Raw genomic sequence first — 72,089 nt, forward strand, 5'->3', positions numbered from 1 at the left:
GTTAGTAGAAGTGCAAAACTAGATTTTGTGTATGTGAAATAACATTGTCATTGCAAACTAGAAAGTCTTAGAATTTCAAATGGGGAAGATAAAGGGGAAAGTTATGGCCCAAAAATGGAACTACGTGTGTGCTGATAGGATATTGGTTATTTTCCTGATTATCTTATTTTCCCTTGCGCCACCTCTGGATTAGGTTAGATGAGGCTTGGGGTTATGTAATGTTGATTGGGTCGAATGTTTTAATCAAGGACTTTGGCCTAGTGCTCAAGGGAGCCAGGGGTATTCGCTTAACTTCATCCATGATTCCGTTGTACTTGTGCATAGAAAATTGATTTTTTGTCCTTTCTTTATTGAGAACTGATAAACTTATTCTGAACAAAATAGACATATCCTAAAATAAGGTTTGATAAAGTGAAAGGAAGCCGTCGGCGAAAATAGTTTTTGATCTACTGATACCGACTAGTCGACAAAATAACCTCTGCGTATGCTAATTGACTTGGTCATAAATGATTGAATTAATACAACACAGTTTGGGAAGTAGTTGTAAACGTATCAACAATACATCTTTGTCGAATATCAGATAGATGTCAAATAAGATGTTATAAATGTCTTGTAAGCTATACTGTCAGTGTTTACCATTAAAACTGACCAGTAAATCATATAGCCGGAAAACAAATTAACTATTTTTTTTTATGTGGGTAAAAGTATGCAGCACTATTATCAATGTTCATAATATGCTTGTACAGTTACAGTCTTACAGTTTATTCCACAGACTGTTTCCATAGTTTTTTACGAGTCATAGTAATTTGTAAGCATAATAAATGGGCCCTTCGAACGCAACGTGTTCGGTTATAATGAACAGCAAGCATTATCGATGTTTAAGAATCCTTACTAGCTACTAAAGGAGACAAATACACTATATACATATTACTATTGTACCATATTACTTTTAGTAAGAGTTACAACTCGCATTACTAAATTTCAGTTGGTTTGTTATGACAGTTAACAGTTTGTTTACAGTTGTAAGCGCATTTCTCGACCATTTTCTGTTTACGATTCTAGTTGGTGAACCTAATGTAAATACAATGAAAAACAAGACTAATAAAATATATAAAAAATAAAGAGATCTTTCGTATGCCTAAAATAGTAAAATAAATCTTGTTATATACCATTCAATTCTTATATTAATAGAAAACAATTATATTTTCCTTGTCTCGAACGCGAAAATCTGTTGCGTCGACAAAGATGGCTTCTGCTAGTGTAGTTTTTCGCAATTTACCTGTCATTAAACAGTCATTGATAGCAATAATTGGAAATACTGGATTATTTGTCAAATTTGTGTGCATACTACTGATAATAGGGTATGGCCTATCCTTTTCTGAGAGAGCAGTGGAAGTTTTAAGTGTGACCCCAGGCTATCTGCTTCCACCAACATTTTGGTTATGGACAGCCTTTACTCACTGTTTTGTAGAGGTCCGGCTGTGGCAAGTGTGTGTAGATCTTGTCACTCTTGGACTATGTGGCAAGTTAATAGAACCGTTATGGGGAAGTTTCGAAATGGTTCTGTTCTTCCTGCTGGTCAACGTGTGTGTAGCTTTCATCTCTGCCTTGTTTTACCTCATCATCTACATGTGCACCTTCAACCCAGAGGTGTTGTTCAGTGTACAGATAAATGGCATGGCAGGATACATTGCCGGGCTGTCAGTTGCAGTCAAGCAGATAATGCCTGACCATGTTCTTCTCCACACACGCACGCCGCTCGGCAAGATATCAAATCGTCATGTGCCATTGTGTTTATTCTTAACAGCACTGCTGCTTTATCTTTGTAACCTGCTGGAAGGCCTTTACACTACCATGATTGGCTGCGGAATTGCAGTGTCATGGGTGTATCTACGATTTTATCAAGTACACTCCAATGGAACTCGAGGAGATATGGCTGAAACCTTTGCATTTTCTTGGTAAATATTTATTATCCTGTAGAATTTAGAATTATTGGACTTATATATTTAAAAATCTGATGTTTTGGTTGAGGGCTTTTGTAATTAAATGCTGGGAGCATAATTGGTGTAAATACAATTAACGGCAGAAATTCTTAACTCCAGAATTAAATTGGCTTTTTATTGATGCTATGAATTATAACCAGTTGGGAATAGTAACAGTAATTACTGTTTACAAAAGTGAGGATAAGGGTGAAACATATAAGGGAAGATGTCAAATTTTTATATTTAACCCTGTGTTACTTAATGTCCTTCAACCAAACCAAACTTTATCAAAACTTTGACTGTATGACTTTAAGCAGTGGTGGTGCTTTGATGATAATAACTAATAACTTTGGATACTGGGTGATTTTACTTTGCTGTGGTGGCATTTTATTAAGAATAAAAGCCGTGGTTGTTTGTAATTTGGATAATTTTATTTTAATCTGTGATGTTGTGTAAAGTGATAGTGGTGAGAATTATGAACGTCAGAGAAAGAGAAAATGTACAGCAAATTAAGAGGAATACAGATGAAGCACTTTGACAGAATTCAACCATTTAAAACCTTATGTAACTTCCATAAGATATATCTTAATTTTAATGTTTTGATTGAAATATACTGGAGTCACCCATGATTGAGTGCAGCGACAACTGCTGACAAATGTCAATAAACAGACAGCAGACTGAGTGCCATGTACATCACTGCCCAACCTCCCATAAACAACCATTCCACATGGTCCTCAGGAGTAGATCATGTTTATATTGGTATATGTTCTTTATAAATCTTGGTTGCCAGGGTAGGTTAGGTAAAGTTATCAGAGATGCTGTTGAATTTTTTTTTAATTAATTTACATTTACATTCATTAACCCCATATTTTCCCTGATATATCCCTTTTATTATTGCTGTAGTTAATTTTGCATAATAGAATATAATGCTGCAAATTATGATGCACAGCTTTTGATGTATTCCCATAACACTAAGGTACAATATCATTGCAGAACAGAATCACTTAATATCCAAAGTTAGTTTCAGTGTGCTACAAAACTTGTGATCTCCTAAATGATTATTAGGAGATGTAACATGAAAATAGGTGCAATACATGCAGTAATCTATAGAACTTAAGAAAACCTTAATAGAATTACTGTTTGAACATCCAAATGACAACTGGGGTTTTTGGTAAGGGGAAATCAAAAAAAGTAGTGCTTTGCGATAGAAATGGGTGTCAGAATCGTTGAAAAGACATCAGATAAAATTTCACCCAAACCAAATGTCACCTTACAAGCCAAACTTAAAATTTGCTGCTTTGCGAAATGTTAATGATACCAACACCCACCAACTTTCCCTAATAGCTGAAATTTTTATAGAAATATACCATCATTAATGTGGTGGGCTGCTGGGGATGGCTTGGAATGTTTACATTTTTTTTTGTAGTTGGCACAACGCTGAAAAAATCGATTTATCTCATATATATGTATATATATCAGCTTTAGTATTGAAAATTGATATAAATCTTGGTTGTAAGAAGTCTGGTATCGTTTTGAAAGGTTACTTTGATCTTCACAAGTGTTTCACCTGTCTAAGTTTATCAGGTTTGAGTGTAAGGAGGCCAATGATGTGCATATCCTCCAAATATACATGTATGTTACCAGTATTTATGTGGTGCCTGAAAGTGGAATTTTATCAGAAAATGGATTGCTTTGGAGAAACAGGGAACATAGTGATAAAACTGAAAATGGAAGATAAATTTAGTGCCACATCATTATAGGAGATTTCAAGATTAAATTTTGCACAGGTTGGATACCGTTTCTTTGTTTATTTGGAAAGAAGGGATGGACCAATGCAGAGAATCTCACCTAACCAGTATATCATGGGATAACATATTGTTAGATTATTGCATACGGCTTGATGTAATGTAAATTTAAAGAAAGGAGTGTTCATATCTATAAACATTTAAAGGTGGCTTTTCTCTGGTTATTTAGTGTATTAAAATTGTTATATACTAAGTAGTTGCTTTTCCGTATCTACATGTATTCACAGAAGGTATTATTTACAATTACTCCAAGACCAATTTTTAAGAAAAGAAACCCTGTGTTACTAGTCCTAAGAGATAGGTCTTCAGAACAAGAAGTTTAGGTCACCATCATGATCAGTTTATTAAGGCAAGTGAAGATGTGATTTGGCTCTTGTTCTGAAAATATCAGTGTGTTTTGTGTGTTCATTTTTACACATGACAGAATTTTTTGTCTCCATGGCTTTTGCTGACATGAGATCTCGTGCTTTTGTTTCTTATGAGATAGATTAATCACTATCTTTATTTTCTATCGTTGCCTAATTCAGCCTCATCTTCCTCAGTCAATCTCATTATCCATACTATTCACCTTTGCCATTGTTTGTTTTTGCCCTGTAGTGGCAGTCTTCAGTGCCAATTTTGTTCTCAATGAAAATTTCACAGTAGATTTGTGTCTCGTTAAAGTTTTCTCATATGATATCTTCATTTATGATGATATCACTGCTGGGATTTATCTGTCTCCATGTCTTTTACACAGTACTTATGCTTCATTAGAAAGCTAAAGTCATGGCTTTGGATCAGTAGAATTTTCAAGATACTGCTCAAAGCTTCCCTAAACTGTTTGCTGCATCTTTTGGCTTCCATACTATTGGTAGATGGAAGAGACCCACTGCTTTTGGTGATTTTTCATGGCGTGAGCGTTGGTTTGAATTGTGATGGTTTGAACTGATTATTCAAAACTTTATAGATTTCAAGGATATTAGAAAGGATTTACCCAGTATAAGGCCATATTTCTAAAATCAGACAAAATGTTCGCATGTGTGGAAGTTTCATGTCACATCTCGTATAAGATAGAAAGAATTTGGTTTCAGTTGTTTGTCATGCAGCATGCCTGCCTTGCCATGATGTTGTCATTTTGTCGTCCGTGACTGTTGATAGATGCAAGCAACATATGTCCTGAGGCTACAGACAGTCTGTTGCTTGAGGCAGCAATTTGATGACAGTGATATTTGTATCACATTTTTCTGTGGACATCTTTGTTTAAATGTGTGTTATGGCCATCAGACAGCTATAATAAAAGCCAGTGAACCATGACATGAAAATTATTGTCAGAAAATCAATTGTTCTGAATGGTTACAGTTATGAGAAGAGCTATAATGAAATCTCAGAATACACTCGTTTGTGATCACTTACTTAACCAGTTGTATAATTTGATCACTGATGTGAGCTTCTAAAGTGTAAAAGGAATTGTGTAGATGTCAAATTTATGTACCTTCAGGTCTTACTTTATTATTTTCTTAATGCTTCTGATGTCATTGAAATTTTTATGTGCTTAAAAGGTTTTCAGGTACAACTTGCATGCGAAAATTGCACAAAAATGATGTTTAGGCTTACGGATCAACTCCCCTGATTTCATGGTGTGTGTGTGTGTGTGTGTGTGTGTGTGTGTGTGTGTGTGTGTGTGTGTGTGTGAAGATTTGCCATGACTGAGCTCGGCATGTGCTATTGTCAGTGACAGCCCATTCTTGAGCGTGCCATTATTGGCAGTTGAAGAATGGCCTGTGCGGAACTGTAGCATAGTAGGCTCATATATGGGTGTTTATTATGTAAAATATGATAAATTGCTTCATCCTACAAAATTGGGTGATCAGTACCCAATGTGGGGTGTTCAGCTTCTCCAGGAATACACCCTAGTCATTGCACCGGTGCACACAAATTTAATCAACTCTTGTTAAGTAGGTGAGAGTTTGTCAAACAGCAATCACAGTTTGATTAGATTAGGGATAGATTAATATTTTGAAATAAATGACAACAAACTTTTGATCCTAGATTATATGCGATCAAATTTTGAAAACATTAGACATGAAATTTGCAGTATCAATTGGACAAAACTTCTTGATGTTCATACAGTAGAGGAAATGTGGAATAATTCTAAAAACTCACTACTCAAGATTAGAAATAAATGTATTCCACAAATTATGAAGAGAATTTGTAGTATTTCAAAACCGCCATGGATGAATAGGAGAGCAGAAGGACTAATTTGCCAAAAGAAGAAAACATAAGAAATTCAGATTAATGGAAACTGATGAAAATTGCCAGGAATTAATCAAAATCCAGGAAGACAGTGTAAACATGAGGAAGAAAAAAGGATTTCTCTGAAAGTTAAGAATATTCTTAAGGAATTGTTCAAATATCTAAGACAAAGGAAGACTGTAAAAGAAAGAATTGGACCACTATGAAATGAACACGACACACTAACTACTGATGACAAGGAAATGGCCACCATATTAAATTATTCCTTTATCTCCATATTCACAGTTGAAGAAACATCTTAAATACTGCAACCAATGAAAATGTTTAAAGGATCTGATGAAGAAGAGTTGTAGGTTAGAGAAATAAAGAGCTCTGAAGTACTTAGATACATGGACCAATTAAATCATAAAAAATCCAGTGGCCTAGATAACTTAGCTGCAAGATTTTTAAAAGAAGTTAGGAGACAACTGATATACCCCATAACAAAAATATTTATCAAATCTCGATCTGATGGTCAAGTGCCAACTGACTGGAGACTAGCAAATGTTACTCCTAAATATTAGAAAGGAGACAAAAAGTGTTCCTTGGGCTACTGCCCAGTAAGCCTTACGTCAGTGTGAGGTTAAACAGTGGAAAGTATTATACGAGATAAATTGTTATGTTCCTAGATCACAAAATTATATTGGACAACCAATACGGTTTCTGCAATAGAAGATCCTGCCTGACAAATTTGCTTGAAATCTTTAATGTTATCAGAATTGGGATGAAAAAGTACCGTCTTATGAAGTATATATAGATTTCCAAAAGGCTCTTGATAAACAACCGTACAAGAGACTTTTACATAAACTCCAAGCGCATAGAATTAGTGAAGAACTCTGTACTTGGGTCAGAGACTGGCTTTCTGGAAGAAAGCAGTGTGTAGTATTAAATGGTGAAGCCTCAGATTGGCTAAGCAGGCTGAACATAACGAGTGGTGTTACAGGGGTTGGACCTAGGCCCAATTCTTTTCATATTGTACATTAATGACCAAGAACTCGGTCTCGTATCTAAGATCTCCAAATTTGCTGATGGTACTAAACTAGGAGGTAGGGCTGTAAACAGGCAGGACTGCAAAATGATTTAAAGAGATCTTAACTTACTAGCAGAGTGGCCAGACAGATGGCAAATGAAGTTTATTGTAGACAAGAGTTAAGTTATGCACCTTGGAGACAGTAATATATGTTACAACTACAAACTATATTGAAACTCTCTAATTAAGTATATGAAGAAAAGTACCTTGGAGTTTTCATTAGCAACAATCTGAGGTACACTAAACAGTGTCAGGCAGCAAGTAAAAAAGGCAACCGAATGTTAGGTTTCATAGCCAGGAACATAGATTACAAGACACCAGAAACAATTTTCACACTTTATATTCTCTAGTAAGACCATGCCTTGAATGTGCAGGTCAGTTTTGGTCTCCATACTCTAAAAAAAGACGAGAAAAGATTAGAGCAAGTACAAAGACACACGTCAAAATTGATCCCATTCCTTAGAAATCTGGCATATGAAAAGAGGGTAAAATGACTGGATCTCTTCTCTCTTAAAAACATAAACTTTGTGGTGACTTAATCCAAGTCTTCAAAATTCTGAACAAGTTCAATAAAGTATATCACAAACATCTTATCGAAATACAAGAAAATACAGCTACCAGGACAAATGGAATAAAACTCAAAGCTAAAAGAAGTAGGATGGATGTGGGAAAAAACTTCTTTTCTTATAGGTGTGTTGAGCACTGGAATAATTACCATCAGACGTAGTGAATGCTAAGACTATAGATACCTTCAAAAGTTGTTTAGACAAATATCTTATAAATTCATGTATACTCTGAGAAAAACGCCAGAAATATACTATATAAATGACTGCAATAATGGGAACAGCAGAAGGCTAATATGCAGCAGCAGGAAGTTGGTGAATGCTTAAAAACTGCTGAGCAGAATTACATTTTCTTGTCAAGTTAAACTTGTTTTTTGTTTTTTCTCCAGACAACCCAGTCATGGGCCAATCAGACCCTCTGTTGTCTGTCTCTCTCATGTAATTCATGGGGTAGCATTATGTTCACAACTCTGAGGCATAGGGAATTATCCTAATTTCACATTATATACAGTTAGAAAACCAAAAATCTTTGTTTCTAGAATTTGTGATTAACTTGTTTAACATAAAGCCACCAACCAGAAGTATGAGTTTCCATTAGCAAAATAATAAGTAATTGTTTACAAAATATTGTATACTTATTTACATTTGGGTATATTACAAAAGAAGTAATGTTTAGAGCATGCCTTAGGTACATTATGGTTACAGTATGGTCTCTCTTCAGTCTGTCGCCTTATTTAAAAGATCCATACATCCAAAATATGCAATTTTCTTGCTTTCCAAGGATTGTGGATTTTTTCTACCTGGAGTACTCATGGAGTAGTCTTTGAAGGTCTTCTACTCCCACAGGTCGGCTTGTGTCTAAGATGTTGTATATGCCAGTGTATTTTTCATAGTAGGTAACATGGCATGGGTTTGCCTCAGTCAAAGATGTGTCAGTTGAAAAGTTAGAATATGAAAATGATGGGGTGAGGTGGTAGGATTAAGTGAAGCTCCCAAGGTGTTTTCAGATTCATTTCTCTAAGCACAAAGTTTATAGGTACGGGAGAAAGAATTCTACCTCTGTATTCCTGCGTGTGGTAGAAGGCGACTAAAAGGGGTGGGAGTGGGGGCTGGAAACTTTCCTCTTCTTGTATTTCAATTTCTAAAAGAGGAAGCAGGAAGAGTCATGTGGGAGTGCTCATTGTCCTAAAAGACTCAGATTGGGGTGTGTAAAAGTAACAAAGATGAGAAGAGAGTAGAGGTAGGTAGTATGTTTGAGGAAAGAAACCTGAATGTTCTGGCTCTGAGTTAATCGAAGCTTAGTTGAAAGAAGAATGGTTTGGAAATGTCAGGAGAATAAAGTCAGGGGTTAATGAGAGGACAAGAGCTAAGGAAGGAGTAGCAATACTCCTGAGACAGAAGTCATGGGATTGTGTGATAGAGTGTAAGAAATTAAATTCTAAATTGATGTGGATAAAACTGAAAGTGGTTGGTAAGAGGTGGGTGATTATTGGTGCTTATGCAACTGGTCATGAGAGGCAAGTGTTTTGGGAACAGTTGAGTGAGCATGTCAGCAGTTTTGGTGCACGAGACCAGGTATTAGTGAATGAATATTTAAGGGTGAAGATAAGGAATGTGGCAGTTGAGGGTATAATTGATGTGCATAGGATATTCAGTGTTATGAATGAAAAGAATGAAGAGCTTGTGGATTTGTGTGCAGATAAAAGACTAGTGATTAGGAATTCCTGGTTTAAAGAGAGAGATATACACAAGTATACATATGTGAGTAGGAGAGATGGTGAAAGGGCATTATTACATAACATATTAATTGATAGGTGTGTAAAAGAGAGACTTTTGGATGTAAATGTGCTTAGAGGGGCAGCTGGTGGGATGTCTGATCACAGTCTTTTGGAGGCAAGATTGAAGATTTGTAGAGGTTTTCTAAAAAGAGGAGACAATATCAGGGAGAAGAGAGTAGTGAGAGTAAGTGAGCTTGGAAAGGAGACTTGTGTGAAGAAATACTTGGAGAGATTGAGTGTAGAATGGTAAAAGATGAGAGGAAATAAAGTATGGGGAGTGGGTGAGGAATGGGAGGTTTATAGGGAAGCAGTGATGGCTTGTAAGAGATGCATGTCGCATACAAAAGATGGGAGGTGTGCAGATTAAAATTGGTGATGAGTGGTGGGATGAAGAAGTGAAGTTGCTAGTGAAAGAGAAAAGAGAGACATTTGGGCAGTACTAACAAGGAAGGAATGCAAGTGAATGGGGGATGTATGAGAGAAAGCGGCAGGAGGTCTAGAGGAAGGTGCAGGGGGTGAAAAGAGGGCAAATGAGTATTGGGGTGAGAGAGTATCATTAAACTTTAGGGAGAATGAAAAGATATTTTGGATGGAGGTTGATAATGTTTGAAAGACAAGAGAGAACACATGGGAATATCAGTAAAGGGAGTGAAAGGGAAGTGATAGTAGGTAGTGATGGCATTAGGAGATGGAGTGAGTATTTTGAAAGATTGTTAAATGTATTTGATGGCAGATTAGCAGATGTGGGATGTTTAGGTTGAGGTGGTACATGAAGTGAGAGTCAGGGAGAGTGTTTCAGTGAATATAAACTGAAGCAAATGGCTTGCATTGTTACAAGACTAGACTAGGCTGAGAACAGACCCAGAGCCAAATATCGTTGCACTTATGAATTTTAAGATCCTTTGTTTCTTTTTCAATAGAACACTACACTTTTCATCTAGTATTGCAATCTGAACACTACTGTACAGGTATTTACACATTGGACTTTATACACCTATAGTGTATAGATACTTATACTTAATAGACATAATATGTTCTTTATTGAATGCACAAAATGAGAGATGTATACATAGCAGAAGACAGGCAGCAGTCAGGTGAGTGGGAAGGTGACGAGCCAAACATGTTACCATAGGGGCATGCTATCATGTGGAAGATGAGAAATTCAGATCACAGTCAGAATTTCTCGTGACTTTTATAGAAATTTTGTTCAATAATTCTTCACCTTGCTCAGTGTATTGCTGTACAAGATCTGGCCACTGTGTGTGATTCTGAATTTTTTCACAATTATTGATATTTTTCCCTTTGTCATGAGTTTTTTTTTTTTATTTTAGTGCTAGCAAAAATAGTGAATTACTGAATTTTCATAAATTCTGAATAAGACTTAGGTTTACTGATTGCCTTTATTTCTAGAGTTTAATATCTTTTTAGTGTATACAAATGAATATTGCTCAGTTGTAACATTTTAGAATGTTTTCTTTGTGTAACTGACCTTTGTATTTCAGCTTCTTCCCAACAGTCTTACAGCCACCAATCCAGGTTGTTGGTAACTCCGTCTATTCCTGTTTAGTACGGATAAAAGTCTGCCGAAGACCTGTTCGGAGGTATGATGTTGGTGCCCCATCATCCATCACCATTTCACTTCCAGGCATGGATCCACATGATGCAGAGAGGCGAAGGTACGATATGAAAGCTTTATGACATCTTGTGTTTATCAGTAAATTTTTAGATGGAATTTTTCACTCTCCTTTCACCATGTTGTTCCCTACAAGCCATTAGATTATTGAGGATAAGGTAGGAGAATACCTGACTTGTGTCATAGTAGTCACATTTATTGCTCACACACACTCACACACATGCAGGCCTTCATGGTGTAGTAGAGTTACTGACCAAGAGTCACCTTGGGCCAGCCCAGTCAGTATATACCCAATCCAAGTTGTCATCCAACTCAAGGGGCTGGTCAGTAAATGGCCTCCTGGTTTAGGCTGGTGTGTGTGTGTGTGTGTGTGTGTGTGTGTGTGTGTGTACACACATAGGAGTAAAGACATGGTACATATATACTAGGTTAAAAGATGGGGTACCATTAGTGTAAAACTCTTTCCCCGAAAGATGCGTATAGTTATCGCACACACACACACACACACACACACACACACACACACACACACACACACACACACACACACACACACACACTTTTGAGGCATAATCCAGTTATACACAGCATAGACCACAACTGGATTTTAGCTTCATAAGCATGGTCACTGCACCTAAAAAAGCTCAAAGATCTGATTGAGAGGGTACAGAGAAGAGCAACTAAGGTGTTACCTGAATTAAGTGAAATGAGCAACATTGAGAAGCTGAGGGCTACAAAGCTGTCTAGCATGGATAAGAGGGGAGTGACCCCATAATGGCTTTCAAGTTTCTAAATCAGTTGGATATATTGACTGGGAACAATTCTTCAAGAGATACATCACCAGAGTAACCAGAGGCCATAACAGAAAGGTAGGTAAAAAGCTTGTTAGAAAGGATGTTAAGAAGCACTAGTTTAGTGTTTGGGTGGTGGATTGTAAAAAGTAGATGAAGATATTGGAAGAAAGTTAAGTAAAGAGTTAAGGGATGATAAGAAACTATACTGGAAGGAGGTGAAAAAGGAAAGAGGTGGATGTAGGGGTGGAAATGTTGATGTAAGAATTAAGGAAATGGGAATTGCTGAATCAAAAGGAGGAAGTGAAAGGAAGATGGAAAAAGTATTTTTAAGAACTGATGAATGTGGGAAAGGGGAGGCATCAGTTATTACATGCATGGGTATGGAGGGGGGAAGGAAGAGGATACAAGTGTAAGGGTCTGTGGCAAAGAGGGAGGTAAGAAGGGCGATGGTGAGGCTGAAAGTAGGAAAGGCACCTGGAGTGGATGGGATCACGACGGAAAAGCCAAAGTATGAGGAGAGAGTGTGATGGAGTGGATGCATCTTATATGTAATTTAGCATGGAAACAGAAGGTTGTGCCTGAGGATTGGATTAAAGCTAATATTGTCCAATATTGTCCCTTTATTCAAAGGAAGAGGTGCAAAGGATATATGTAGCATTTATAGGGGAATAAGTCTGTCAAGTATACCAGGAAAAGTGTATGCAAGAATATTGATTAAGAGTAATGGAAGTGACCGAATGCAGAATAAGTGAAGAGCAAGGGGGTTTTAGGAAAGTTAGGGGATGCAGAGATCAGATTTTTGTAGTAAAGATGACCGTGGAAAAGTATTTTGTGAAAGGTAAGAAGTTTTATGCAGCTTTTATGGATTCGGAGAAAGCATATGACAGAGTCAAGTTGAATGCTTTGTGGGATGTGTTAAGGATACATGGTGTAGGGGGAGAACTGTGGGATGGTGTAAAAGCCTTCTATAGAGGAGCAAGTGCATGTGTAATAGTAGATGGAGAACTGAGTGGAAGTTTTGGGATACATGGTGTGAGGCAGGGCTGTGTGATTTCACTGTGGCTTTTTAATACATACAGTACATGGATGGAGTGATAAGAGAGATGAAGGTAAAACTAGGGAAGAAAATGGATGCAGAGATGGAGTGTGGTGATGAGATATGGTGGCAAGCCTATTTGCGGATAATACTGTGTTGTTTGCGGAAAGTGAAAAGAAGTTGAAGAAGGTTGTAAGTGTATCTTATAATGTGTGTAAGCGGAGGAGATTGAAGGTAAGTGCAAGTAAAAGTAAAGTGATGATGTTCAAAAGGAAACAGTGAAATTATAGATATTGTAAGACCATATGAAGTGAAAGAAGAAAGTGTACTAAATTGTGCTGTGGATATGGGGGGAAAAAGACTGGAAGAAGTGAGGGAATTTATGTATCTGGGAGCTGTCTTGGGTAAGTGTGGTGATGTGGAAGGAGAGATAAGGGAGAGAGCAGTATAGGGTAGAAGGGTCATTGGGTCCATTATTAGAATAATGAAGGGTAGAGATGTAAGTATGGAAGTCAAGAGAGGATTGAAGGACAGCATAGTCCTCCCAACCCTAACCTAAGCAGCCAAAACATGGATGTGAAATGAGGCACAGAGGTCAAGAATACAGGCTGTGGAAATGAGCTATTTGAGAAGAGCAAGTGATATGATTAGATGGAAGGAAGAAAAAAAATGAAAAGGATGTATGAGAGATGTGGTATGGCAAGGAATGCAAAGTGAATGAATTGTAGAGTGGTAGAATGGGTGGATCATTATACTTTTAGGTAGTTTGGGCCTGTGGAAAGAATGCAAGACTGGGGGTTTACAAAGAAAGTGTATGATGGTACAATTAAAAGGGTGTGTGTGTGTGTGTGTGTGTGTGGGAGACCACCTGTGACATGGGCAAATAGGGTGGAGGAGTACTGGAACGAGAGAAACTGAGGAAGATTGTTTGGAATGGTGTATGCGAGGGAGGCATGTAAGGACAGGGATAAGTGGAGAGTCCTTTGTCTTGGCCACCCCTTGATGGGAGTTCCTGGAGGGAATGGGCATCAGAGATATGTATAGAGAGAGATAGATAGATGGTTGTAATAAACTAATTACAGATCACCCCTGACTGATGATGGTTCGACTTTACAGTGATGGGATATTGAACGCTTTATTGTAAAGTAGGCTTTGTGTAAGATGATTTTTACCCATGTAGGCTAATATAAGTTTTCTGAGAATTTTTCAGGTAGGCTAGGCTAAGCTGTGGTGTTTGGTAGGTTAGATGTACAATGTTAAATGTATTTTCGACATACAATATTTTCAACTTACAATGGGTTTCTTGGTACGTAAGTCGAGGTGCCTGTAATGAGGCAGTTAATGCTGGTGGTTAAGAATGGTTTAAAAGGCTACTTGATGGCATACAGAGTGATGACAATGAAGGAACTCTGAAAGCGGAAGTGAGTCATAGGGTTGGGGAGGGGGCAAAGGTACCAGGAGCGATGAAGAAAGTGTTGAAAGTGAGGACATTATCTCGGAGAGTAATGAGGGTATGTTATCTCTGAGAGTAATAATGGGTGTGTTTGAAGAAATAGCATTTCCACCAGTATTATATGGTTGCAAAGCACTAGCTATAGATAGGGTTGTGTAGAGGAAGGTGGGTGTATTGGAAATTTAAAGTCTGAAGACTATATGTGGTGTGAGGTGGTTTGATCGAGTAAGTAATGAAAGGGTGAGAGAGATGTGTGGAAATGAAAAGAGTGTGGTTGAGAGAGCTGAAGAGGGTGTGTTGAAATGGGATGGACATAAGATGAGAATGAGTGAAGAAAGGTTGACAAAGAGGATATAAGTATCAGAAGTGGAGGGAAGAAGAAGCAGGAGACTTCATTGGCAGTGGAAGATGAAGTGAAAAAGATTTTAAGTGATTGGTGCCTCAACATGCAGGAGGGGGAAAGGCATGCATGGAACAGAGTGAATTAGAACGATGTGTTATATTCGGTGGACTGAACTAGGGCATGTGAAACATCTGGGATCAACCATTGAAAGGTCTGTGGGGCCTGGATGTGGACAGGGAGCTGTGGTTTTGGTGTTACACCTGACAGCTAGGGAATGAGCTTGAGTGGATATGGCCTTTCTTCATTTGTTTCTTGGAGCTACCTTGCTAATGCAGGGGGTGGGATGAAGAAGTAAGATTATTAGTGAAAGAGAAGAGAGAGGCATTTGGACGATTTTTGCTGGGAAAAAATGCAAATGAGTTGGAGGTGTATAAAAGAAAGAGGCAGGAGGTCAAGAGAAAGGTGCAAGAGGTGAAAAAGAGGGCATATGAGAGTTGGGGTGAGAGAGTATCATTAAATTTTAGGGAGAATAAAAAGATGTTTTGGAAGGAGGTAAATAAAGTGCGTAAGACAAGGGAACAAATGGGAAATTCAGTGAAGGGGGCTAATGGGGAGGTGACAACAAGTAGTGGTGATGTGAGAAGGAGATGGAGTGAGTATTTTAAAGGTTTGTTGAATGTGTTTGATGATAGAGTGGCAGATATAGTGTGTTTTGGTTGAGGTGGTGTGCAAAGTGAGAGGGTTAGGGAAAATGATTTGGTAAACAGAGAAGAGGTAGTAAAAGCTTTGCAGAAGATGAAAGCCGGCAAGGCAGTGGGTTTGGATGGTATTGCAGTGGAATTTAATAAAAAAGGGGGTGACTGTATTGTTGACTGGTTGGTAAGGTTATTTAATGTATGTATGACTCAAGCTGAGGTGCCTAAGGATTGGCAGAATGCTTGCATAGTGCCATTGTACAAAGGCAAAGGGGATAAAAGTGATTGCTCAAATTACAGAGGTATAAGTTTGTTGAGTATTCCTGGTAAATTATATGGGAGGGTATTGATTGAGAGGTTGAAGGCATGTACAGAGCATCAGATTGGAGAAGGGCAGTGTGGTTTCAGAAGTGGTAGAGGATGTGTGGATCAGGTATTTGCTTTGAAGAATGTATGTGAGAAATACTTAGAAAAGCAAATGGATTTGTATGTAGCATTTATGGATCTGGAGAAGGCATATGATAGAGTTGATAGAGATGCTCTGTGGAAGGTATTAAGAATATATGATGTGGGAGGCAAGTTGTTGGAAGCAGTGAAAAGTTTTTATCGAGGATGTAAGGCATGTGTACGTGTAGGAAGAGAGGAAAGTGATTGGTTCTCAGTGAATGTAGGTTTGCGGCAGGGGTGTGTGATGTCTCCATGGTTGTTTAATTTGTTTGTGGATGGGGTTGTTAGGGAGGTGAATGCAAGAGTTTTGGAAAGAGGGGCAAGTATGCAGTCTGTTGTGGATGAGAGAGCTTGGGAAGTGAGTCAGTTGTTGTTCACTGATGATACAGTGCTGGTGGCTGATTCATGTGAGGAACTACAGAAGCTGGTGACTGAGTTTGGTAAAGTGTGTGAAAGAAGAAAGCAGAGAGTAAATGTGAATAAGAGCAAGGTTATTAGGTACAGTAGGGTTGAGGGACAAGTCAACTGGGAGGTAAGTTTGGAGAAAAACTGGAGGAAGTGAAGTGTTTTAGATATCTGGGAGTGGATTTGGAAGCGGATGGAACCTTGGAAGCGGAAGTGAATCATAGGGTGGGGGAGGGGGTGAAAGTTCTGGGAGCGATGAAGAATGTGTGGAAGTTGAGAACATTATCTGAGAAAGCAAAAATGGGTATGTTTGGAGGAATAGTGGTTCCAACAATGTTGTATGTTTGCGAGGCGTGGGCTATGGATAGAGTTGTGCGGAGGAGGGTGGATGTGCTGGAAATGAGATGTTTGAGGACAATATGTGGTGTGAGGTGGTTTGATCAAGTAAGTAACAATAGGGTAAGAGAGATGTGTGGTAATAAAAAGAGTATGGTTGAAAGAGCAGAAGAGGGTGTTTTGAAATGGTTTGGTCACATGGAGAGAATGAGTGAAGAAAGATTGACCAAGAGGATATGTGTGTCAGAGGTTGAGGGAACGAGGAGAAGTGGGAGACCAAATTGGAGATGGAAAGATAGAGTGAAAAATATTTTGAGTGATCGGGGCCTGAACATACAGGAGGGTGAAAGGCGTGCAAGGAATAGAGTGAATTGGAACGATGTGGTGTACCGGGGTCGACGTGCTGTAAGTGGATTGAACCAGGGCATGTGAAGCGTCTGTGGTAAACCATGGAAAGTTTTGTGGGGCCTGGATATGGAAAGGGAGCTGTGGTTTCAGTGCATAATTACATGACAGCTGGAGACTGAATGTGAACAAATGTGGCCTTTGTTGTCCTTTCCTAGTGCTACCTCGCGCACATGAGGGGGAGGGGTTGTTATTTCATGTGTGGCGGGGTGGCGATGAGAATGAATAGTCAGACAGTATGAATTATGTACATGTATATATATGTATATGTCTGTGTGTGTATATACATGTATACGTTGAGATGTATAGGTATGTATATTTGCATGTGTGGACGTGTATGTATATACATGTGTGTGTGGGTGGGTTGGGCCATTTCTCTCGTCTGTTTCCTTGCACTACCTTGCTAACGCGGCAGATAGTGACAAAGCAAAATAAATGAATAAATAAACTTACATTCACTGAGAACCAATCACTTTCCTCTCTTCCTACATGTACACATGCCTTACATCCTCGATAAAAACTTTTCACTGCTTCTAACAACTTGCCTCCCACACCATATATTCTTAATACCTGCCATAGAGCATCTCTATCAACTCTATCATATGCCTTCTCCAGATCCATAAATGCTACATACAAATCCATTTGTATAAAAGAAAGAGGCAGGAGGTTAAGAGAAAGGTGCGAGAGGTGAAAAAGAGGGCATATGAGAGTTGGGGTGAGAGAGCATCATTAAATTTTAGGGAGAATAAAAAGATGTTTTGGAAGGAGGTAAATAAAGTGCGTAAGACAAGGGAGCAAATGGGAACTTCAGTGAAGGGGGCTAATGGGTAGGTGATAAGTATTTGTGATGTGAGATGGAATGAGTATTTTGAAGGTTTGTTGAATGTGTTTAATATTAAGATAGAGTGGGAGGTATAGGGTGTTTTGGTCGAGGTGGTGTGCAAAGTGAGAGGGTTAGGGAAAATGATTGGGTAAACAGAGAAGAGGTAGTAAAAGCTTTGCGGAAGATGAAAGCCGGCAAGGCAGCAGGTTTGGATGGTATTGCAGTGGAATTTAATAAAAAAGGGGGTGACTATATTGTTGACTAGTTGGTAAGGTTATTTAATGTATGTATGATTCATGGTAACATGCCTGAGGATTGGCGAAATGCTTGCATAGTGCCATTGTACAAAGGCAAAGGGGATAAGAGTGATTGCTCAAATTACAGAGGTATAAGTTTGTTGAGTATTCCTGGTAAATTATATGGGAGGGTATTGATTGAGAGGTTGAAGGCATTTACAGAGCATCAGATTGGGGAAGAGCAGTGTGGTTTCAGAAGTGGTAGAGGATGTGTGGATCAGGTGTTTGCTTTGAAGAATGTATGTGAGAAATACTTAGAAAAGCAAATATATATATATATATATATTTTATTTATTTATTTTGCTTTGTCGCTGTATCCCGCGTTTGCGAGGTAGCGCAAGGAAACAGACGAAAGAATGGCCCAACCCACCCACATGCACATGTATATACATACAAGTCCACACACGCAAATATACATACCTATACATCTCAACGTATGCATATATATATACACACACAGACATATACATATATACACATGTACATAAATCATACAATCTGCCTTTATTCATTCCCATTGCCACCCCGCCACACATGAAATGACAACCCCCTCTCCCCTCATGTGTGTGAGGTAGCACTAGGAAAAGACAGCAAATGCCCCATTCATTCACACTCATTTTCTAGCTGTCATGTAATAATGCACCAAAAGCACAGCTCCCTTTCCACATCCAGGCCCCACAGAACTTTCCATGGTTTACCCCAGATGCTTCACATGCCCTGGTTCACTCCATTGAAAGCACGTCGACCCCGGTATACCACATCGTTCCAATTTACTCTATTCCTTGCACGCCTTTCACCCTCCTGCATGTTCAGGCCCCGATCACTCAAAATCTTTTTCACTCTATCTTTCCACCTCCAATTTGGTTTCCCACTTCTCCTTGTTCCCTCCACCTCTGACACATATATCCTCTTGGTCAATCTTTCCTCACTCATTCTCTCCATGTGACCAAATCATTTCAAAACACCCTCTTCTGCTCTCTCAATCACACTCTTTTTATTACCACACGTCTCTCTTACCCTATTATTTCTCACTCGATCAAACCACCTCACACCACACATTGTCCTCAAACATCTCATTTCCAGCACATCCATCCTCCTGCGCACAACTCTATCCATAGCCCACGCCTCGCAACCATACAACATTGTTGGAACCACTATTCCTTCAAACATACCCATTTTTGCTTTCCGAGATAATGTTCTCGACTTCCACACATTCTTCAAGGCTCCCAGAATTTTCGCCCCCTCCCCCACCCTATGATCCACTTCCGCTTCCATGGTTCCATCCGCTGCCAGATCCACTCCCAGATATCTAAAACACTTCACTTCCTCCAGATTTTCTCCATTCAAACTCACCTCCCAATTGACTTGACCCTCAACCCTACTGTACCTAATAACCTTGCTCTTATTCACATTTACTCTTAACTTTCTTCTTTCACACACTTTACCAAACTCAGTCACCAGCTTCTGCAGTTTCTCACATGAATCAGCCACCAGCGCTGTATCATCAGCGAACAACAAATGACTCACTTCCCAAGCTCTCTCATCCACAACAGACTTCATACTTGCCCCTCTTTCCAAAACTCTTGCATTCACCTCCCTAACCACCCCATCCATAAACAAATTAAACAACCATGGAGACATCACACACCCCTGCCGCAAACCTACATTCATTGAGAACCAATCACTTTCCTCTCTTCCTACACGTACACATGCCTTACATCCTCGATAAAAACTTTTCACTGCTTCTAACAACTTGCCTCCCACATCATATATTCTTAATACCTTCCACAGAGCATCTCTATCAACTCTATCATATGCCTTCTCCAGATCCATAAATGCTACATACAAATCCATTTGCTTTTCTAAGTATTTCCCACATACATTCTTCAATATATATAAAGTACATAAAGTATATAAAGTACAAAGTATATAAAAAAAAAAAAAAAAATATATATATATATATATATATATATATATATATATATATATATATATATATATATATATATATATATATATATATATATATATTATATTTTTCATTTTATTATTTTCATTTTGCTTTGTCCCTGTCTCCCGTGTTTGCGAGGTAGCGCAAGGAAACAGACGAAAGAAATGGCCCAACCCACCCCCATATATTTAAATATATATATATATATATATGTAGAGGGGCAAGTATGAAGTCTGTTGTGGATGAGAGAGCTTGGGAAGTGAGTCAGTTGTTCGCTGATGATACAGCGCTGGTGGCTGATTCATGTGAGAAACTGCAGAAGCTGGTGACTGAGTTTGGTAAAGTGTGTGAAAGAAGAAAGTTAAGAGTAAATGTGAATAAGAGCAAGGTTATTAGGTACAGTAGGGTTGAGGGTCAAGTCAACTGGGAGGTAAGTTTGAATGGAGAAAAACTGGAGGAAGTAAAGTGTTTTAGATATCTGGGAGTGGATCTGGCAGTGGATGGAACCATGGAAGCGGAAGTGAATCATATGGTGGGGGAGGGGGCAAAAATCCTGGGAGCATTGAAGAATGTGTGGAAGTCGAGAACATAATCTCAGAAAGCAAAAATGGGTATATTTGAAGGAATAGTGGTTCCAACAATGTTGTATGGTTGTGAGGCGTGGGCTATGGATAGAGTTGTGTGGAGGAGGGTGGATGTGCTGGAAATGAGGTGTTTGAGGACAATGTGTGGTGTGAGGTGGTTTGATCGAGTAAGTAATGTAAGGGTAAGAGAGATGTGTGGAAATAAAAAGAGCGTGGTTGAGAGAGCAGAAGAGGGTGTTTTGAAATGGTTTGGTCACATGGAGAGAATGAGTGAGGAAAGATTGACCAAGAGGATATATGTGTCGGAGGTGGAGGGAACGAGAAGAAGTGGGAGACCAAATTGGAGGTGGAAAGATGGAGTGAAAAAGATTTTAAGTGATCGGGGCCTGAACATGCAGGAGGGTGAAAGGCGGGCAAGGAATAGAGTGAATTGGATCGATGTGGTATACTGGGGTTGACATGCTGTCAGTGGATTGAATCAGGGCATGTGAAGCGTCTGGGGTAAACCATGGAAAGTTGTGTGGGGCCTGGATGTGGAAAGGGAGCTGTGGTTTCGGGCATTATTGCATGACAGCTAGAGACTGAGTGTGAACGAATGGGGCCTTTGTTGTCTTTTCCTAGCGCTACCTCGCACACATGAGGAGCGAGGGGGATGGTATTCCATGTGTGGCGAGGTGGCGATGGGAATGAATAAAGGCAGACAGTGTGAATTTTGTGCATGGGTATATATGTATGTGTCTGTGTGTGTATATATATGTGTACATTGAGATGTATAGGTATGTATATTTGCGTGTGTGGACGTGTATGTATATACATGTGCATGGGGGTGGGTTGGGCCATTTCTTTCGTCTGTTTCCTTGCGCTACCTCGCAAACGCAGGAGACAGCGACAAAGCAAAATAAAAAAGAATAAATATATATATATATATATATATATATTTTTTTTTTATTTTGCTTTGTCGCTGTCTCCCGCGTTTGCGAGGTAGCGCAAGGAAACAGACGAAAGAAATGGCCCAACCCACCCCCATACACATGTATATACATACATCCACACACACAAATATACATACCTACACAGCTTTCCATGGTTCACCCCTGACGCTTCACATGACCTGATTCAATCCACTGACAGCACGTCAACCCCGGTATACCACATCGATCCAATTCACTCTATTCCTTGCCCTCCTTTCACCCCCCTGCATGTTCAGGCCCTGATCACACAAAATCTTTTTCACTCCATCTTTCCACCTCCAATTTGGTCTCCCACTTCTCGTTCCCTCCACCTCCGACACATATATCCTCTTGGTCAATCTTTCCTCACTCATTCTCTCCATGTGCCCAAACCATTTCAAAACACCCTCTTCTGCTCTCTCAACCACGCTCTTTTTATTTCCACACATCTCTCTTACCCTTACATTACTTACTCGATCAAACCACCTCACACCACACATTGTCCTCAAACATCTCATTTCCAGCACATCCATCCTCCTGCGCACAGCTCTATCCATAGCCCACGCCTCGCAACCATACAACATTGTTAGAACCACTATTCCTTCATACATACCCATTTTTGCTCTTTGAGATAATGTTCTTGACATTCTTCAAGGCTCCCAGGATTTTCGCCTCCTCCCCCACCCTATGATGTACTTCCGCTTCCATGGTTCCATCCGCTGCCAGATACACTCCCAGATATCTATATCTATATATATATATATGTGTGTGTGTGTGTGTGTGTGTGTGTGTGTGTGTGTGTGTGTGTGTGTGTGCATGCATGTATATATGTATAAATGTATGTGAGTGGATTGGTCTTTGTTTGTCTGTTTCTTAGCACTTCCTTGTTATCACAGGAAATGGCAATCAAGTATGATAATGATAATAGAATGTTGGTAATGGATGGAGTGATAGGATAGATGAAAGCAAAAATAGGGAAGTTGGGGTGCAGAGATGGAGCGTGGTGGTGAGATACGGTTGCTAGTGACACGCCAGTTTGCAGAATGTACTGTCTTGTTTGCTGAGAGTGAAGAGGAGTGGCAGAGGGTTGTAATATTGTAGTAGTATGTGTGTAAGCATAGCCGATTGAATGTAAATGCTAGTAAAAGTAAATAATGGTGTTTAGAAGGAAACATAGTGAAAGTATAGATTTTGTAAAGCCCTGTGGAGTGAGAGAAGAAAGTATATGAACTGTGCTATAGATGTGGGAGAAAAAGTCTGGAATAGATGACAGAATTTAAGTATTTTGGAGTTATCAAGGTTAAGTTTAGCGATATGAAAGGAGAGAGAAGGAAGAAAGCAGTATATGGTAGAAGAGTCATTAGGTCTCTTAACAAAGTAATGAAGGATAGAGGTGTAAGTATGGAGGTGAAGAAAGGATTAAGGGACAGCTTAGTCCTCCTGACCCTGACCTATTCTGCCAAAAATGGCCATGAAACAAGTCACAGAGTTCTGGAATCCAGGCTGTAAAAATGAGCTATGTGGTATGACTTGATGGAATGAAGAAATGTGTGAATGAGGGATTTGGTATGACAGGGAATGCAAAGGGAATAAATTGTGAAGTGGTTTGGTCATGTGAAAAGAATGCAAAATGGGGAGTTCCTAGGAGAGTATGTGATGATATGATTAAAGGGGTTGGTATGAGAGGAAGACCGTGTGTGACATGGGGAAATAGGGTTGAAGAGTAGTGGAGGGAGAGATGGTGGAAGAATGCAAGGAATGGTTTAAATGAGGGAGATATGTAAGGATAGGGATAAGTGGAGACTGTTGCCATGGCCACCCTGTTGTTGGGAGTTCCCGGAGGGAGTAGGCATCAGAGATATAGATAGAAAAGGTTAGAGAGAAATTTATATATAGTATTCAAATGATGGGGCTATTTATTTATATGATAATACAGTGATTAATTCCTTTCTTGACCACATGGAAAATGTTTTGGGTTTTTCATTGAGTAATAATGGTATCAACTTCCTCAGCTGGGAAGTTTGAATCCTTTTGATTGTGGGTGCTTGTGACAGGATTTGTATGGATATGTAGAAATCTGAGCAAGTCTCATTTTTTTGTGTTTAATATTCAGGCCTAGGTAGTATGGAAAATGGTCCTATTGGGTTTGCAAAAGCTTGAAAAAGGCTTGAATTTTCAGTTTTCTTTAAGTATTTAAATCCTTTAGTTAGGTTACAGGCTCAGAGTTGACCTTCATACTTTTTGGTTTAGGCATAGTTAGGTTACAGGCTCAGAGTTGACCTTCATACTTTTTGGTTTAGGCATAGTTAGGTTACAGGCTCAGAGTTGACCTTCATACTTCTTGGTTTAGGCCAGTTTGTGGGTCATTTGATGTGAGAGAATTCCCTGATGTCAGGTATATTGGATGGAATTTGTTGGAGGCTATTCACCCATATGTATCCTTTTTCACATTTCTTTGATATTGTTTCCCCAGGCAAAAGGCACTTCGTCTTCTTAGTGCTCGTCTAAACCAAGAGAAGACTGGAGGTGAGAGTGGAGGAGCCTGGCCCACTCTGGATGACTCTCCAGGGTCTCGGGCCCAATCTCCACAGCCATCTTCACATCCTCCTCCCACACACTCCACTCCTTTACCTCCCAAATCTGGAAAATCTGTGACTATTGCTCTGCCTCCAGAATCATCAGAAGTACCATCTTCTGAGCCAACTGTGTCACCTAGTTCGTCCACTAGCCAGAGTGGGAACAGTTCTGGACCAGCAACAGCCCAACTAGTAGATATTGAACAGGAATCAACACCAACTACATAACTTATAATGGCTGACAGTTATCCTTGGCCTTGATTATTCTAGTTGTAAGAGAAATTAATGTATTCTTATAATTCTGAAGACATGTTTGGTTTATCCTGATTGTTTGGAAATGTCAGCTTAACAAGGGAATTAGATATTGAAAGAAACTGAAAGAGTGAGGAGATATGCTCACATTAGGAACACTGTTAATTTTGTAAAGTGCTTTGGACTGAAAAAAGAAGTGATGGTGGATTTACCAATGTACAGACTTGAGAGAGATTATGATAATAAGGTGGCACCTGTTATTGCATTTTGTCATAGATGAATATAGGATCACTTCTGCCTTTTGAACTGAAGTTTGATGAGTCTGATCAAGTGAAGGTTTATGCTATGAAATCCATTTCACACGCACAAAGGACCTAGACTTGATGGATAAATTACTCTCGTATAAAAGATTCAAGTAATTAGAAAAGTTTTAATCAAAAGAATTCATTTAAAGGTAATTATGAGGATGAAATATTACTTACATATTTTTACACCCTAAATGCTGTACATACATCTTTGCCGAGTGACCCATTTCAGCCAGTCCTTGAAGTTACCCTTGTTTTTAGGTGATAAAAATTTCTCTTCCAAAACTGGTAACAGGGCTGAAATGCTCTATAGTCTCTCAGCCTAAGTTTGGTAAAAGCATAATTAAGTATAATTTAGTTTAAATCACTATCCACCAGAGCCATATTTTCCTCTTGCAGCAATATTTTGGATCTATTAGTTCCTAATTGTATTAGCCATGTATGTCTTATGATGTCTACAGTGTTCAGTAGGCCTTATGCTCATTTTACCACATGAAGAGTCACATCATCTTATCTCTCAATAACCAAAATGTCTAGAGCTCTGCCTAACTTGCTCAACTTTTTCATTCCACTTGAACAGTACTATTATTTATGTATTTATTCAAACCAAGCCAGATGAACTTGGCCTGTTCCAGGCCATCCCATCTAGTCCGGCTTAACTTTGAATCTTTGAAATGCCTTAGCTTTTGAATAAGTGAATAAGATTCTGTTGTGCTGTTATTTCTAAATTTGATCCGTTTTGCCATGTGTGGTTCAAATCTACTCCATTCATTTATCCTTTGTGTATATTAGTAGGTTACTAAAAGGTTCCGTTGTTTGTAAAATAAGAAGTTAGTAAATGAAATTTATTGTAGCTTTATCAGTGGAATATACCTTCCTGTGAAAGAATTTGAACATATTTTTCTTGGATCATTCAGGTCCCATAATTTTTTGCATTATTTACATAGTCACATACAAAATTGGTATGCAATATGATCATGTCACATGTAGGATTATTAATGAATGTTGTTGCTCTATGAATATCTAGTGCTTTGCAACTATACTGTTATTGTAGTCTATGAAAAACTCTAAGCATGCAGAGATTATCAGTATGAATTTTGAATCTTTTTTTCGGATATTCAAGGTCTTGATTGTGCTTTATGAAAATTTAGTTTTTTTTATTATGATTTTCAAAAGGAGTTCAGTCATTTTGTTCCATAAAAAAAAGTCAAGTTTGCCAACAACATCGTTCATAGAGTAATTAAACTGAGCCTGACCTCTCCGAACAGTGTGTGTTACTGCATGTGTCCCAAAGATATCCTTAGGCAAGGGACAAGAAATCACTATGGGACAGTAGTAACCTTCCATTTACTATGTTCCCTCCATGCTGACATTTTCTTTGCATAGAGGAATTTTTTTTTTCCCGTTAGAGATATGAAAAGATATGTACAGTAGCATGAATAGTAGTGTTAGAATACAGGAGTTACCCATTGAATATATGAATTTCATCAGTATTTTTTGATGTTAAGGTTTGGCCTGAAAATGTTGCCAATGCAGAATTTTGTGAGGTAAGCATCATCATTAATCACTACTTATGATGTAACTTCAGAATATCACCTATATTTAGATAAGGGAGTTGGACCTCTATTATTGTAATTATTATTATTATAGTCATTATCAATATTATTATAATTATTATTGTTATCACCCATCACTATGACCCGGTCTCGTGCATCAAAACCACTAACACACTCATTCAGCTGCTCCCAAAACACTTGCCTCTCTTGATCTTTCTTCTCATGCCCAGGTGCATATGCACCAATAATCACCCACCTCTCTCCATCAACTTTCAGTTTTACCCATATTGATCGAGAATTTACTTTCTTACACTCTATCACATACTCCCACAACTCCTGTTTCAGGAGTATTGCTACTCCTTCCCTTGCTCTTGTCCTCTCACTAACCCCTGACTTTACTCCTCAGACATTCCCAAACCACTCTTCCCCTTTACCCTTGAGCTTCGTTTCACTCAGAGCCAAAACATCCAGGTTCCTTTCCTCAAACATACTACCTATCTCTCCTTTTTTCACATCTTGGTTACATCCACACACATTTAGGCACCCCACTCTGAGCCTTCGAGGAGGATGAGCACTCCCCGCGTGACTCCTTCTTCTGTTTCCCATTTTAGAAAGTTAATACAAGGAGGGGAGGATTTCTGGCAAAGGTGAGTAATGTGGCAGTTGAGGGAATAATTGGTATACATGGGGTGTTCAGTGTTGTAAATGGAAATGGTGAAGAGCATGTAGATTTATGTGCTGAAAAAGGACTGATGATTGGGAATACCTGGTTTAAAAAGCGAGATATACATAAGTATACTTATGTAAGTAGGAGAGATGGTCAGAGAGCGTTATTGGATTACGTGTTAATTGACAGGCGTGCGAAAGAGAGACTTTTGGATGTTAATGTGCTGAGAGGTGCAACTGGAGGGATGTCTGATCATTATCTTGTGGAGGCTAAGGTGAAAATTTGTATGGGTTTTCAGAAAAGAAGAGTGAATGTTGGGGTGAAGAGGGTGGTGAGAGTAAGTGAGCTTGAGAAGGAGACCTGTGTGAGGAAGTACCAGGAGAGACTGAGTACAGAATGGAAAAAGGTGAGAACAATGGAAGTAAGGGGAGTGGGGGAGGAATGGGATGTATTTAGGGAATCAGTGATGGATTGCGCAAAAGATGCTTGTGGCATGAGAAGAGTGGGAGGTGGGTTGATTAGAAAGGGTAGTGAGTGGTGGGATGAAGAAGTAAGAGTATTAGTGAAAGAGAAGAGAGAGGCATTTGGACGATTTTTGCAGGGAAAAAATGCAATTGAGTGGGAGATGTGTAAAAGAAAGAGACAGGAGGTCAAGAGAAAGGTGCAAGAGGTGAAAAAAAGGGCAAATGAGAGTTGGGGTGAGAGAGTATCATTAAATTTTAGGGAGAATAAAAAGATGTTCTGGAAGGAGGTAAATAAAGTGTGTAAGACAAGGGAGCAAATGGGAACTTCAGTGAAGGGCACAAATGGGGAGGTGATAACAAGTAGTGGTCATGTGAGAAGGAGATGGAGTGAGTATTTTGAAGGTTTGTTGAATGTGTTTGATGATAGAGTGGCAGATATAGGGTGTTTTGGTCGAGGCGGTGTGCAAAGTGAGAGGGTTAGGGAAAATGATTTGGTAAACAGAGAAGAGGTAGTGAAAGCTTTGCGGAAGATGAAAGCCGGCAAGGCAGCAGGTTTGGATGGTATTGCAGTGGAATTTATTAAAAAAGGGGGTGACTGTATTGTTGACTGGTTGGTAAGGTTATTTAATGTATGTATGACTCATGGTGAGGTGCCTGAGGATTGGTGGAATGCGTGCATAGTGCCATTGTACAAAGGCAAAGGGGATAAGAGTGAGTGCTCAAATTACAGAGGTATAAGTTTGTTGAGTATTCCTGGTAAATTATATGGGAGGGTATTGATTGAGAGGGTGAAGGCATGTACAGAGCATCAGATTGGGGAAGAGCAGTGTGGTTTCAGAAGTGGTAGAGGATGTGTGGATCAGGTGTTTGCTTTGAAGAATGTATGTGAGAAATACTTAGAAAAGCAAATGGATTTGTATGTAGCATTTATGGATCTGGAGGAGGCATATGATAGAGTTGATAGAGATGCTATGTGGAAGGTATTAAGAATATATGGTGTGGGAGGAAAGTTGTTAGAAGCAGTGAAAAGTTTTTATCGAGGATGTAAGGCATGTGTACGTGTAGGAAGAGAGGAAAGTGATTGGTTCTCAGTGAATGTAGGTTTGCGGCAGGGGTGTGTGATGTCTCCATGGTTGTTTAATTTGTTTATGGATGGGGTTGTTAGGGAGGTAAATGCAAGAGTTTTGGAAAGAGGGGCAAGTATGAAGTCTGTTGGGGATGAGAGAGCTTGGGAAGTGAGTCAGTTGTTGTTCGCTGATGATACAGCGCTGGTGGCTGATTCATGTGAGAAACTGCAGAAGCTGGTGACTGAGTTTGGAAAAGTGTGTGGAAGAAGAAAGTTAAGAGTAAATGTGAATAAGAGCAAGGTTATTAGGTACAGTAGGGTTGAGGGTCAAGTCAATTGGGAGGTGAGTTTGAATGGAGAAAAACTGGAGGAAGTGAAGTGTTTTAGATATCTGGGAGTGGATCTGGCAGCGGATGGAACCATGGAAGCGGAAGTGGATCATAGGGTGGGGGAGGGGGCGAAAATCCTGGGAGCCTTGAAGAATGTGTGGAAGTCGAGAACATTATCTCGGAAAGCAAAAATGGGTATGTTTGAAGGAATAGTGGTTCCAACAATGTTGTATGGTTGCGAGGCGTGGGCTATGGATAGAGTTGTGCGCAGGAGGATGGATGTGCTGGAAATGAGATGTTTGAGGACAATGTGTGGTGTGAGGTGGTTTGATCGAGTGAGTAACGTAAGGGTAAGAGAGATGTGTGGAAATAAAAAGGGCGTGGTTGAGAGAGCAGAAGAGGGTGTTTTGAAGTGGTTTGGGCACATGGAGAGAATGAGTGAGGAAAGATTGACCAAGAGGATATATGTGTCGGAGGTGGAGGGAACAAGGAGAAGAGGGAGACCAAATTGGAGGTGGAAAGATGGAGTGAAAAAGATTTTGTGTGATCGGGGCCTGAACATGCAGGAGGGTGAAAGGAGGGCTAGGAATAGAGTGAATTGGAGTGATGTGGTATACCGGGGTTGACGTGCTGTCAGTGGATTGAAGCAATGCATGTGAAGCGTCTGGGGTAAACCATGGAAAGCTGTGTAGGTATGTATATTTGCGTGTGTGGACGTATGTATATACATGTGTATGGGGGGGGGGTTGGGCCATTTCTTTCGTCTGTTTCCTTGTGCTACCTCGCAAACGCGGGAGACAGCGACAAAGTATAATAAAAAAAAATAAATAATATAATATTGTTATATAACTCCAAGAACCCTTTCTCCAGCGTTCTTGCAGCATCAAAGCTGCAACACAGTCATTAGCAAGGAAAGGATGGACTTCACTGGAATGAGGAGATCTCTGATGAGATTGTACTCCAATGATACAACTTTGCCAAAGTTGTCGTTTCACTTGTGGCATAATCACATGCAAGCAAAGTCCAGTAATGCTTTGACCTCTAATACTACTACACATACTGGTCTGTAGTTTGAAGATATGATATGGCTTTCTAATTATCTTAGTTTGCAAATTATTTTGATGAAGACTTGTTTGTTAGATGCAAGGTTCACTTGTAGTAATCATGGGGCAGTCTTTAAAGTTTAATGCTGTTAACCTGAAAGTGCAGTATTTAATGAAACGAAGAATGTTATGAATTAATTTGGTAAGGATAAAATCATTGGGGTGATTAGTTCTGTATAAATGGGGTAGTGATTGTTTTATTTTGTTGCTGTTATTTGTAATGTTTCTTTGAGTAATTTCTTTTGTTTATTCATCAAAGAAACTGAAGTAGATATCATTGTGTTATGGTTTTGATTAATTGCTTCAGTCATACAGGAGATAGTCATTTTAGATCTAGTTAGAGTGAATGTCTTTTATTTATGTGCTTGTAAAGCCTATCCTTTATCATTGTAGAATGTAAGCTCAGTGGAAGGCACGAATGAAAACTCAGATCATTGGAAAATTGATTTTTGAGTTTAATCTATTTGGTAATAGAAGAAATATTTTGCAGAATATCACTGTGTTAAATGTACCAATATTTTATTAGACTTTGTTCTTCAAATACTCATCAGAATATTTTCGTTAGGATCATAGATACTCTGGATATTGCATGAAGTAGACTGTTGGGGAAAATTTTGCTCTGGTTGTTTGTTCACCAAATTTTTTTCTAATGTTGGTATTATACACTGACAACAGTTAGAATTTTGGATTAGATAAAGGTACAGATGTTGTAGAGGTTATTTGTTAAAACCATTATACTAATGGGGCATTAATATGGAAGAAAATGCCACTCACTATGAATTTTATTTTTTGCAGACTCTAGCACTTGTAGTCTAAGACAACAGTGATTTATTGCATGAACATGTGAGATGCTTCCTGTGTTCTGCATACTTATGCATTTCTTAAAAGTTTAACAACAAGCATCAAATTATCCTTTACATAGCTCTTGTTTGAAAATGCACAATATTATTTATTATCTATAGCCAGTTAGAATGTACCTGGTTATGCAAACTACTAATTGTCATGTTTTTTAGAGGGAGGAATGTATGATTAAGATAGATTTCATAAAACAAGATTAGTTACAAGTATGGTTGCCAGTTGTAGGACTGTGTATGCTAAACACAGTTCCCAGAAAAGCATTGTCATGAATAATTGAAGAGGTAATGTAAAGACACATGTATAATACGTTGTTGCATAGCAAATTGTTATCAAGTTATTATTCCTCTTGTCTAGAGGGCCTGTGGCTTCTTTCACTTTTGATTTTTGTTTGAATGTTTAATATTAGCAGAATTGCAGCAATGATGTATATTTTGATCAAGATTTTCATAATTCTTTTCTTTATACACTACAGTAGAGATATGTCTTGTGCCTGTTACGTCATTACTGAGTAGTAGACCAACATAACTTAGAAACCATATTGACTGATTAAAGTACTAATGCTATTCTTATTTGACTGTGTCATGAATTCATCTGATGATGAACAAATGAAGATCAGTCTATTGCAGAACACTGTCAACAGATATAATCAGTCAGGACTACTATGCAAACCAACTATTACCCATAGACCCTTCACCTTAGCATGTACTTCACTGAGCAGATTCAAGTTAATAAACACATTTAGGTATATCCACACCAGAAACTAGTGCTGGTGCCTCTATTTTACTAGTTTTGTGATGTATAGTATTTCCCACAGAGCAAGTCATAGTGGAAGAAGTTTAGGTTCATCATATATTTGTCTTGATTATTCCAGATTCTCAGAAAACAGTACCAACATTATAATGAAAATAAGGTTATTCAAGAATTTTCGGGAATGAAACCAGTTCTTTTGTTTCTGTTGAGCACTCAGGATGGGCATTATTCTTCACAGCTTTTGTTCTTTGTAACTGTAGCTGAGATGACATGGGCAGTTGGATGTTATAATCATGACCATTAAGGATTTGATATACATTCTTATTATTATATTTGATCGCCGTTTCCTGTCAGCGATGTAGCGCCAGGAAACAGATGAAGAAAGACTCATCCACTCATATACACACATACACGTTCATACATGTACATATACATACATATACCTACCGCCATATACACATATACACACATACACATACAAAGGCATATATATATATATATATATATATATATATATATATATATATATATATATATATATATATATATATATATATATATTATATATATTTATTATATATATATTATATTATATTATATATATATTATACATATATTATATTTTCCCTGGGGATAGGGGAGAAAGAATACTTCCCACGTATTCCCTGCGTGTCGTAGAAGGCGACTAAAAGGGGAGGGAGCGGGGGGCTGGAAATCCTCCCGTCTCGGTTTTTTTTTTTTTTTTTTTTTTTTTTTCCCCCCAAAAGAAGGAACAGAGAATTGGGCCAGGTGAGGGTATTCCCTCAAAGGCCCAGTCCTCTGTTCTTAACGCTACCTCGCTAATGCGGGAAATGGCGAATAGTTTGAAAGAAAGAAAAGATATACATATATATATATATATATGGATAGAGTTGTGCGCAGGAGGATGGATGTGCTGGAAATGAGATGTTTGAGGACAATGTGTGGTGTGAGGTGGTTTGATCGAGTAAGTAACGTAAGGGTAAGAGAGATGTGTGGAAATAAAAACAGCGTGGTTGAGAGAGCAGAAGAGGGTGTTTTGAAATGGTTTGGGCACATGGAGAGAATGAGTGAGGAAAGATTGACCAAGAGGATATATGTGTCGGAGGTGGAGGGAACGAGGAGAAGAGGGAGACCAAATTGGAGGTGGAAAGATGGAGTGAAAAGGATTTTGTGTGATCGGGGCCTGAACATGCAGGAGGGTGAAAGGAGGGCAAGAAATAGAGTGAATTGGAGCGATGTGGTATACAGGGGTTGACGTGCTGTCAGTGGATTGAATCAAGGCATGTGAAGCGTCCGGGGTAAACCATGGAAAGCTGTGTAGGTATGTATATTTGCGTGTGTGGACGTGTGTATGTACATGTGTATGGGGGGGGGGGTTGGGCCATTTCTTTCGTCTGTTTCCTTGCGCTACCTCGCAAACGCGGGAGACAGCGACAAAGTATAAAAAAAAAAAAAAAAAAATATATATATATATATATATATATATATATATATATATATATATATATATATATATTTTTCATACTATTCGCCATTTCCCACGATAGCAGGTAGCGTTAAGAACAGAGGACTGGGCCTTTAAGGGAATATCCTCACCTGGCCCTCTTCTCTGTTCCTTCTTTTGGAAAATTAAAAAAAAGAACGAGAGAGGAAGATTTCCAGCCCCCCGCTCCCTTCCCTTTTAGTCGCCTTCTACCACACGCAGGGAATACGTGGGAAGTATTCTTTCTCCCCTATATATATATATATATATATATATATATATATATATATATATATATATATATATAAATATATATATATGGAGTGAAAAAGATTTTGTGTGATCGGGGCCTGAACATGCAGGAGGGTGAAAGGAGGGCAAGAAATAGAGTGAATTGGAGTCATGTGGTATACAGGGGTTGACGTGCTGTCAGTGGATTGAAGCAAGGCATGTGAAGCGTCTGGGGTAAACCATGGAAAGCTGTGTAGGTATGTATATTTGCGTGTCTGGACGTGTGTATGTACATGTGTATGGGGGGGGGGGGGTTGGGCCATTTCTTTCGTCTGTTTCCTTGCGCTACCTCGCAAACGCGGGAGACAGCGACAAAGTATAAAAAAAAAAAAAAAAAAAAAAAAAAAATATATATATATATATATATATGTATATATATATATATATATATATATATATATATATTTTTTTTTTTCATACTATTCGCCATTTCCCGTGTTAGCAAGGTAGCGTTAAGAACAGAGGCACTGAGCCTTTGAGGGAATATCCTCACTTGGCCCCCTTCTCTGTTCCTTCTTTCGGAAAATTAAAACGAGAGGGGAGGATTTCCAGCCCCCTGCTCCCTTCCCTTTTAGTCACCTTCTACGACACGTAGGGAATACGTGAGAAGTATTCTGTCTCCCCTATCCCCTTGTATATATATTTTTTTTTCTTTTTTTCTTTTTTTATACTTAGTAGCTGTCTCTCACGTTAGCGAGGTAGCCCAAGGAAACAGACGAAAGACTGAATCAGCCCACCCAAATACACATGTATATACATAAACAACCACACACGCACATATACATACCTATACATTTCATTGTATACATACATATACATATACAGACATGTAAATATATACACATGTACATATTCATACTTGCAGCCTTTATCCATTCCCATCGCCACCCCACCACAAATGAAAAACAACCCCCACCCCCTTGCACGCGAGTTAGTGCTAGTAAAAAGACATCAAAGGCCACATTTGTTCACACTCAGTCTGTAGCTGTCATGTGTAATGCACTGAAACCACAGCTCCCTTTCCACATCCAGGCCCCACAAAACTTTCCATGGTTTACCCCAGACACTTGACATTCCCTGGTTCAATCCACTGACAGCACATCCACTCTGGTATACCACGTCGTCACAATTCACTCTATTCCTTGTATGCTTTCACCCTTCTGTATGTTCAGGCCCTGATCGCTCAAAATCTTTTTCACTCCATCTTTCCACCTGCAATTTGGTCTTCCACTTCTCCTCGTTCCCTCCACCTCAGAGACATATATCCTCTTGGTCAATCTTTCCTCACTCATTCTCTCCGTGTAACCAAACCATTTCAAAACACCCTCTTCTGCTCTCTCAACCACACTTTTTATTACCACACATCTCTCTTACCCGTATTGTTACTTACTCGATCAAACCACCTCACACCACATATTGCCCTCGTACATCTCATTTCCAACACATCCACCCTCCTCTGCATAACCTTATCTATAGCCCATGCCTCGCAACCATATAACATTGATGGAACCACTATCCCTTCAAATATACCCATTTTTGCTCTCTGAGATACTTAATTGCTGTTTCCCGCATCAGTGAGGTAGCACCAGGAAACAGACAAAGAATGACCCAACTACTCATATACACATAAATGTCCCATATATGCACATATACATACATATACATATCAACATATGCATGCATATACATACACAGACATATACATATATATACACATGTACATATTCATACTTGCTTGCCTTCATCCATTCCTGTCGCTACCCCGCCACACACGAAATAGCATCCCCCCCCTTTCAGCAAGATAGCGCCAGGAAAAGACAAAAATGGCCACATTCGTTCTCACTCAGTCTCTAGCTGTTGTGTAATGCCCCAAAACCTCAGTTCCTTATCCACATGCAGGCCCTACAGACCTTTCCATGGTTTACCCCAGATGCTTCACATGCCCTGGTTCAGTCTTCTGCCTCCTGGCGCTATCTTTTTAATGCAGGACATGGCAGTTAAGTATGAAAAATAATGAGAATGAAACATGTTTGTGGGAAAGCTCATGGTAAAAAAGATCATAATGCTTGAAATATGTTCATGTTTATGTAGAACAAAATGTCACATAGAAAAACCCAGAATCATCTTATATACTTGCGTGAATGAGCATCTGTGCTGCCATCCAGGGCCCTCATATCCCACACTCATCACCCTCCCATACCAGTGTAGCAGAAAGCATCCCACTCTTTTTGGATATTTTCTTTTGTGACATATCAAAAGACATTCTTTAACGGAAGAGAAATTTTGGATATCTTTTTGTATGTGTGGAGGGCAAATATGTGGATGAAATGTGCAATGAAAGGGTTAAAACAGAAACTACAGGTTTGATAACTTTGATGATACCACAGGCAGAAAATCTTGATGCAGTGAGCCTTGCCTGTGATAAAGGTGCCTTGTATCTAAATATCTTTGGTTTCCTACATCAGGTTGCATTGTAACTGGTTTGAAAAGTGTAGGTATCATATCTTATATTAGAAATAGATAGTATACTTATGTCCTTAGATATAGTAATTCAGTATTGTTGTTAGAACTTGGATATAGACGTACCACATAGTGTAGAAATTCAGTTTGTAGTGTTTCAAGCCTAGAAAGTGTGATATTAATATGATTGAAAAGGAAGATATTTGGGAAGCTTAAAGTTTAATAGATTTTGGCTTAAATCTCAGAAGTACTGGTAAAGCTGAAGTGGCACCTCCAAAATGGAGTCATCATTTTCAGCATCAGTATGAAATGCATATTGTTCCTTCAAAGGTTATGACATTGTTAGATATGGATGGCATTGATAATTTAGATTTTATTGTCATTAAGAACTCTGAATAGTTTTATGGAAAATTCATTAATCTTTTAAGATTTTGAAATCATATCTTTTTCTTTTGTTTACTTAATGGTAAAGGTTTCAGGTAATCATAGACTCTGCATGCTGATCTCCTTATATGTGAATGTGTAAACCTAGTGATAAAGGTTTCAGGTAATCGTATGCTTTGCATGCTGATCTCCTTATATGTGAATGTCTAAGCCTGGGATAAATGGTACTGTTTTAATGGGTACAGATGTTGACCCCATACTAGATGAAGATATAGAAAAGTTTTCAAAGTTTTAGCATTTTAGCAATCCAGAGATTGACTCTTTGGTACATCTTAACTATTTACCCATTAACAATTGTTCCAACAAAGTTTAGTGTGATTTATGGTTTTGTACTTCAAAAAATATTCCAGTATATTTTCTCCAATATCAGGTTTGTCCATTCAATAACACGTCTACCACAAGAAGAGGTTTGAGCTATCAGCTGTATAATTGGTCAGAGTTCAGATTTCAAATGTTTCAAGTGTTGAAGGATTTTCTTGTGTCTTTAGTGAAGCTTAATTTCACTTTTTCAGTACTGTATTCTTTTAGATTTCATACCATGTTTACCACATCCTACCTTGTTTTGAGAATTGCTTTACTTGAGAGTGGTTTGTTTGTGTGGTTGATACTTGTGATTACTTTTTTGTACATTGCCACGAGAAAACTTTCCCTGGGGGGGGGGGGTTCCCATCTCCCATACTTTCTATAGCATCATGAAGACTTAAGTCTTTGTAAGATGTTGGCATTTGCTGTCTCCTTGCTTAACCCATTTCATCTATTCCACCACCCTTTAACTAAACCATCCTTCTTGACCAGCCTCTTGCCCAGCTTATAATCATATGCTCTGGTAACTCTGGTATTGCACTTTGAGAAAAGTTGTTTACTATCAGTCATCCATCTGATTTAGGAACTCAAAGGCTGCTATCAGATCAAACCTTTTCTGTCTTTTATGGTGGAAAGCTGTATTGTTCCAGACTTTCATTTTAGCTTAGCTCTTTTGATTGGGGTTCCATCTTGGTTGCTTCTCTGTAGACCCTCTCAATCATATCTGTGATTCTTTAGATGGGTTGAACAGATTGGGAGACATCCAACTTCGGTCTGTATTGTGAATAGCTTCCCAAACATATTCTTTTATAAATACTTACAGTTTTGATATTTGCTAGCAGACAGTTTACTTCTTTCTCATTTCTCTTGTATATCTCTGGCAACAGATTATGTACAATGTGTGTGTATGTGACTAAAGTTTTTGCTACAAGGAGAGATTTACATTCAAATTCCTCCGTCTATTAAACTTGTAGATATGTATCATATGTTTTACTCTTGCACGACACACACACACACACACACACACACACACACACACACACACACACACACACACACACACACACACACACACACTCTGAAACCATTTATTAACCAACTCAGAAAGCAGATGAACTTTTAGGTTGGTTTTGGGCCAATTGCTGTGCTCAGGATTAACACCCATATAAGTTCTAATCTGGGGGGGCCTATGCTGGCTGACCCATGGTCTGTAATGCTTATCACTGCATGTTGGAGGTTGTGTGTGTGCAATTACCATGTGTGTAACATGGAGTTTAACTTCCATGTTGCTTTGTCTCCTAACCATGTATATATGTATCATGTATTTACTTCTTTGTATGAATGCACACACTCATACGCACACACACACACACACACCTCACCCAAAGACAGGTACCCATTTATCTACCAGCCCTGATGGTAGGATGAACACCTAGGTTGGGTTTTGGCTGACTATCACACTCAGGATTCAAACCCCTGTGTGTCAGACCTCAGGCTGGCCTGTGTTGAGTTGTGGTGAGTAATGCAAGCCATTAAACCATAGAGGTCCATGTATGTGTGTGTGTAATAAATTGTTTGTACTATATGGGGAAGAAGTCTGACATTCATGGGGGCCCCATATCTTTGACATTTTCTGCTGTCATACAGCCTTTTCAACTTATGTATGCTGTCTGTGGCTACTGTATGCTAAAACAGCTTAACCCATTCTTTCATTACTCTTATACAATAAAGGCACTACTTTACATTCTTCAGACAAGCTTCTTTGATTTCATGTTTAGTTTTCTGGTCATTACTTCCCTATGTCTTTTGGAGAACTGTTCACCATCCACATCAACAATCTGTTCGAAATCTTAAAGTTTTTGATGAGGTCACCCCTCACTCCTCTTTTTTCCATGGTGGGCACATCTGTGGCCTCAAGCCTTTCTCTGTAATTCGGCTTCCTTAGTTCTGATACCATATTTGTTGCCCTTCTTTGGACCTATTTTATTTAGCCCATTGTTCTTTAGTTATGATAACTTATTCTAGTATGGTGAAGTATTCTAGTCTTAGTCTTATGTTGTGTGAACAGCCAGAGCACTGTTTCTTTGTCCATATGCTTATAAGCTACTCTGCTATTTGCCAGCAGACACTTTGTTTATACAATTTTCCTACTGCAGGGTTCCAGAAACAGGTCAGGGATGGTCTTCACCTCCAAGTCCTTCCCATACAGATTCATGCAGCTTGTATCTTTGTAGGTATTATTCGTATTAAGGCCTTCTTTAAAGGTTTTCCATGTTCATTACCATATATTTACTGTGGTTGAGTATCATCAAACCTTTTAACAAACCAATTTGGAGTCTGTATATATGTTTAATTACCTACTTTTAAAGTATGGTAAGAGAGTTTTACACTTGTGGGGCCCCACCTTTGGAACATTCTTCTTAAATATTTGTTTATATCAGCATTAACCATGTCTTTAGTAGATTTAATCCATCCATCCACCACTTATATGGTAAAAGTACTTTTTCTAATCTTTGAAATAAGTTTCTTGCTTAATTTCATGTTTTGTCCTCTGACTGCTTTGTCAATACATCTCTTAAGGAACTTTTCATTGTCAGCATCATCATCTGTTTGAAAAATTCAATGGCACTGATCAGGTTACTCTGCTCTTCAATCTTTCAGGGTGGGCAAATTAAGGCCTTCAGCTATTCTCTGTCACTTAGCTCCCTTATATTATGGTACCATTTTCCTTGTTTTCTGGACTTTCTTAATGAGCTCTCTCTACTTCTTTAGGTTAGGTGACCAGACTTGAGAAGCATGTTCGGGTTTTGGCCTTATTTGAGTTATGAACACCTTGGTGAACATTTTCTATCCATGATATTGAGTGCATTTGTAATACAATATTTACTTGCACACAGTTGGTCTCAACTATTCTAAGATGGTACTTTGGTGACTAGTTTGGGATATTATCAACTCCTAAATCCTTTTCACACAAAAACTCCAGCAGATTATTTCCTGCTAGATCATAAACATATTAAGGGCTTCCTTCATTGTGACTCATCCTCATTACTTTACATTTCCTTGAGTTGAACTTCAACCTTGCATGAGATCAGCTTTAAAGTCTGTCAGATTTTCCTTGTAAGTTGATACAATACTCCATGCTTTTCACTTCCCTCATTATGTGCAAACATATGCCGTTAAGAGTTCATACCTTTGTGCAAGTCATTTATATAGATCAAGATGTGGAATGATCCAGTAAGAAAACCCTGTGAGACTCCATTATTGTACTCAACCCATTTTGAGAATGTTCCTTTTGACATTTTTTGTTTGCTTCCTTTCACTGAGATAAACTTTTTTCCACTGAAGGACTCTCCCTCTGATTCCTGCTTGGTGATAAAGCTTTTTATGAAGTACTGTGCCAAATGCTTTCTTTGTGTGTGTGCTTGTCATTATCTATTTGTACAGTTTGGGGAGGCAGATCTACACTACCAACATTAAACATTTTAATTTTTTTGTACTGTCAGCAGAAACTGTTTTGCCAGTTACTTTTCCATTTACAACTTTTTTAGACTATAACAGCTTTCTTCCTGAGTTTCTTGTGTATGCTTATTTTTGTTCTGCTCAAGCTTTCTTAAACACTTTTTCACCTCAATTGTTGTCAGACTGGTTTGGAAACTTGAAGGATATGAATAGATTACCCCTTTCTCTCTTATCCCCTTTGATGGTCAAATTTATGACCTCTTACTTTTATCTGGAAATTGGCTTTCTTTATCCAGATGTGACCAAATTGAGAAGCATATTCTGTCAATAGTTTGCTAAACATTTTCTTATCCCTGACTTAAATGCAATTCTAGTGTTTGCCTACAAACAATTTGCCTTTTTCACATTTCTTGAAGTGGAGCTCAGGCAAGAGGTTAAGTACAGATTTACATAGCGTCTTTTCTGCTTGATCACAGTATGTATCAAGTCCTTCTTTCACTATGTCTCTTCTTCATTACTGTGCACTTACTTCTTTCATTTGCCTATTCAGTTTTTTAGAGGGTCGCAGTTAGATTTTCGTGCCTTAGCTTTTAAACTTTTATTTCTTTTTTCTTATTCATTCTCCGAGCATTAAAACTTGTGAAATATGGTTCTTATGAACACATTAATGCCGTATGGTAATGTAACTTCCCACATAACCCTCTTATAGATCTTATAACTTGCACATTACCCGGCTTGTTCTTTCTCACCAAAAATACATAGTCTCTACTTCAGTGTCTCATTGCCTGTACTGAATATATTAATATCTTTTGATTTAAAGATTTAGCTGTCATTATTACTCATATTTGGGCACACTTGTTACTTTCTCCTGAAACTCCATCCCCATTGTGTTTCCTCTTCTGCTGTGTCTTGCCCAACCATTTGTGTTACTTTTTACATAGAGTTTCTCTGTAAGATATGCTTTCCCAGTAATTATGTGAGTTCTTTCCATACTCATTCTAAAGTTCCTGACTACAGTTGCATGGCATACCAACATACTGTCGCAGTAATCTTCAGTCATGCACACTTGCATTTGGACGTATGGTCTTACATGCATTTAATATTACAGCTTAAAAAAGATCTTTTCATTGCACTTATATTTCTCACTGTCCCGTAAGTTCCTCTCCAAAACCATTTACACTCTTCAACAAGCCTACAATAATGGCAATTATATTCCATTTGATTGTCCCCTTAACCATCCTACTTTCACCCATACTTAACTTTACCTAAATTACTGTACCAAAAGACTATGTCCGTCTATAGCCTCCAATATACACAGTGGCTTGCCTTTCCAATTTCATTCCATTTGAGTGTTCTATTAGCCCTCAGTCTTATTTCACATATATCTAACCTCCCAAAGGAGGTTATTTTATGCCCATTTATATCCTTCATGCTCAGTGTTTGACTTTTGCAATCTCATTTCATTACCCCAGAGTCTAGTTTCATTCACACCCAATTCTACCTGAATTTCTCTCCTAAAAAAAGTTGTTTTCCTCATTTTGATTCATTTCTCTCTCTTGTCATTCTGGAATTCAGAATTGCATGTCTAGTCATTGGTGATTTCAGTCTTTTGAACCTCTTCTGGAATTATTATTTTTAGTGGTAGGTCTTCATGGAAGCATAAGACTTTTTTTTTTTACATAGATAAAGGGCAGGAGTAGAGACATTATGGTGCCATTTTAACCAGTTCATATGTATGTGTGTGTCTTGTGGGAACATGTCTGATACTGTATAATTGACAGTTTGGGCTGGCTTCAAGAAGTAGAACCTCGGGTGTCAATGATCTTTGGGGAACTGTTTGCATAATATCCCTTACCCATGATCAGTTTCTTTGTATACTGTACCCCTGATCATTTTCTGTGTTTACAGTATTTCATGTTCAGTTTAGCCTCGTTGATGATTTTTAATTGATTAAATTCTAGTTAGTTAGATGGGTAAAATGTGACCCCTGTAACTGTGTTATGGTTTCTAAATGATGGTGGTTCCCTTTTTGATAATGATGTATTGTTTATGGCAAAAATGTTAACAGCTGTTATTTGTATTTAAGAAAATATTTTGATAATGTGCAAGTGAGAAACACAGACTTCCTTATGGTTTATGAATTTTTTCTTTTATTGACTTCAGTAGAATCTGCAGTTAATAGTATATTACCTATGTTTGGGAATAAAATGGGAACTCTCAGAGAAGTTAGAATATATTAGAACAGATATATAATGTTATATGATAAAGAACTTTTATTTTTGTGTCCACATAGTAGAATATTCATGTGATAGACATAGAGACTCATATGGGAGATGCTAAAATGCTAAGCAGTACACAAGCAAGGCAGCACTACTACCAGCCAGAGTAGGTAATACAGTGTTTTTCTCATTTGCTTCTGAATACTAAAAGAACATGTAGCAGAGAATTCATCAGGAAGTGATTTGACCGTAGCACTTTCAGTTTTTACACCAAAGTGACTAGAAGTAGCTATATTGATGAGAGGTTGAAAGATAGTAAACAAAGTACATATTCCCTAAAGATTAGAACATGAGTTTCTTATCATAGAAATCGTTCACTAGCTTTTCTACAACCTTTTCTCAATAATAACCTGTTTAGTTACATTTCTGTGGGAGGATGTGGCCTTTCTTTGTCTGTTCCTGGCACTAACTTATAAATGTGGGAAACAGCAATCAAAGATGAAAAAAGTTCTGTTTCACACTCCTGAGCAATGTACTTGATAGATGTAGGCCTGTCATGTGTTAATATCTTTTTTAACTGGTACCATAAATGTTCTTAGGAAAACAAACAACTCAGATTTTAGAATACATTTTTCTCCTGCATATTTTGCAGGAAAGGTAATTATTGCTAAACAGATGAATGATTATGCAATTTTGATAATTTTGGCTGATATCATTGACATCCAGTAGGAGTGGTTCACAGGAGCAGTGCCACTAAACATGCCTTGACTTTGTATTGCTTCATCCATGTGTTTCTCCGTAATATGAGTTGTCGTTAAGTAGGATGTTGTGTAGATATTGTACATGGGTGTGTTTCAGGCTTACTTGCCTGTTATGAGAATTTTTAATATATATGAAATGGTGGTGATATGTAAGAGTTGAGTTGATTTACAACTTCTCATGTGAAAATATAAGTGTAAATAGATAGAGTTTGATCATTCTATTTGCACTTCAAAGAAATTAGTTTTCTAATTTCTCATTGTTTAGCAGTTGACATATCGTTTAATAGAATGTTTTTGACATGTTTTCCTATGGTTTTTCTGTTGTGTCCTTCAGTTTAGTGAATGTGTTATTTAGAAATCAAACATTCCTCATGCTTAGACTTGATGAAGGTCAAGTGTAGCCTCATATACACAATTGATATTGGATTTAAGTATATCATTTCAAAATATTACTTAGCTGGTCTTGATGTAGCACCTGAATGAATAGTTTGTAAGGATTTATGATAAATTGCAGCAATTTGATATATCGTAAATTAGAATGATTTTAACATCTTGTCATTGGAAGAATATTGTACAGATCATGTATTGTATACTCTTGTGTGCACTTGATCCAGAAAATTTTTGAACTTGTAATGTTATTAGTATCAGGCACTACATTCACATGCATATGGATGGAGACATGCATTCTTCCCTTCTCATACACATACATATGCAGTATGTACATGTAAGTGTACACATATTTATATGTCTATATTGACTTGGTTACATAATGATATGCATATTTATAGTTGATTATTTTCCTTACCACATTTAATGAATATTACCATACTTTGTATCACAGCGTTAAATTGAATGAATTTTGTGATTATACCTGGAATTCGTTTCAGGGTTTTGGCCATCAGTCATTTGGCAAGGCAAATTATGAATATATATATTTATTTGTCTGTTTCCTTGTGCTACCTTGCTAACTTGGGAGACAGCGACAAAGCAAAATGAATAAAATAAATAAATATATTTTTGTTTTTTTTATTTTGCTTTGTCGCTGTCTCCCGCGTTAGCGAGGTAGTGCAAGGAAACAGACGAAAGAATGGCCCAACCCACCCACATACACATGTATATACATACACGCCCACACACGCACATATGCATACCTATACGTATATACACACACAGAGACATATACATATATATACACATGTACATAATTCATACTGTCTGCCCTTATTCATTCCCGTCGCCACCCCGCCACACATGAAATGAAAACACCCTCCCCCAGCATGTGCGCGAGATAGTGCTAGGAAAAGACAAAAAAGGCCACAATCATTCAGACTCAGTCTCTAGCTGTTATGTATAATGCACCAAAACCACAGCTCCCTTTCCACATCCAGGTCCCACAAAACTTCCATGGTTTACCCCAGATGCTTCACATGCCCCGGTTCAATCCATTGACAGCATGTCGACCCCAGTATACTGTATCATTCCAATTCACTCTATTCCTTGCACGCCTCTCACCCTCCTGCATGTTCAGGCCCCGATCACTCAAAATCTTTTTCACTCCATCTTTCCACCTCCAATTTGGTCTCCCACTTCTCCTCGTTCCCTCCACCTCTGACACATATATCCTCTTTGTCAATCATTCCTCACTCATTCTCTGCATGTGACCAAACCATTTCAAAACACCCTCTTCTGCTCTCCCAACCACACTCTTTGTATTAGCACACATCTCTCTTACCCTTTCATTACTTACTTGATCAAACCACCTCACACCACATATTGTCCTCAAACATCTCATTTCCAGCACATCCCCCTCCTCCTCTGCACAACTCTATCTATAGCCCATGCCTCACAACCATATAACGTTGTTGGAAACACTATTCCTTCAAACATACCCATTTTTGCTTTCCAAGATAACATTCTCGACTTCCACACATTCTTCAATACTCCCAAAACTTTCGCCCCCTCTCCCACCCTATGATTCACTTCTGCTTCCATGGTCCCATCTGCTGCCAAATCCACTCCCAGATATCTAAAAGACTTCACTTCCTTCAGTTTTTCTCCATTCAAACTTACCTCCCAATTGACTTGTCCCTCAACCCTACTGTACCTAATAACCTTGCTCTGATTCACATTTACTCTCAGCTTTCTTTCACACACTTTACCAAACTCAGTCACCAGTTTCTGCAGTTTCTCACCCGAATCAGCCACCAGTGCTGTGTCATCAGCGAACAATAACTGACTCACTTCCCAAGCTCTCTTATATATAGTAGACTGCATACTTGCCCCTCTTTCCAGAACTCTTGCATTCACCTCCCTAACAACCCCATCCATAAACAAATTAAACAGCCATGGAGACATCACGCACCCCTGTCGCAAACCAAGATTCACTGAGAACCAATCACTTTCCTCTCTTCCTACACATACACATGCCTTACATCCTCAATAACAAAGAGGATAAATGTGTCAGAGGTGGAGGGAACGAGAAGTGGGAGACCAAATTGGAGGTGGAAGGATGGAGTGAAGAAGATTTTGAGCGATCGGGGCCTGAACATGCCAGAGGGTGAGAGGCGTGCAAGGAACAGAGTGAATTGGAACGATGTGGTATTCTGGGGTTGACGTGCTGTCAATGGATTGAACCAGGGCATGTGAAGCATCTGGGGTGAACCATGGAAAGTTTTGTGGGGCCTGGATGTGGAAAGTTAGCTGTGGTTTTGGCGCAATATACATAACAGCTAGAGACTGAGTGTAAATGAATGTGGCCTTTGTTTTCTTTTCTTGGCGCTGCCTCATGCATGTTCAGGGGGAGGGGGGTGTCATTTCATGTGTGGTGGGGTGGAAACGGGAATGGATGAAGGCAGCACGATTGAATTATGTACATGTGTATATATGTATATGTCTGTGTATGTGTATATATGCATACGTTGAAATGTATAGGTATGTATATGTGCGTGTTTGGACGTGTATGTATATACATGTGTATGTGGGTGGGTTGGGCCATTCTTTTGTCTGTTTCCTTGCTCCACCTCGCTAATGCAGGAGACAGCGACAAAGTATAGTAAATAGATAAATACTATTCCTATGAGTCCTGTGGAAAAATGAAACGCGATAAGATCCCCGGTGCACTTTTGTTTAATAATCACATCATCAGGGGAGATACAAGAAAGAAATATGTCAGCTGATATACAATGAAGAGACGTAGTAGGACGCCATTTGGCAAATACGTGTTTGTCCAAGACAGACAATGAGCGTATCATAAGCTTATTATGTGGACAAGAAGGGGAATTGTTTACAAATTTTATCAACAATAAAGCTATCCAACTTGTATAGACCTTCAGTGATATTAAGGTTATATTTCTTTGTGTATTTGATAATGGAAGATTCAGTGATGTTTCTCGTGGTGCTGGAGTTAGAATTAATAACTGATATTGGCATTACTCCAGTCAATACAATGATCATAGTTTTTAACGTGATTAAACAAGGCATTTGATTCTTGTCTTGTTCTTATACTATATTTATGTTGCTTAAGTTTAACAGAAATATCCTTACCAGTCTGCCCAACATAAAACTTATAATTTCTACATAGCACTTTATAGGTGCACCCGGGAGAATTTTCTGTTAAGTTCCTGATTAAGATATTCTTTATAGTATTATTGTTGCTGAAGGCAACATTTACATGAAAGGATTTAAGCAACATGGGAAGTAAAGTAAAATTATTATTAAAAGGGTGAATTAGAAGGTTCTTGGTGTCAATGGGAGGTTTGGGTTCAACTCTATAAAATGATTTCTTTGCTAACTTATGGGATTTATCAATGAAAGATCTAGGGTACTTTAACTTAGACCCAATAGAATATATCTTCTCAAACTCAGTGTCAAAAACATTGAGCAGACTGGTAAGGATCTTTCTGTTAGACATTAGCAACATAAATATAGTATAAGAACAGGACAAGAATCAAATGCCTTGTTTAATCATGTTAAAAACTATGATCATAGTATTGACTGGAGTAATGCCAATCTCAGTTATTGACTCTAACTCCAGTACCACAAGAAATATCACTGAATCTTCTATTATTGAATGCACAAAGAATTATGATCTTAATATTAGTGAAGGTCTATACAAATTGGATAACTTTATTGTTGATAAAATTTGTAAACTATTCCCCTTCGTGTCCACATAATAAGTTTATGATATGCTTGTTGTCTGTCTTGGACAATCACGTGCTTATGAAATGGCGTCCTAGCTACATCTCTTCATTGTATATCAACTGACTTATATTTCTTTCTTGTATCTCCCATGATGATGTGATTATTACACGAAAGTGCACTTGGGAACTTATCGTGTTTCATTTTTTCCCATGGTCTCATAGGAATATACTTGATCACGCGCAAAATTGTGATCCTTTCCAATATATATATATATATATATATATATATTATATATGTATATATATATATATATATATATATATATATATATATATATATATATATATATATATATTAGAAGCAGTGAAAAGTTTTTATCGAGGATGTAAGGCATGTGTACGCGTAAGAAGAGAGGAAAGTGATTGGTTCTCAGTGAATGTAGGTTTGCGGCAGGGGTGTGTGATGTCTCCATGGTTGTTTAATTTGTTTATGGATGGGGTTGTTAGGGAGGTGAATGCAAGAGTTTTGGAAAGAGGGACAAGTATGAAGTCTGTTGTGGATGAGAGAGCTTGGGAAGTGAATCAGTTGTTGTTCGCTGATGATACAGCGCTGGTGGCTGATTCATGTGAGAAACTGCAGAAGCTGGTGACTGAGTTTGGTAAAGTGTGTGAAAGAAGAAAGTTAAGAGTAAATGTGAATAAGAGCAAGGTTATTAGGTACACTAGGGTTGAGGGTCAAGTCAATTGGGAGGTAAGTTTGAATGAAGAAAAACTGGAGGAAGTAAAGTATTTTAGATATCTGGGAGTGGATCTGGCAGCGGATGGAACCATGGAAGCGGAAGTAGATCATAGGGTGGGGAAGGGGGTGAAAATCCTGGGAGCCTTGAAGAATGTGTGGAAGTCGAGAACATTATCTCGGAAAGCAAAAATGGGTGTGTTTGAAGGAATAGTGGTTCCAACAATGTTGTATGGTTGCGAGGCGTAGGCTATGGATAGAGTTGTGCGCAGGGGGGTGGATGTGCTGGAAATGAGGTGTTTGAGGACAATGTGTGGTGTGAAGTGGTTTGATCGAGTAAGTAACTTAAGGGTAAGAGAGATGTGTGGAAATAAAGAGAGCGTGGTTGAGAGAGCAGAAGAGGGTGCTTTGAAATGGTTTGGGCACATGGAGAGAATGGGTGAGGAAAGATTGACCAAGAGGATATATGTGTCGGAGGTGGAGGGAACGAGGAGAAGTGGGAGACCAAATTGGAGGTGGAAAGATGGAGTGAAAAAGATTTTGTGTGATCGGGGCCTGAACATGCATGAGGGTGAAAGGAGGGCAAGGAATAGAGTGAATTGGATCGATGTGGTATACCGGGGTTGACGTGCTGTCAGTGGATTGAATCAGGGCATGTGAAGCGTCTGGGGTAAACCATGGAAAGCTGTGTAGGTATGTATATCTGCGTGTGTGGACGTGTATGTATATACATGTGTATGGGGGTGGGTTGGGCCATTTCTTTCATCTGTTTCCTTGCGCTACCTCGCAAACGCGGGAGACATATATATATATATATATATATATATATATATATATATATATATATATATGTGTGTGTGTGTGTGTGTGTGTGTGTATGGAATGTGGAATCGCTCCAATTCACTCTATTCCTTGCCCTCCTTTCACCCTCCTGCATGTTCAGGCCCCGATCACACAAAATCTTTTTCACTCCATCTTTCCACCTCCAATTTGGTCTCCCTCTTCTCCTCGTTCCCTCCACCTCCGACACTATATCCTCTTGGTCAATCTTTCCTCACTCATTCTCTCCATGTGCCCAAACCACTTCAAAACACCCTCTTCTGCTCTCTCAACCACGCTCTTTTTATTTCCACACATCTCTCTTACCCTTACGTTACTCACTCGATCAAACCACCTCACACCACACATTGTCCTCAAACATCTCATTTCCAGCACATCCATCCTCCTGCACACAACTCTATCCATAGCCCATGCCTCGCAACCATACAACATTGTTGGAACCACTATTCCTTCAAACATACCCATTTTTGCTTTCCGAGATAATGTTCTCGACTTCCACACATTCTTCAAGGCCCCCAGAATTTTCGCCCCCTCCCCCACCCTATGATCCACTTCCGCTTCCATGGTTCCATCCGCTGCCAGATCCACTCCCAGATATCTAAAACACTTCACTTCCTCCAGTTTTTCTCCATTCAAACTCACCTCCCAATTGACTTGACCCTCAACCCTACTGTACCTAATAACCTTGCTCTTATTCACATTTACTCTTAACTTTCTTCCACACACTTTACCAAACTCAGTCACCAGCTTCTGCAGTTTCTCACATGAATCAGCCACCAGCTTATATGGTTATCACTGGGGATAGGGGAGAAAGAATACTTCCCACGTATTCCCTGCGTGTCATAGAAGGCGACTAAAAGGGGAGGGAGCAGGGGGGCTGGAAATCCTCCCCTCTTGTTTTTTTTATAATTTTCCAAAAGAAGGAACAGGGAACGGGGCCAGGTGAGGATATTCCCTCAGAGGCCCAGTCCTCTGTTCTTAACGCTACCTTGCTAGCGCGGGAAATGGTAAATAGTTTGAAAGAAAAAAGAAAGAAATATGTATGGTGGTACTTTTTTCCTTGAGTGATAGAAAAAGATCTTTTTGGTGAGAGGTGATGTGATGTAGAAAAAATTTGAGCTCTCTTTATTTTTGCACTTAGATATCTGTCTTGAATTTAATTAAGATGATGTTACACCTCTAATGGAAGAAAACTAAATATCAGAAATTTCTCCTTGTGCCTCGAAAGGACCCAGTGGTTTGTGTCTATTTAAATTCTTGTGTGTTCCTTTGCATTGTTTCTTCTGCATGGGGAACTCCTTTGTAAATTTTAATATTCTTAATTCAATGCATTATATCTGCATATGTTCCGGACATAATATTTTGTTTGCATCAAATATCAAGTATAATATCAGCCTTTTTGTCTTGAATAGCACATAATTTTTATCTGAATAATCCATAACATAAGATTTCAATCACTTTGTCAATATTTTAAGGTAGAACAACTTTTCGTTTTGAATTGTATGCTTGAGGATTTGAATAAAGGGATTTTAAATGGATATGAAAAATGATAAACAAAAGAAAAGAATGAGTGAGTACATGTGTGAAGGGCATATTTGTAGAAGGATCTGTAGAGTTGGTTTAAGACTGTAAAAATTAACCGAGAGGAGTCTTTTCTTAGGCAGGAAAAGTTGCAGATATAGATAGATTTTGGTATGTCAGCTATCGTATCTGAATTGGAAGTATTTACGCAGTCCTACCTATTTATTTATAGAAAAGTTTTATTAAGGTGCTAAATTAGTATGAAGTATATTAAGCAGTCAGGATGGACCTTAGGATTTATTTGTCTTTGGGGCTTGGCTGTGGATGATAGGCTCTGGTTTCTTTGCATTTTATATGACAGCATGACAGCTAGAGATTGGATGCAAGCAAATGAGGCTCTTATTCTTGTTGCCACTTTGCTTAGGTGGGAAAGGCAGTTAGATGTAAATAAATTGATATTGATTTAGACCAAATATTTTTATGAAGATGAAGACAGTGATAAATGGTAATTCTGATTAGAGCTTAGCCCATCAGTGATATCAACTTATGTATTACTGAAATACTTTACGTAAACCAAAATAATCCTCGAGCCTGTTGGACTGAAAATCTTAAAAGTGTTAAAGACTGTTGATGATTTTTGATTTAAATGGGCTACTTGGTTATTTGACAAATAGGTGTGCTTAAGCGATGTTATGGCACAGTGAGCACTGTTCTTCATTTACAAGAACTGTGTGGTACTTAGGCCAGATAGTTGGTTGATTTTTTGCTGCATATGCACAGGGCTTGTCACCTGTTATGACTAAAGACCAGATTAACTCCTCTACTCTAGAGGGGTATATCCCAGTTTTATTGGGAGTTACATGAACACATTAACTTGTTCATATGTAACAGTGTGATAATATCTGCAGAATTTGAAGGAATTTAAAATTTTTCATGCATTTGTTATTAATTTAGTATTTTGCATTACACAGAGTATATTTCATGGTTGAGAGAATATTATGAAGATATGAGAGAAGACTATATTAAAAGATAGATAAAGTATGTTACCCTTAGTGTGATTAGGATGAACAAAATTATCAACCTGTCCCTGTAATTTGCTGTTACCTAGCTAAGGATTTTATCACATATGATTCAGATATCTGTTATGTTCTTGTTAAAGTAATTGATGTTTCTGTCATGGGAAATATCTATTGAGTTGTACAAAATATCACCATATCTGTTAGAAACCAGAGAGTAGAAATTTTTCAAAGACTTTAACCTAAGGATCCATCCAAAATTATCAATCTTTGCATGATGCTACAGGGAGTACTACTTCTCAGAGTCCCCACTTACCCAAAATTAATGAATTTCAAAATTTTTTTTCATTATTATACAATAAAATTTTAAGATTTTCAAGTTTTTTCGAGGATGTAAAGGACTAAAGAAAAAAAATGCCATGGTTTTTACATCTGTAAAATTGTTGATACTTCTGGTTGGCCAGTAAAGATGATGACATAAGGTATATTCAGTATAGAAATGGTAAGAAATTTGTTAGAATAATGATACTGATGGTACAAATAAAATGCTTTATCAGATAGCAGAGTAAAGTGTATGTGCAATTTTCAGTTGATTATTTCTTCCAAAATGAAATAGACATCACACGCATGCACACATACACACTCCTGGGACAGTAAGGATATATAATTGGAGGTGGAAAGATGGAGTGAAAAAGATTTTGTGTGATCGGGGCCTGAACATGCAGGAGGGTGAAAGGAGGGCAAGGAATAGAGATGGCCAGAGAGCGTTATTGGATTATGTGTTAATTGACAGGCGCGCGAAGAGAGACTTTTGGATGTTAATGTGCTGAGAGGTGCAACTGGAGGGATGTCTGATCATTATCTTGTGGAGGCTAAGGTGAAGATTTGTATGGGTTTTCAGAAAAGAATAGTGAATGTTGGGGTGAAGAGGGTGGTGAGAGTAAGTGAGCTTGGGAAGGAGACTTGTGTGAAGAAGTACCAGGAGAGACTGAGTACAGAATGGAAAAAGGTGAGAACAAATATATATATATATATATATATATATATATATATATATATATATATATATATGTAATCCAATAATGCTCTCTGGCCATCTCTCCTACTTACATACGTATACTTATGTATATCTCGCTTTTTAAACCAGGTATTCCCAATCACCAGTTCCTTTTCAGCACATAAATCTACAAGCTCTTCACCATTTCCATTTACAACACTGAACACCCCATGTATACCAATTATTCCCTCAACTGCCACATTACTCACCTTTGTATTTAAATCACCCATCACTATAACCCGGTCTCGTGCATCAAAACCACTAACACACTCATTCAGCTGCTATCAAAACACTTGCCTCTCATGATCTTTCTTCTCATGCCCAGGTGCATATGCACCAATAATCACCCATCTCTCTCCATCAACTTTCAGTTTTACCCATATTAATCGAGAATTTACTTTCTTACATTCTATCACATACTCCCACAACTCCTGTTTCAGGAGTACTGCAACTCCTTCCCTTGCTCTTGTCCTCTCACTAACCCCTGACTTTACTCCCAAGACATTCCCAAACCACTCTTCCCCTTTACCCTTGAGCTTCGTTTCACTCGAAGCCAAAACATCCAGGTTCCTTTCCTCAAACATACTACCTATCTCTCCTTTTTTCACATCTTGGTTATGTCCACACACATTTAGACACCTCAGTCTGAGCCTTCGAGGAGAATGAGCACTCCCCGCATGACTCCTTCTTCTGTTTCCCATTTTAGAAAGTTAAAAAAATACAAGGAGGGGAGGATTTCTGGCCCCCCGCTCCAGTCCCCTCTAGTCGCCTTCTACGACACGCGAGGAATGCGTGGGAAGTATTCTTTCACCCCTATCCTCAGGGATATACATAAGATATACATAAGTATACGTATGTAAGTAGGAGAGATGGCCAAAGAGCGTTATTGGATTACGTGTTAATTGACAGGCGCTCGAAAGAGAGACTTTTGGATGTTAATGTGCTGAGAGGTGCAACTGGAGGGATGTCTGATCATTATCTTGTGGAGGCTAAGGTGAAGATTTGTATGGGTTTTCAGAAAAGAATAGTGAATGTTGGGGTGAAGAGGGTGGTGAGAGTAAGTGAGCTTGGGAAGGAGACTTGTGTGAGGAAGTACCAGGAGAGACTGAATACAGAATGGAAAAAGGTGAGAACAATGGAAGTAAGGGGAGTGGGGGAGGAATGGGATGTATTTAGGGAATCAGTGATGGATTGCGCAAAAGATGCTTGTGGCATGAGAAGAGTGGGAGGTGGGTTGATTAGAAAGGGTAGTGAGTGGTGGGATGAAGAAGTAAGATTATTATTGAAAGAGAAGAGAGAGGCATTTGGACAATTTTTGCAGGGAGAAATGCAATTGAGTGGGAGATGTATAAAAGAAAGAGACAGGAGGTCAAGAGAAAGGTGCAAGAGGTGAAAAAGAGGGCAAATGAGAGTTGGTGTGAGAGAGTATCATTAAATTTTAGGGAGAATAAAAAGATGTTCTGAAAGGAGGTAAATAAAGTGCGTAAGACAAGGGAGCAAATGGGAACTTCAGTGAAGGGCGCAAATGGGGAGGTGATAACAAGTAGTGATGATGTGAGAAGGAGATGGAGTGAGTATTTTGAAGGTTTGTTGAATGTGTTTGATGATAGAGTGGCAGATATAGGGTGTCTTGGTCGAGGTGGTATGCAAAGTGAGAGGGTTGGGGAAAATGATTTGGTAAACAGAGAAGAGGTAGTAAAAGCTTTGCGGAAGATGAAAGCCGGCAAGGCAGCCGGTTTGGATGGTATTGCAGTGGAATTTATTAAAAAAGAGGGTGACTGTATTATTGACTGGTTGGTAAGGTTATTTAATGTATGTATGACTCATGGTGAGGTGCCTGAGGATTGGCGGAATGCGTGCATAGTGCCATTGTACAAAGGCAAAGGGGATAAGAGTGAGTGCTCAAATTTCAGAGGTATAAGTTTGTTGAGTATTCCTGGTAAATTATATGGGAGGGTATTGATTGAGAGGGTGAAGGCATGTACAGAGCATCAGATTGGGGAAGAGCAGTGTGGTTTCAGAAGTGGTAGAGGATGTGTGGATCAGGTGTTTGCTTTGAAGAATGTATGTGAGAAATACTTAGAAAAGCAAATGGATTTGTATGTAGCATTTATGGATCTGGAGAAGTCATATGATAGAGTTGATAGAGATGCTCTGTGGAAGGTATTAAGAATATATGGTGTGGGAGGCAAGTTGTTAGAAGCAGTGAAAAGTTTTTATCGAGGATGTAAGGCATGTCTACGTGTAGGAAGAGAGGAAAGTGATTGGTTCTCAGTGAATGTAGGTTTGCGGCAGGGGTGTGTGATGTCTGCATGGTTGTTTAATTTGTTTATGGATGGGGTTGTTAGGGAGGTAAATGCAAGAGTTTTGGAAAGAGGGGCAAGTATGAAGTCTGTTGGGGATGAGAGAGCTTGGGAAGTGAGTCAGTTGTTGTTCGCTGATGATACAGCGCTGGTGGCTGATTCATGTGAGAAACTGCAGAAGCTGGTGACTGAGTTTGGTAAAGTGTGTGGAAGAAGAAAGTTAAGAGTAAATGTGAATAAGAGCAAGGTTATTAGGTACAGTAGGGTTGAGGGTCAAGTCAATTGGGAGGTGAGTTTGAATGGAGAAAAACTGGAGGAAGTGAAGTGTTTTAGATATCTGGGAGTGGATCTGGCAGCGGATGGAACCATGGAAGCGGAAGTGGATCATAGGGTGGGGGAGGGGGTGAAAATTCTGGGGGCCTTGAAGAATGTGTGGAAGTCGAGAACATTATCTCGGAAAGCAAAAATGGGTATGTTTGGAGGAATAGTGGTTCCAACAATGTTGTATGGATGCGAGGCGTGGGCTATGGATAGAGTTGTGCGCAGGAGGATGGATGTGCTGGAAATGAGATGTTTGAGGACAATGTGTGGTGTGAGGTGGTTTGATCGAGTGAGTAACGTAAGGGTAAGAGAGATGTGTGGAAATAAAAGGAGCGTGGTTGAGAGAGCAGAAGAGGGTGTTTTGAAGTGGTTTGGGCACATGGAGAGAATGAGTGAGGAAAGATTGACCAAGAGGATATATGTGTCGGAGGTGGAGGGAACGAGGAGAAGTGGGAGACCAAATTGGAGGTGGAAAGATGGAGATAAAAAGATTTTGTGTGATCGGGGCCTGAACATGCAGGAGGGTGAAAGGTGTGCAAGGAATAGAGTGAATTGGATCGATGTGGTATACCGGGGTTGACGTGCTGCCAGTGGATTGAATCAGGGCATGTGAAGTGTCTGGGGTAAACCATGGAAAGCTGTGTAGGTATGTATATTTGCGTGTGTGGACGTGTATGTATATACATGTGTATGGGGGTGGGTTGGGCCATTTCTTTCGTCTGTTTCCTTGCGCTACCTCGCAAACGCAGGAGACAGCAACAAAGCAAAAAAAAAATATATATATATATATATATATATATATATATATATATATATATATATATATATATGTGTGTATATATATATATATATATATATATATATATATATATATATATATATATATATATATATATATATGTACATATGATAGTGCAAGGAAACAGACGAAAGAATGGCCCAACCCACCCACATCCACATGTATGTACATACACGTCCACACACGTACATATACATACCTGTACATCTCAACTTATACATATATATACACACACAAACATATACATATATGCACATGTACATAATCTAACTGTCTGCCCTTATTCATTGCCGGCACCACTCCGCCACACATGAAGTGACAACCCCCTCCCCCGCATGTGCGCAAGGTAGCGCTAGGAAAAGACAACACTCAGTCTCTAGCTGTCATGTATAATGCACCCTCTCATCCAAACCTCTCCGTAACTGATTTCCAATCCCCAAATAGAAGTAAAAATGTACTCACACTTCAGCAGCCAATTCTCACAGATCCCCCTACCCACAGCAAATGCGACATTGTCAAAACATATGTACTTCGAAATGACCTGACAAGTGCTAAACAGTTTCCCTCCAACTCGGTCTTAAGTGCCACCCCAGACATATTACCTGAAACCACACTTTTTTATCAACACTTTGTACGTCACCCTTCTGTACAACACTACAAACTCCATTTCAGTACATCTCAGGACCCTTCATGCCCACGATGCAATTACCACAATGAATCATCATCACCACACTTGAAGTATGGCACCTCTTAGTGAACATGACTAACTTCCTTAGCACTGCAGGAGCCTCCAAGAATGGGTTACTGGGAAGGGAAGGTAAGGTATGACTTATAACTATACCTCATTTCTGGAGTATGAAGATTTTCTTTTATTTCACAATTATTGCTAGTAACATCCTTTTTCTTTTTCTTTTACTATAGTTTTTCATATCAGTTTGCTTCCTGTGCAGGAGTAGTATCTAATCATTTTGGTACTTGAATTCCTATCATAAATTTTCACTGCATTTTTTGATTGTTGTGTAAAGCCTTATGTCATCCGTTCCTCATATATTAGTCAAAGAAAATGATACTCTAGCTAATTAATTATGTTGTGGCTGTGAAATATTTCTTAAAGTTCATAAAAAGATTTTGTTGAGTAATTATCCTCAAGCTTTCTAATACTCTTTTATAAGTGGCCAAAAGATTATGCCCAGTGAAATTAGAAAATTCATACATGGAGCATTATGGATAATAAGTACCTTAGAGCAGTTTAATGGTAAACATTTAAATGTTTGACCAACAGTTTGCTTGGTTTGAAGTTTTTAATGTAGGCAAGGATCATTTAGTGACTGGAATTGGACAATGTTTCTCATATCCTTGCTTTTTGATAGTTTAAGAGTGAAGGTGTAATACTTGAAGATTTTTGCTGAATTGATTTTTAAAGTAAGAAAAAGTACTTAGTGGACAATTATCTATACAGCAGAGTTATCGTTCTAGCAAATGCTGTGGCAGTATCAGTTCTCTTTAGTGTGTGGGAGCTTGCATTAAATGAGAGCTCCTGCTGCACCTGGTGACGGAAACTTTGTATTTTCAATGATTACCTAAGGTGTTTTGTTATAATGTTCAACAAATATCTTATTACTTATATTTTCACACGTAAAAATACATGAATTGGATGAACTGCAACATAATTTTGTTTGTTGCTTGCTTCTGTTGAAAAATTTGATGCACAATGATTGTACAAGAAATCTTCAGCTAATTTTTTACCTTGACTATTGTTAAAATTCCTTATGATGTTCAAAAGAATGATTTTATGCAGGAAAGATCAGTATTAAAACAGAATAAGAATTCTAATGGAAATACTGTATAGTGTGTAGTGAGACAAGGAAGGTTAGTTGCTAGTGAAAGAGAAATAAGAAAGGTGTTTGGGCATTTCATACTGGGAGGGAGTGCTAGTGATTGGAAGATGTACAAGAGGATGCAGCAAGAGGTCCAGAGCAAGGTGCTGTGGGTGAAAACAGGGCAAATGAGAGGTGGGTTGAGACAGGATTGGCAAACCTCAGGGAAGATAAGTGTTTTGGAAGGGTGTTTGTAATGTGAGGAAAACAATAAAACTGATTGAAGTATCAATGAGAGGAGCGGATGGGGAAGTGGTCAGAAGCAGAGAAGAGGTGAAGAGATGGAGTAAGTATATCAAGGGACTGATGAATGTGTTACATAAGAGGGTGGCATATGTTAGGTGTTTCTGATGTGAGGTATGTGAAGTAAGAAAATCATGGCAAGTTAGTTTGTGAAAAGAAAGGTGCTGTAAGCCTTGTGTAAGATGAAGTGTGGCGAAGCAGTTTGATTGGGTGGGATTGCAGTCAAATGGGGTGATAGTATTGTTGATTGGATAGTCTGGATTTTCAATGCATGCTTGGCTTAAGGTGGGTCTTCATAAAGGGTACATGTTTTCATCATGCCTGTTTAATCCCTTTATCTATCAGTGACATGGTGGTGGAGGTACAGTAAATTTAGAAGTTGCAGAATCTGGCGTTTGAGTTTAGGAAAGTGTGAAAGGAGGAAATTGAGAGTTTGTGTTAAAACATATAACATTCTGAGATTGACTGGAGACAACCTGGTGGTATTGGGGTATTTTGAATACCAGAGGAAGTGGGGTGTTTTAAATTCCCCGAAATGGATATGGCAGTGGCTGGAACTATGGGACTTTCAGTGAACTATAGGGTGGGTGAAGGAGCAAAGATTTTTTGTTGCATTGAAGAATATATGGAAAGAGAGTTTACTGTCTTTGATTTCAAAGACATTTATGACTAATCTAATGGTATAGTAGTTCCATTGGTGCAATGTGGATGCGAGTTGTGTGCCCTAAAAACAAGAGTACAGAAAAGGGTGGATGCATTGGGAATGAAATGTCTTACGACAATACACGGAGTGAGGAGGATTGATTGAGGGGAAAAAAGAAATTTTGAGAAAGCAGTGTGTGGAGTGAAGAGGGTTGATTTAGTAAAAAATCGACTTTGTGAGTGAAATATTACCATACCTGAGTTGGGTGTACTGATATGGTTTGGACTATGCAGGAGAATGTGGTGTGTGCACAGGATATATGTAGATTAGTACACACTGGACAACTTGATGTCAGTGGGCTTATTTGAGGCATGTGGAATGGTCAGGAGAAACCATGTAAAGATCTGTGGGGCTTGTTGTGGAAAGCAGAGCTTCAGTTTTGGTACATTATACATGACAGCTAGAGAGTAGGTGTAAGCAATGAGAGCTGTTTCTTCATCTGTTCCTAGCCTTACATTGCTGATGCTGGAAACAGCAAATAAGCATAAAAAGAAAATGCTCAAAAGACACACACTGACAAAATTAAGAGAATACCAGTAAGAAATATAAAAAAGTAAAGAACAATTAATGACATTTGAATCTGAAATAAAACTGAAAAAGAATTCTAATGAAAATAATGAAAATTCTTTACATAAAACATTTTAGTAATTGAATATAGTGTACCTATATAGTGTCAAGTTGTGAAAGCATTATTGTGGTTAGTTTAGGGTATTAAGGATGAATTTAGAATCTTTCAATACTTTTTGAATTGCTTAATGGATGTTAAAAAATCATTCTTTTAAAATCTTTCATTCTGAACCATAAAAAGCCTTGTTAGTGCTGTGGTCTGATTACATAACTAATTAGAACATGTAAGTGTATCAGAGAGTTTCCATTAGAATGCCAGTTATTGGAAACATCCTTTTACCAAGGTTTTTATTCCTATGTTAAGTCTATTGTTCCGGAACTGTGTTACTTATATAGAATTCACATCTTTGCCTAAATGCATAGAAATTTTGTCTTCATGCTTTTTGTGTTAGCATGACCAGTCATATATTTTGCTAGAAAACTTGTTCCATGGACACACATTCATAAGAAGATTAATTGCTCAAGACTTGTGTATCAACCTATAAACTGTGATTTACCAACCAGTGTTGATAGGTTGGGACATGCCTTCTGGAATCCACATTTTGTTTTAAATAATTGTGCTCCTCCCTGATATAAGGGCTGTTGCTTCCCAATTGATATAGAGTTCCATATCATAGCCACAGACGTATTTAGAAACTTAATAACAGCTGGCAAAATTATCTTGCATCACAATGACCCATATATCTTCAGAGTGTCATTGCATCATCAAGCTGGGAGCCAGATTTATGCATGGACTGTTTGGTTAATTTCATGATAAGAAATTTTCATCTATATGTGTTTATGTATTTGATGAAAATAAGGCTGTTTTCTTTATACATGTAAATAATGTACCATGTATGTACATAAAATATAAGTATGTAAATAATGTATCTAATGTATGAAAATGCATATATAAAAAAATTTGTAAATGATACCTAAAGGATATGTAAAATCACGGATGGAGGAAAATATTAAGTGTTTAATATGATTAGGTATATGCAGAATGAAATCACACCTGAAAAATGCTTAGTACTTATATACTTACATAAAAAAGGAGCAATCATGCAACCAGCCAGGGCATTCCCAACAACTGACCACACTCTCACAACAATATATTTGAAGGTATACTCCTGTACTTTTTGAATGAAATACATGGACTCCTTTGGTGTAGTGGTTAGCCTTCCTGACTGTGACACAATCACAAGCCACCCAGGGTCGAACACATTGGTTCGAATCCTGGTTATGGCAGTCGGTTTAATGGGATGGCCTTGATTAAGGCCTCAGCTGCCCATGTCATCTCAGCTAACATAAAAAAAAATTTGTAAAGGAAAAAAGAATTATCAGGAGTAAAAACCAGAGTAATACCTATGAAAAAGGGTAAATGAACCAACACTGTGGTGCAAGGTAAGGGGGTCAAGTTTGGAAGTTTGCCTGGGACAGTTTATAGGGCGGATCGCTTTTGACTCAACTCTGTCAAGTACGGATGCAGAGCTGGAACCGCCCCAAATGTTAGAGCAGTAATGCAAACAAAGACAAATCAATCCCTTGTATGAATAAAGCAACTGTTGAGAAGAGAAGTTTTGACATTAAACAGGACACCCAGTTTCTTAGAGGCAGACTTAGCGATTCCTGTAATATGGGTTATCCAAGAAAGAGTAAATGTCACAATAATATCAAGTATGTTCATTGAGTCAAGAGGTGGAATTATAGAACTGTTGAAGGAGAGACAAGAGTTGTGAGGAGTTTTTGATAGAGAGATGGGTGGAAATTGGGTCTTGGAGGCATTAAACTTAACAAGAGTTTGTCTACTCCACTGAGATATCCTGTCCAAGTCTGAGTTTATTGAGAAAGCTGTGTCAAAACAAGATGCAGATCGAGTGAGAGAAGAGGGAGTATATGATTGCATAAGATTATTTATGGAGGAGAGGAAATGTTGAAAAATGAGAAAAAGTGTAGGGGACAGGACAGAACCTTAAGGGACACCACAGTTGATGGAGAAAAGGGGGAGGCTGATCCATCTACAACCACAAAGGAAGCTAGATATGAAGGAGCTTAGGAGATAAAACCTTGATGCCACACACTATCAAAAGCCTTTGATTTGTCAAGGGCAACTACACATGACTCTCCAGAATCTTTCATGGATGATGACCAGATATTAGTAAGATAGGAAAGATACCACCAGTCGATCTCGCCTTATGGAAACCATACCAGTGATCGAAGAAAAGACCGACTTTCAAGTTGTTTAAGGATAAGGGAGTTGAGGAAGGATTCAAAGACTCTGGAAATGGTAGATGTCACAGCAATGGGACTAAAGTTAGAGGGGTCAGAATGGTCACTCTTTTTAGGGATGGGATGTATCAATGCATGCTTCCAAGAAGAAAAAGTTTTGGTTTATTAACGGAAACAGAACTGATGAGCAAGCACAGTTGCAAGTTCAGAGGCACACTCTTTCAGTACATGAGGATGGATGCTGTCAGGACCACAAGCATTACTTGTGTCCAGAGAAAGAAGCGCTTTTTGGACAGTCTGAAAAGAGATTATGGGAAGAGGCATAAGATTAGTGAGAGGATCATTAGGGTGTTAAAGAATGTTAGAGTCATCCATGATAGAGTTAGAGGAGAGACAGGAACCAAAGAGAGTTGCTTTGTCTACAGGAGAGACAGCTATAGTACCATCAGAAAGGAAAAGTGATGGAAAGTTGGAGTGACAGTTGTTAGAGATGTACTTAACTAAAGACCAGAAAGACTTATAAGTGGATGATGAGGAGAGGTTATTGCACTTCTTTTGGATAAAGGAATGCTTCGCCTTCCGATAACCCTGCTTGTAGCAATTATGGGCAGTGATAAAAGCTGAATGGGAGCCAGAGGAAGGAGAGTTTCTCCAAGCCCGATATGCCCGATCCCTTTCTTGAATGGCCTCAGAACAAGGGTGGTTGAACCATGGATTGGATGAAGAGGTTGTCTTGGAGGAAGAGGGGTTAAATGCTACCACTCCTGCAAGAATAACCTTTGCTATGCATATGATGGAGACATAGGCATCACCACATAAGAGACAGTAATTTACCCATGGAAAGTCAGAAAGAAGTTACGTAAGTTATTCTAGTCAGCTTTGTTCAAGTGCCAGTATTTATGCTTAGAAGGAGCTGCTAGAAGGGATGGTGCCATTAGAATAGACACTTTTATCAGAGTGTGATCAGATGAACCAATTGAGGGCGAGATTGTTTATTTACAGCAGGATGGACAAGAGGCGAAAAACAAGTCCAGAATATTAGGAGAGTGGTCACAGCAGTGAGGAATATGGATAGAGTAGGAGATAATTTGATCTTAAACACTGAGAATGGAAAACGTGAGGGCTTCAATCCCTCCACCATCCATATGGGAAGAATTCAACCATTCCCTATAGTGAGTGTTGAAATCCCTGAGGTAGAGGATCTTGGCTTGCAGATGAGAGGATGTCACAGTCTCATGGCAGGAGTTTAGGTAGTTGAAGAAGGATACAAAATTTGTATATTAGGAGAGCAATTGGTGAAACAGAGGAAAAATGTGGAAGTAGGGAGACAGACTTTGAGCCACATAACATCAAAGTTTGGAGAGTCAAGGTCCTTGAGGCATGCAGAAGGCGTGTTGGTGTTGGAATAAGCACAACTATCACCTTTGAACCAGAACCATGAGTGGAGGTTATAGTTAGAAAGAAGGACAATTGAGAACATCATTAGACAACTGTGTTTCAGACAGAAGTAAGATATAGGAAGAGGTACTAGAGAGACCATGAATGTTGGTATAGTGAATAGAGAAAGAGGAAGGTCTAACAGAGAGAAAGGTCATGGGAGGGGCTGGGACTATTACTGCTACAGCCTTCCCTCAGGCAGAAATTCAGAGATTCTTAGCACTCCTTGATGCACTTTGTGTAATTCACTGGCATGCTATCATTTTCAGACGCAAAGTTTTGGCACATTTAACTGTGAATCTTTATAGTATTTTTTGAACCTGAATTGGAATTTTGCTCTTTTATTACCAGAAAAAAGTTTTCAGTTGAAGTTGCATGGTTGTTATAACTAGTTTGTTAAAGCATTACTTTCTGATGAAAATGTAAAGGTCTTGTTGACCATCATCACAAACATGAGACATGTGCTATCCATCATTAACCCTTGGGCTGTGACTTGCCAGTACATTTGCCTGCTGTACAGCCTGCAATGTGCCAGTTGGCTGCCAAAAATTTTGGCAGAAATGTTTTAAATTCCGAGCTGATGTATGATTCAAACTTTTATCCACAGATGTCACCAGTAACCTAACAACACAGCTGGAAAAGATATCACACAGTACAGTCAGCATAATTCATCAAATAGAATATGTTTGCATTTCTTTGGGTTTATATGGCAAAATGCATGTATTGTATTGTGTGCATATATATATTTCACTAAGGATAGCACATAAAGTATATACAGATTTTTATTTCTACTACATTCAAAATAATTGATTTTTTTTTTTTTTTTTTTTTGCTTTGTCGCTGTCTCTCGCGTTTGCGAGGTAGCACAAGGAAACAGACGAAAGAAATGGCCCAACCCACCCCCATACACATGTATATACATACGTCCACACACGCAAATATACATACCTACACAGCTTTCCATGGTTTACCCCAGACGCTTCACATGCATTGATTCAATCCACTGACAGCACGTCAACCCCGGTATACCACATCGCTCCAATTCACTCTATTCCTTGCCCTGCTTTCACCCTCCTGCATGTTCAGGCCCCGATCACACAAAATCTTTTTCACTCCATCCTTCCACCTCCAATTTGGTCTCCCTCTTCTCCTCGTTCCCTCCACCTCCGACACATATATCCTCTTGGTCAATCTTTCCTCACTCATTCTCTCCATGTGCCCAAACCACTTCAAAACACCCTCTTCTGCTCTCTCAACCACGCTCTTTTTATTTCCACACATCTCTCTTACCCTTACGTTACTTACTCGATCAAACCTCCTCACACCACACATTGTCCTCAAACATCTCATTTCCAGCACATCCATCCTCCTGCGCACAACTCTATCCATAGCCCACGCCTCGCAACCATACAACATTGTTGGAACCACTATTCCTTCAAACATACCCATTTTTGCTTTCCGAGATAATGTTCTCGACTTCCACACATTCTTCAAGGCTCCCAGAATTTTCGCCCCCTCCCCCACCCTATGATCCACTTCCGCTTCCATGGTTCCATCCGCTGCCAGATCCACTCCCAGATACCTAAAACACTTCACTTCCTTCAGTTTTTCTCCATTCAGACTCACCTTTCAATTGACTTGACCCTCAACCCTACTGTACCTAATAACCTTGCTCTTATGCATTTACTCTTAACTTTCTTCTTCCACACACTTTACCAAACTCAGTCACCAGCTTCTGCAGTTTCTCACATGAATCAGCCACCAGCGCTGTATCATCAGCGAACAACAACTGACTCACTTCCCAAGCTCTCTCATCCCCAACAGACTTCATACTTGCCCCTCTTTCCAAAACTCTTGCATTCACCTCCTAACAACCCCATCCATAAACAAATTAAAGAACCATGGAGACATCACACACCCCTGCCGCAAACCTACATTCACTGAGAACCAATCACTTTCCTCTCTTCCTACACGTACACATGCCTTACATCCTCGATAAAAACTTTTCACTGCTTCTAACAACTTGCCTCCCACACCATATATTCTTAATACCTTCCACAGAGCATCTCTATCAACTCTATCATATGCCTTCTCCAGATCCATAAATGCTACATACATATCCATTTGCTTTTCTAAGTATTTCTCACATACATTCTTCAAAGCAAACACCTGATCCACACATCCTCTACCACTTCTGAAACCACACTGCTCTTCCCCAATCTGATGCTCTGTACATGCCTTCACCCTCTCAATCAATACCCTCCCATATAATTTACCAGGAATACTCAACAAACTTATACCTCTGTAATTTGAGCACTCACTCTTATCCCCTTTGCCTTTGTACAATGGCACTATGCACGCATTCCGCCAATCCTCAGGCACCTCACCATGAGTCATACATACATTAAATAACCTTACCAACCAGTCAACAATACAGTCACCCCCTTTTTTAATAAATTCCACTGCAATACCATCCAAACCTGCTGCCTTGCCGGCTTTCATCTTCCGCAAAGCTTTTACTACCTCTTCTCTGTTTACCAAATCATTTTCCCTAACCCTCTCACTTTGCACACCACCTCGACCAAAACACCCTATATCTGCCACTCTATCATCAAACACATAATTGATGTCTCTCTGTAAAAAATACCAATTATAAAGTACAGTAATACAAATGAAGTAGATATGAAATAGAATTATTTCATAATGACTGAAACTAATATGGAAGAATTTTGCATGGTTACTAGTTATGGTGTAGAAAAAAAGTAGCACATTTGGATCTTTAGCACAAAACTTGTTCCACAGAAATGATTTTTCTTGTTTCTTCAGAACATATTTACTTTGACAGTGTTTGATTGACATTAGAAGATTTTTCCATAAATCTATAATGGTGTACATTCTTTCCAAAATGTACTCTAGTAGCAACACATGATTATGAATAATTTTGATGTTATGTGTTAGATTTTGGGGTACTACCATTTATGATATTTATATTAGGGTATTTCAAATACTAATACTCTGTGTTTCGCTGGGAGAATACGAATCATAGTATGTTGGTCAAAGCTAGTATTAGTTCTGGGAGGAGCATTAATTAAATAACTCATGCTGTTACTCATCCAGTCATTCAGTTTCTTAGAAAGACCACTATAGTAAATTGATGAACAGACATGACTGAAATGAAACTAATCAGTTTAATGATAAAAAGATTTTCTCTTGTATGTATATTTCTGATGACAGATCAGAAAAGTGTGTTAAAGGAGTAGGTTGAGAGTAAATGTGAATAAGAAAAAGGTTATTAGGTTCAGCAGGGTTGAGGAACAAGTTAGTTAGGATGTAAGTTTGAATAGAGAAAAATTGGAGGAAGTGGAGTATTTTAGATATCTGGGAGTAGACTTCACTGTGAATGGAACCATAGTAGCGGAAGTGAGTCATAGGGTGGGGAAGGGGGTAAAGTTTCTGGGAACGATGTAGAATGTGCGGAAAGAGAGAATATTATGTGGGAGAGCAAAAATGGGTACGTTTGAAGGAATATTAATTCCAACAATATTATATGGTTGTGAGGCATGGGCTATAGATAGGGTTGTACAGAGGAGGGTGGTTGTATTGGAAATGAAATGTATAAGGACAATATGTAGTGTTAGTTAAGTAAGTAATGAAAGGGTAAAAGAGATGTATGGTATTAAAAAGAGTGGTTGAGAGAGCAGAGGAGGATGTGTTGAAATGGTTTGGACATATGGATAGAATGAGTGAGGAAAGATTGACAAAGAGGTTATATGGGTCATAGGTGCGGGAAACAAGGAGAAGCTTGAGACCAAATTGGAAGTGGAAGGATGGAGAGAAAGATTTTGAGCAATCAGGGCCCTGAACATGCAGGAGGGTAAAAGGCATGCACGGAATAGGGTAAATTGGAATGATATGGTATACTGAAGTCAATGTACTGTCAATAGACTGAACCAGAGCAGGTGTAACATCTGGGATAAACCATGGAAACGTCTGTGGGGCCTGGATGTAGATATGAAGCTATGGTGTCAGTGCATTACACATGATAGCCACAGAATGGGTGTGAGTGGGTGGGGCCTTTTTTCGTCTCTCTTGGCACAGCCTTACTGATGCAGGGGTTGGCGATGCAGTTTTCTGTGGGGCAGGATGGTGCCAGGAATGGATGAAGGCAAGCCAGTATGAGTATATACATGTGTATATATGCATATGTATGTGTATGTATGTTTAAATGTATATGTTGATATGTATATGTATGTATGTACATATTTGTATATATGTGTGTATATGAGTGGATGGGTTTTTCTTTCTTTGTTTCCCGATGCTACATTGCTAATGTGGGAAACGGCAATCAAGTATAATAAATACATAAATAAATTTCAGAAGTGGTAGAGGATGTGTGGATCAGGTGTTTGCCTTGAAGAATGTATGTGAGAAATACTTAGAAAAGCAAATGGATTTGTATGTAGCATTTATGGATCTGGAGAAGGCATATGATAGAGTTGATAGAGATGCTCTGTGGAAGGTATTAAGAATATATGGTGTGGGAGGCAAGTTGTTAGAAGCAGTGAAAAGTTTTTATCGAGGATGTAAGGCATGTGTACGTGTAGGAAGAGAGGAAAGTGATTGGTTCTCAGTGAATGTAGGTTTGCGGCAGGGGTGTGTGATGTCTCCATGGTTGTTTAATTTGTTTATGGATGGGGTTGTTAGGGAGGTAAATGCAAGAGTCCTGGAAAGAGGGGCAAGTATGAAGTCTGTTGGGGATGAGAGAGCTTGGGAAGTGAGTCAGTTGTTGTTCGCTGATGATACAGCGCTGGTGGCTGATTCATGTGAGAAACTGCAGAAGCTGGTGACGGAGTTTGGTAAAGTGTGTGGAAGAAGAAAGTTAAGAGTAAATGTGAATAAGAGCAAGGTTATTAGGTACAGTAGGGTTGAGGGTCAAGTCAATTGGGAGGTGAGTTTGAATGGAGAAAAACTGGAGGAAGTGAAGTGTTTTAGATATCTGGGAGTGGATCTGTCAGCGGATGGAACCATGGAAGCGGAAGTGGATCATAGGGTGGGGGAGGGGGCGAAAATTTTGGGAGCCTTGAAAAATGTGTGGAAGTCGAGAACATTATCTCGGAAAGCAAAAATGGGTATGTTTGAAGGAATAGTGGTTCCAACAATGTTGTATGGTTGCGAGGCGTGGGCTATGGATAGAGTTGTGCGCAGGAGGATGGATGTGCTGGAAATGAGATGTTTGAGGACAATGTGTGGTGTGAGGTGGTTTGATCGAGTAAGTAACGTAAGGGTAAGAGAGATGTGTGGAAATAAAAAGAGCGTGGTTGAGAGAGCAGAAGAGGGTGTTTTGAAATGGTTTGGGCACATGGAGAGAATGAGTGAGGAAAGATTGACCAAGAGGATATATGTGTCGGAGGTGGAGGGAACGAGGAGAAGAGGGAGACCAAATTGGAGGTGGAAAGATGGAGTGAAAAAGATTTTGTGTGATCGGGGCCTGAACATGCAGGAGGGTGAAAGGAGGGCAAGGAATAGAGTGAATTGGAGCGATGTGGTATACAGGGGTTGACGTGCTGTCAGTGGATTGAATCAAGGCATGTGAAGCGTCTGGGGTAAACCATGGAAAGCTGTGTAGGTATGTATATTTGCGTGTGTGGACGTGTGTATGTACATGTGTATGGGGGGGGGGTTGGGCCATTTCTTTCGTCTGTTTCCTTGCGCTACCTCGCAAACGCGGGAGACAGCGACAAAGTATAAAAAAAAAAAAAAAAAAAAAAAAAAAAAAAAAAAAAATAAATTTCACATGCAAATAAGGTTATTTTACATTTATTAACATAAATGATGATGTTCTGTTTGAGGAAATATGAAAATACATGAATAATGCATTTGATATATAAAAGTAAGTACTGTACAAAAATATATGTATGATGTATAGAGGATGTGTAAAATCATGGATGGAAAATTACCATAAAGTATGAAGTATGTAATGTGCTTAGGTGTATGTAGAACAGAATCACACCATGAAAAAACTTGATCATCTAAGGAGCATCCATGAGCTCTATCCAGTCAAAATATCCACCTATGATGTAGATTTACTTTTTAAGAGATTTTTTGTTCTATCTCATTTTTGCATTGTCAGCATTATTTCAGATGAATGACACAGTTTAAGGGTTAATTCTAGTCAGTCTGAGCTCGTGTCATGATTTTTGAGTTAGGTGTTGATAATTGAAATCTTTTTATATTTTGCTTTTGTCACTAGCAAAACGTTTTCCACCCAGAAGATAGGTTTAGTATCAAGATTTTGTAAAGTAACCTTATTGCTTACATTGTTCATTACATTGTAAACTTATCTGTTTGTTGGTTAAAGAAATTTATTCAGTAGGCATTTTTCTTAATTCTTAAATCATACATAGCATAAAGGTATGAATGTCATCTATCCAATAAAGTGAGAGTCAAATTGAGCAAAAAGATGCCATTGACTTTCATACTGTTGAGTGCCTTTGCTTGGGTTTGAAAGATTTTCTCTTAAAGATAATTCTTTGGGTCATTTTTGGTGTAATAAAGATTCTTACTTATAACTGTTCATTTAACATGGTAAAACTGAACATTTAGAGTGTTTCCATGCATTTGCTCAATATTTTTAGGCAAGAGGGAATCATTTCCTTCTGTAGGCTTTTCAAGGAACCTTGATGTAATATGTTTTCATGAAAAAAATTAAAAGTTATGTACTTTGATTTGTTTAGGAAAAGTATCTTGGTCTTTCCTTGAGTGTATTCATATAAAGAATACTTTTGAATGAGCCACGAGTTTTTGTACTCTCGTATATTTTTTTTTTTGTATATGGAATGGAATTATGAAAAGAGTCTACAGATTGTTTTGCCAGGCTAGGATCCCTTTGTGCCACCTCAACCATTGGCACTAGTAGATACCTTCCCTGGCACCATCTTAGGTTTGTTTTACCAAGCTAGGATCCCCTTGTCAATCACTGGCTCTAGTAGACACCTTCCCTGGTATCAGAACACCACAAAGGGCCTCAGCTGTGGGTTAAACTTAATACTGCATTTCTTGTTATCAAAACCAGTGTGTTTTTTAAAAGTGGCCTTTTTCATATCTACCATTGTTGAAACATATTTTTCTGTGGTGTCTTGCATGCTTTTGTCCTCTTTAGGGGATGTAGTCAGTATTGAAAGTGGAGGTCTCGAGGTAATTGTTTTTGAAGATGAATAGTGTTGCAAAACACTCTTTCATAATCATCAGTAAGGTGTTCCATTAGATGATCTTTTCCAAAGCTTCAGGTCAGAGTATGTTTTCATTACATTTACTTTTCTTACTAGCAAAGTGTCACTGTTGTTTACCTCCTTATTCTTCATTAGTTGTTTTTATATTAATCCCTTTTATGTTTGAAATTCAGGATGATAAAATGGGAGTGGTTGAGTTAGTTGTCTGTTCTTGAATTAAGGGAAAAAAGAAAAGAATTTTTGTATTTACATGGCATGACGCTAGTATGCTATAGGCAATTTTAAAGGAAAGAGTTTTGCTTTTTTTTTTTTTTTGCCTTTTATGTGAATTTTTTTCTCTAACCATTCTCTTCCATGAAATAAGCTCTCATGACTTGTGGGGTAAAAAGACAATGAAGAGAAATGTAAGCTTCTAAAGTACAATAAACTTTTTCTTCAGATTGGTTTCTTTGAAAATTTTTCAAGGTTTATGTCTTCAGCTCGTCCTTCCCCACTATTTTGGAAAACCTTTATCTAAACCAGTGGTGATCACCAGTTTTTCTGAGAATTTTGAGACAAGTTAGCAGTGATGGTCATGGGACAATGACATCATTTTCAAGTGGAATTAATTGATTAGTAGGAGGGCAGATCTGGACCTATCCAGTCACATTACTGCAATACAGGTAGTTGAGGAGAAGTGAGAGGCATTTATCTCACCAGTAAAGCAGGGAGTATAGAGATTTATAACCTCTGTAAGTCCAAGATATCTCTTATGACTCACATGATACTGCCCCAGAGAGTTTTTCATACTTCAAATTTTACATTTTTGTTTAAGGCACTGCAGATTTTAGCCTTGGAACTCGGTGAGGGGATGTGTATATACGCTCAACTTGGTCATAAGAACCCTCTGAAAGCAAATATTCTTGGCTTTTTTTTTTTTGTTTATTTCTGAAACTGTTTTTAGTAGAACTTTCATATTCTCTGAGAATATGTATTATGTCACAAACACCCATTTTAGGGAATGTACTGGGTAAGATTTTTGGAAGGCATTTCCTAGGTTCTGTTCATAAGTCATAAGATTTGATGAGCTAGGACTTGTGTATGCATGTATGCATGGTAAAAATATGCATGGTAAGCATGTATGTGACTAGGCTGTAAATTTATTTTTAAAACACTGTTCTAGGGGAACATGAGAGTACATATTCACATATTTGCGCTTGCTAAAAAGCCATACTTTCGTAGGTGGTTTCATACTGTTGTTAGAAACTTTTTACCATTTATCAACTAAAGGAAAAGAATGATTCTCAGAGTAAAATTACTTTGGTAATGTTAAAGTGCATAATATTAAATTAGGGGGAAATAAGATAATGTATGTGTACAGCAGTTTTGGTCATGAGGACTGTTTGAAGTTTCTTATAATAGGCTTTGATTTTTAGATTAACTGATGTTTGGATAATGACAGTCAGAATTAATCTTGACTGTTAAAAGTAATCTTGAAGTGTTTGATGAAACAGCATCTTTTTTTGTATATTTTGCTCTTTAGGGAATGGTACTCCTGTGTCTGAAAAAGATAGATTAATGTGATAAGCATTTTGTATAGTATGTACATTTAAACAATTTAGTATGTAATTTATCTTTTTAAGTTTTTCTTTGATATGTTTGTATATATGTGACAAATCAAGAAATGGTTTGATTTGTTTCATTCTGAGTCCATTATTGTCCAGAATGTGTGAATGTGTCTTACAACTTGAGGACTCATGTTATGTTTGTTTAATCAAGAAGTGAATACTTTATTATAATATTCCTTCGATAAGATTTGTTTGATGAATAATTTTGTTAATGAACTTAAAATGCAGTCTGTAGTAATTTCAAACAAGAGAATTATATAATGTTATTAGCTTTGGCTATACTTGCTTGAGTAATAATCTTTAACTGGTAATTGTATACTTCCTTCAGGAAGTATTCTAAAGAAGCGTGACCTATAAAAGTAGATGAAGTAAATGGCTAACTTCTTACAGAAATGGAAAGTAGTAATACTGTCTGCATAAGTAAGGTAAATGTACCTTTTGAAAATAAAAGTGTTATGATATATGCTATGCAGTGAAGA

The 72,089-nt window shown here is 38.5% G+C and overlaps 1 protein-coding gene across 1 annotated transcript; it reads left to right on the forward strand.

Annotated features, from left to right (window-relative positions):
- The first annotated feature begins 1,202 nt into the window (after positions 1–1,202).
- Positions 1,203–26,378, forward strand: LOC139759027 (transmembrane protein 115). The gene is made up of 3 exons (XM_071680927.1): positions 1,203–1,958; positions 10,932–11,105; positions 24,054–26,378. Exons 1-3 carry the CDS (start codon positions 1,246–1,248, stop codon positions 24,382–24,384), a joined length of 1,218 nt encoding a protein of 405 aa, XP_071537028.1. The 5' UTR covers positions 1,203–1,245; the 3' UTR covers positions 24,385–26,378.
- Positions 26,379–72,089: the final 45,711 nt, after the last annotated feature.

This window comes from Panulirus ornatus, chromosome 32, assembly GCF_036320965.1.
Source record: "Panulirus ornatus isolate Po-2019 chromosome 32, ASM3632096v1, whole genome shotgun sequence".
Taxonomy (NCBI): domain Eukaryota; kingdom Metazoa; phylum Arthropoda; class Malacostraca; order Decapoda; family Palinuridae; genus Panulirus; species Panulirus ornatus.

Bases quoted from the DNA above. Each gene is read 5' to 3' on its own strand.
- LOC139759027 (XM_071680927.1), top strand. From the start codon at position 1,246: ATGGCTTCTGCTAGTGTAGTTTTTCGCAATTTACCTGTCATTAAACAG. The intron at 1,959-10,931 runs GTAAATATTTAT...TTTGTATTTCAG, and splicing joins GAAACCTTTGCATTTTCTTG to CTTCTTCCCAACAGTCTTAC. The intron at 11,106-24,053 runs GTACGATATGAA...TTGTTTCCCCAG, and splicing joins CATGATGCAGAGAGGCGAAG to GCAAAAGGCACTTCGTCTTC.